We start from the raw sequence: 72,089 nt of genomic DNA on the forward strand, positions 1-72,089 counted from the left end.
CACTGAAAGAGGCAGTCGACGAGATGAAACAAGACGTCGCTAACACTACAGCCCGTCTTGACCAGGCAGAGAATCGTATCGATCAGCTATTAAGCGAATGTCTCTCATGGAGGCAAAAGCCAAAGACTTGGAGAATCGGGGAAGGAGAAAGATCTTGCGCATCTTTGGAATTCAAGAGGGTGCGGAGGCGACACGGCCACTCATTGACTTTATAAAAGAAATGTTACCGAAATGGCTCGGGCTATCACACTAAAAGACATTCACATTAGAACTTTGGCACCCAGGAAGCCGAATCAATTAACTTCATAAACGAATACGATAGAGCCCCAATGAGGATTCACCATCCTTTTTTTGAGAAACTATTTTGGACTATTTTCTTCTCTGCAAGGACTGTTTATTAACTCATTCACTGCCATTGACGGCTATAGACGTCAAAAACTACTTCTATTAGTTTCACTCCCCCCCCCCCACTTTTGTTAACAAGAGTATGAAAACCTAAAAAATCATATATTGTACATTTAGAACATATAATATTCGTGATTAATCTTGAGTTAACTAGTGAAGTCATGTGATTAATTACAATTAAAAATGTATTCGCCTGGTGGCCCTAATTAAAAAAAAGAAAATAAAAGATTATTAAAAATTAGGAGTGTCAGACGATTAAATGTTTTAAGTATAATTAATCGCATGACTTCAATAGTTAACTCACGATTAATTACAAATTTTATATCTGTCCTAATATACAATATATTTTTTAAAGTTTTCATACTCTTGTTAACAAAAGTGGATATTTTTTTTTGAAACTAATATAAATAGTTCAAATGAATTTTTGACGTCTTTAGCCGTCAATGGCAGTGAATGAGTTAATTGAAGAGGGGACTTTAATTGTACCCTGGACCCTACATTAGATAGATCTTCTCATGCCAAGTCAGGAAAAATACTCAATAACTATATACAAAACCCCAGGCGAAAGGACATTTGGAGAGTTGTAAATCCTACTAAATAGAAAATACACATGTTTCTCAGGTGTTCATAAAAGCCACTTGCACATAGATTATCTCTTAATATCTATGGAATTACAATCACATGTAGAAGGCTGTTGGTATAACAGTATCTCTATGAGACTCCAGTTAGGTAAAGCTGGAGAATACCCCAAAAAATGTAGATTGCAAACATTTTTATTTAAAGATGACTCATTTGTCAAGTTTATAGAAAAATGTGAGGACAAGGGAGAAACCTCAGCAAGTATAAGGTGGGAAGCTTTTAAAGCTTATATTAGATGAGAAATAATTAGTTATACAAGTACTCAAAATAAAAAATACAATAGTGAGGTAATGCTGTTAGAACAAGAAATTACGGTCCTGGAAAAGGAATTCTATAATATGAATGATCATGGAAAACCGCGTAAGCTAACTGTCATGAGGGCTAAATATAATAAATTGACAACAGATAAGGTAGCGAAACGTTTAGTGTGGACAAAACAACGATTTTAGGATCGGGGGAAAAGCAGGAAAATGATTGGCTTGGAGGATAAAAACAACAGGCCGAGAGGGCGTAACCTCGCCAGGCAGATTGATAATTGTGATTCAATCGAGGGAGTTCTTCACATTATCTATCTGGTACTTCACTAGGCAGACCCGTTCTGGAAAGGCGGGGCTTGCTGTACAATACTTCGAGCTGATTGGACGATGCGGTATCTTTGCACATTTTGACCAATCAAAGCAACGGATGAAAATCTCGTCTTCGGGGGGTGGAGCACTAACATCTTTACCAGATAAAAATGCACGAAACTCCTCCCGTTGTTTAAATTCGGCAAGGAAACTGTGATTAATTCTGCGAGAACATAATTAATTGCAGCTCGATCGAGAAAAGGTCGGCTGCAAAAATATGCAGTGTTTTTTTCATAATTTAAATAAGGCCCTTTGACAGTTCCTCTGGAATAAAAGAAAATCAAGATTACATCTTAAATTATTATACATGCCTTATGAAAAAGGTGATCTCCAAATCCCAAATTTAAAGTGGTACTACATGGCGGCACAGCTGGTATCAGCCTCTCATTACTTTGACACAAAATCACCACCATCTTGGGTAAATATTAAACAACAGTCTATTCCAGAATTGCCGATATGCAATTATCTTTATTCTTCACATTTGCATAAATTGAAGAAACAAACTAAAAATCCCTTCCTGAGGAATACTATTATTATATGGCACACAATACATACACATGTGGGAACGTCCTTGAATAAGTCTCAGTTTACTCCTTTATGGCATAATGATCGGTTTATACCTGGCAGAGAAGATGGAGGATGTGAAGTGTTATGATGTTCTGTTCTACTTGGCTTTGTGGTCTGCATTATGAAATAAAAAACAAACAAACAGTAAAAAAAAAAAGAAAAGAAAGAAAAGAAAAGCAATCTTCCAGGCGTCGCCAAAGCAAGTTTTTAACTGGATGCTCTTTCTGCCACAAACTTCAACCCAATCTGCTGGATCAAAATTAACCCAATCTTGGGTAAAAGTAACCCAATCTCATCAAAATCCACAATTAAATGAGTGGGTTAGGGAAACAACCCAGCACATTTTTTTGTGTGTGTATAGGCTATATTATATTAATTTGTAACGAGTATGAGCCAAGTATGGAGCACCGCAGCCGCTAGCTCGCGTAGCTTCCAAAATAAAACAGTCTGTGATGCCTTCATGGCCCGTCCACATCGTCGGAAACTAACCAACCCGCAACCTATCCCCAAAGGTTGCTACAATATTATAAATTTGACAATCAATCAATCACAATCTCTGGGCTTTATCATTACTGTGTGTGTTCTTTCAATCATTTTGTGGGTGCTGGGTGCTTTTTTGAGTGCTACAGCTGTAAAATAACCCATTTTGAAGCGAGGCGTCCTCTTTTGGGCTCTTCACATCAGTTTTGGTCTTGATTGCTCTTTCAGACGTCGCCCGGAGGAAAACAACTCATTGAGTGCTTTTGAATTTGCATGTAGACACGCTTGTTGCTATTTTTACGACGTCGGGCGCCAAGTGTCCCTCGGGACTCCTCCATTTTGTACCCTCATCAACCTTAACTGGCGTGGACAAACATCATTGTGCTCATTATGCAGATTACAGCGGCCTTTTGCACAAAGATGTCACCAAAAACACAAGTTGAACAGGCCTAATCAGCTAAATTTGAAAGTCAAGCCTCCATTTTGAGATACAAGAGCCAGCACTTATTGGAAGCAGCATCACGTTGCTTTGAGTTTTGACAACAGACAACATTAGTAATGTGAGGAAGTTGGTAAATGATGAAATCTACATTATGATGGATACAAAAAAATCGACATGCCCCTGTAAATGGCAGATTTTTGTGATAAGAGAAATTATTTCCAAAACTAAAATCACAATTAATGTGATCTATGACCTGTACAACTCGAATAAATTGTATTTATTTATTTATTTATTTTACAGCCCACAGCATGAGCGTGCTCAGGCAGAAGGGTAGAAATAAATTTCCAAGGCATTAAATACAGTCGATCGTCAGTTGAAAATACTATGGCACAACATTGGTAATACCAAACCTCCAAATTTGAAGAAAACCATTGAAGATGCTGCAGGAATTTCTGGATGTTTAGTTTAGTATGACGTGACAACAATCATCCGTTTACTTTATATGACTGCGCTATGTGGTCCCCATCACACTTGAACTCTTCCATACACATGTGGAAAATTGTGCTGTGGTCTGATGAAACCAAGGTTGAACTTTGTGGCCATAATTCTAAAACATTTTTAAAAAAATTGCTTATCAGCCAAAAAACACAACACCTACAGTGATGACATGGTGGTTGGTAGCATCATGCTTTGGGGTTGTTTTTGTTCGGCTGGAAAGTAAGGAAAAGCCTACTAGAACATCTGAAATTGATTTGGGGTTAAGGTTTACTGGTCACATGAATGGTGGGACATTTTTTAAATGATTTATCTTCGTATATTTTTCTATATCACAAAAACTTGGCAATTGAACAGGGGTGTGTAGATTTTTGCAGCATCTATACCATGTTGTGTTTCTCATGACCTATTACTGTATCTCACAAAGGTGAGTACATACCTCACACTTTTGTGGAAACTGAAAATGTCACATGACACAGAAGAAGAAAAATGACTAATTGGGCCGGGATGTATTATTTCACTTGGGGGTGCGCTCACTTTTGTTGCTAGTCAATCAGAATCTGAATCTGTCCATTGTCAGAGATGTATTAATGTGTATATGACGCACCCACCATGACTTGCCAGAATAAGAGATTCGGTCTGGAAAATGGGTCAGTTGACGCAATCGCTCGTCTTTGCACCCAGCTCCAAAAGATGCCCAACAAAAAGAGGAAACTCGCATTGCTTTAAATCTCCATGGCCTTTCACTTGCCCATACTTCGAGGAATCAACAAACGTGGTCATCAACAAAGAGTGAAGGAACACATCATCCTGCAAAATTACAGGTAACTAACTTTTTTTTCTCAAACTGAAATCTATGCTTATATCACATTAACTTCCATATTTTTTTTTATGTGCATCAAAGCTTTAAAATGGCATGCATTAGCATTACTACTAAACCAGTAACATTGCACCTGTGCAAAAATGAGTGGATTGACTCAATTTACAGCAAGCAATATCCTGTTTGACAGGAAGTTCATTCAGCCTTCAAAACACGACTGACGGTACATGAAATATAAACTGACATTAGACATTTAAGAAATGCAATTTCTGCAAATTCAGTTATTCAAAAATGGCTCTTATTAACATTGGGGATTATTGTCTACGATTATGACTAGCATCTGAACATCACAATTATTTTTTGGGTTAATGGCTATTTCTCCTCATGTCTAGAACTTCAAACGACTAATATCATATCATTATTAGCACGCCGGCTCACTTCTGTTCACTTGTAGTCCAGTCGTGGAAGGTCAGGATGACAAAGCAGGAAAATCTTCCTCTGCAAAGTTCCTCATGTGCCACTTCCTCATATTGAGTCATCTGATTTTATTGACAATATGGCGAGTGAACTTCTCCAATGGGGGCATGTGCACTGCAATGTATAAGCAGACTGGACACATAGAAAGAGAGGCGAGGAAACATCAGGACGATTCTACACAATCCTTTATCACCATATTCCAATAACAAGACGTAACAATAAGAGCATGTGGCACATTAATTGAGTAAGTCACTTTAAAGGCAAAGCATAGCTTAATCGGCATCCAAGAGTGTATATTTGGACATGCGCAGTGTGAACGTGTGTGCGCGTGTGACTTTGCACATGCTGTTGTATTTGCACGGGACACACACAAACACTATGTTTTGCAATCTGGGTTGATCACTCATGTCTGAGTCACAGATTATTTGCCAAGTCATAGAGGGAAGCATTTCATGTCACACCCTGAAGCAGCAAGAGGGAAGGAAACGTCAGTACAAACAAATAGCGTGCCACCATTTATTTATTTTCTCTGAAACATGTGATGGTTGTGTTTTGCAGCATCTAGTGGCCAATCTGGGCATTGCTTCCAATGTTGCTCTGGCATAATAATAATATTATTAAGCACCTTTCAAGACTCTCATAATACATTTTAAATAATAATTAAAAAAAATTGATACAAGAGGGAGTGTCATCTCTTCTTAAACCTGCACAAGCAGTAACACCTTCCCAAAGGTCCAATCCTGCCTTGCTATTGACATTTTAATAAAATAAATATAATCAAATACAATCTGAGACAACTCAAGGCACACAGAGCAGGTAATGAAACAACAAAAATCCATAATAAAATACAAATATTACAATATATGATATAATATATAAATAATATATGTTAATGTATTATTATGTCTAATATATATATATATATATATATATATATATATATATATATATATATATATATATATATATATATATATATAAACATATAAACATAACAGTTTTTCTTTGGAGCTTGTCGTGGGCTCTCATTCGTATTATTCGTCTCTTCGATTTGCCATCAATTCTCCTCCTAGCTACAGCCGTGGATTTTACATTTCTGACTAATATTTGCAGCTGTAGCCACACAAACAGAAAAATTGCTTGGAGATGGTCATGTAGCATGTCAATCATGTTTATCGTGATTGCTTTTCATTGATTAACAGAGGGCTAACAACAATTTTATCCATGTCTATTCATGAAAATGGGGCTAAGAAGATGTGGTTGGCTTGACAGCGGTACTAGAGACAGGAGCGTATTGACGGGGCGTAGAGGAGCAAAACGATGTGCAGGTAAGAATGTCAACATTGTCTGCTCGGAGGCACCACTTCAAAGCCGGAGCGCGCTAACCTCCTCTCAGCGGTGGCGTGCACTCTTGACCGACGAAAAGTGAAAGTGAATGCTCATCCACGGTCTGCAGCCTCTTCCTGGGTCGGCCCTTTGAAGTCCTAAAATGGAGCTGATTGACTGGTGAAAAGTCGACACGAAAACAAGCTTTTTGTCGTTTTGCCCGTAGAAGCAAACTGATTTTATGTGACGGCCCACAAGCACCCACTGTCTGTTTGCTTGGAAAATATGAGATTCGCGTTTATGAAAGACAAACTTAACCAAAACTTGAAGTATTTCAATATACTGTAATCATCAGTGATGGCCAAGAAGTCAGTATTTTTCCATCCTTAGTGTAATCACACACTGGATATTTACCCTTCTGCCTTTATTGATACTTCAATAGAAAATCCCAATGGATCAAATTCATATCAACTTGTAACCTTTCCCCTCACCAGCATACACATTTAAGAACAAATGTTACAACACATTAAATCTTGATCAGATTCCCAATTGTTGCATGTTGCCATAAGTCAAACCGAAGCAATGCAGCCTGAAGTTATGACTAAGCGGTTAAACACGTACTTCAGTCACACTTAAAAGCAAATGGGGTCACTGCCATGTCAGCACCAGTATAATAGCCAAGTCCAATTGTATCATCATTTTCCTTTTAAGCAAAACGGCTTATTCAGTTTGAAACTATCTGAGGAAACCATCAACACTTTAAAGCAAAAAAACAAACAAAATAATCATTTGACTGAATTTTTTTTAATGTTTAAATTGACTGTGGTCAATTAATACAAATTTTGCAGGGCAGCAGGGCGCACACTGGTTCTTTTTAAATACTAATAATATTTAGGCATTAATCAGAGATGAAAAATGTGATATGTAGTAAGTGATAAGTAAGTATAACGACCGCTCTAGGAGGGTAATTGGGAATGCAAAAAAATTATAATACTTAATACATACTGAAAAACATCAATTTGATGCATTTTGAGAGATAAAAATCAAGCAGACTTAAAAGACAGCATCAATGTATAAAAATATCCATCTATACATGATCATGTTATGCTATATAAGCAGGGAGGGGAGGTTTACTTTTAAATTGTATTATTTTGATACAGTTTCTTGCTAAAAAAAAAAGTAGTTATTAACGTAATCCAATCATCATACTAATCAAATCAATCAAAAAAACGGCCAGGACTGCGAATAACGAAAATCCATGCGTAATTGACACCTATTTAAATGCATAGATACATAGATAGATAGATAGATGGATGCGGATGGGTGGTGAGCTGTGGTGAGCACCTCAGATACATAGATCAATTATTTGAAAGTAGATTTGCTTTCTCCATAACCGTTGTTGCCATCATAACGTATGAAATGGGGAAAAAGCGGATAAATAACGCTTATGAAGGCAACATTTACACCCAAATAACCTTGCCTTCATCTCTCACAAAGACGAAAGCGCGCGCACACCCACAGACGCACACACGCGCCATAATTGTGACGATGCGTATCAACCGCAAAACAAACTTTTATCCCAGTCGCTAGTTTTGACTTTTTTTTTTTAATATGGTGTTTAAATAGTACATCGGTGCGTAGAATGTAAAGAAGGTGGAACTCTGACTCACGTTAGCATGTAGCGGGTTAGCAACTAGCTCCTCCGTAGCAGGACGCCGCAGCACGATGACAGTTCAAACTTTTTCCTTTTCTTCAGTGAGTACGTTCCAAACAGTGAATAGCGATTAAAACATCCTCTTTCCCCCCCGACATCCAAATTGGCCGCGTAGTGTGTGGAGGACTCGACTCTCGACATGTCCCGTCTGCAATGCCACCCTGCACTTCTCCACGGAGAAGGTACACACAGCATGACATTTAAGACCTCATCCAGGTATTAAAATTAAATAATAAATAAAATGTGTAAAAGCAAAGTCAGTTTAGTGATGACATCTTAAACAACTAACGTGCAGTCCCTATGACTTGTTTATGGGGTTCGCCCCTGTCTCATTTTAATTTTTTTTTTTTTTTTTTTTTTTAAGAGCTCAGTATTGTTCATTCGGAAATGTCATCACCATTGCTCTTTTTTTTTTTTTTTTTTTAAATATATATATATATATATATATATATACACATATATACATACATATATACATATATACATACATACATACATTTTTTTTTTTTGTGTGTGTGGGTGAGTATGTGTATGTGCGTGCGTGCGTGCGTGCGTGTGTGTATTTGTTAGCTCACCAGAAAACCTATTAGAAAAAAAATCTCATACCGTTCACCTAAATCGAACACCAGGAGACCCGAGGGGACCGAAGAAAACCAAGGAAGGTGAAATCCAGCACCGACCAGACACCCCCCACCAGAACTCCTCCCCAGCCCAAGAAACATCCAGACCCCAACAAATCCAAAAAACATAAAATCAGGGAGGCCTCAAGAGACCAACGGAGAGACCGAGAAAAGGAAGGAAGGACAGACGAAGCCGCGTGAGATCCGAGACACCAGCCTCCACCGATTCAATAACCTGAGGAGGAAACAGATTGTGTCTGAGTTTCGGTAGATGCTGGTGTGGTGGATCTGGCATGCATGAAAATCTCCACCAAAGAGGGGAGCCGTCGACCCCCGCCGGAACAGAGCAAGCGCAACACCTCAGGGCCCCCCAGGCCGCGGCAGCGCCAAAGGACGACCCCCGGGCCCCACCAGGGCCACCGGCCGGAGAGCAAACCCAGGAGCAGGAGCGCCCCCCGCCCCAACACGGCCCGCGCCCCCGGCCCAACGCAGCAGGACGGGGCACTGCAGGCCCACCAGGCACCCCACCGGACCCCACCCAGTGTATATACAAGTGTGTGTGTGTGGTGCATTAAAATTAGGAGCAGGTGAACCGGAGCCGATGGAAATGATATTCCCACGCTCCGATCCACCCGCCACCCAAGCATGTTGCTGAGTGTATGTGGTGCATTAAAAAAAATAGATAGGGCGGGGGGGGGGGGGGTGGCGACACGGACAGGGGACCGCAGCACTGCTCTATACTGCGGCCCCCAACCGATGGCACCCCCACAAGCCCCCCCCCCCACCCACAAGTTGTGTGGTGTATTAAAATTGGAGGGGAGTTGTAGGGTGAAGACGGTGTTTCCACCCTACCCCACCCCCCAAAGTGTGTTATGTGCCCTATATGTCTATAAAAGTGTATTGTGCAAACCTAGTGTAGTGAGTTAAGAGGTGTGACCAGCGGGGCCCCCCCCCAACCGGGCGGGGGCAGGAGGCGCACCGGCCCACCAAGCCCCCACCCACCCCACCAGGACCCCGGCGGGCATATGGGACCCGTCCGGCGGGGCGATAGGGCTCGCCCCCCGGATACTGGGTCCCGCCCGAGGTGTCAGGACGCCCACCGGAGCGGGGCGGGCACGACACCAAACCCCAGCCACCCCCGCCGGCCCCCATAGCACCGAGACCCGGGCCATGGATGGAGCCCCCGGCCCAGGGGAGGGGAAGGAAGGCGTACCGGGGAAGGGGAAGGGAGGAGGGAAGGGGACGACAAGAAGGGCAGGGGGCAGCGGCAGGGACGCAAGGAGAGGGGGAGAGGAGGAGGAAGGGCGACGAGGGAGAGGGGACAGGGAGGCGGAGGACGGGCAGGGAGAGGCGAGGAGGGAGAGGCAGCAAGGGGGAGGAAGGGGGAGGGGAGAGGGAACCACCGGGCACCCCGGCGGCCCACAGGCCCCGAACCGCGTCGCCGGGCCCAGAGCGACGGACCGCGCCGGAACGGCGCCGCCCCCGACACCAGGGAAAGCCCCGCAACGCAGCACCCCCCAAGAGACCCAGGGAACGGCCAAGACGCAGCCGCCACCCAGCAGCCAACAGAGGGGCAGACCCGCCCACTCCCCGCCAGGGGGGACAGCACCCACAGAATTAACCCACTGGCATGCCGTGAATCCGAATATCAACCCCTGGTGCCCATCGGAGGTGAATCCGCTCGATCCCGCTGGCAGCAGCCGGGTTCCTGACTATGGAAACACAACCATTAGTTACAAATTGCCTAATACAGAAACATCAATGCCAGTTATAACGCTGCTGTGGCTCTCGCTAACAGGCAGAATTAAAATCCAAGTTTAGGTTAAAAAATTCTATATACGTAGACCATGTTTCTTTAAATTTTGACATTTGGTTTTTATTTGAGGCAGATATTTTTTCCATTAAAATATGATTTATGAGGAGGTTAGACCATTGGTCGATATTCAAAGTTTGTTTATTTTTCCAGTTAACAAGAATTGTTTTTTTTGCGATAGTAAGGGCTACAAGTATAGATTGAAATTGTTTATGTGGTAAGTCAATTGTTGTTAAGTCACCTAGCAAACACAAGTTTGGAGAGAACGGTATCCTACAGTCCAAGACAGCGGAAAGTTTTTCTAAGACTTTAGTCCAGAAACACATAACCGGAGTACATAACCATAAAGCATGAAAATAAGTGTCTGTAGTGTTTTGTAAACACTGGAGACAAATGTCGGAGTCTGAGAGTCCCATTTTCTTCATCATATATTGAGTAATGTATGTTCTGTGAATAATTTTATATTGGATAAGTTGTAAATTTGTGTGTTTTGTCATTTTAAAAACATTTTCACAAACTTGAATCCAAAAGACAGATTCCGGAGCTATAGACAAGTCTGTTTCCCATTTTGAGATGGGTAAAGACGTTTTATCAGTATATGAAAGTAACTTATATATTTTTGAGAGTTTTTTTGTTGTTGTCGGAGAAAGCTTGGTAATATCTTTAGCTAAAACAGGCGGTTGGAGCGTACCCTGGAGTGTTGGAATTTGTTTCTTTATCATACTTTTAACTTGCAAATAATGTAAAAAGTTTCCGTTTTTTATTTTATATTTTTGGAGCAAGGATGTATATGATATAAACATATTATCTGAGAAGAGATGGTGGAGATGTGTAATTCCTTTCTGCTCCCACACATTCAAATAAAACGATTGGTTGTTAATTTGAAAGTCGGGGTTATGCCATAGGGGAGAAAGCCCGCTGGGCTCCACTTTGGCTTTTGTAATTTCTAGTGCCTTCCACCAGGCAGTCAGGGTGGCGGAAATCATTGGATTTTTAAAGCAGTTATGGCGCTTAATCGATGTTGTAATAAAGAGTAAATCTAGGAGTCTGAGGTTATTACAATCCTTCTGTTCTAGTTCCAGCCAACAGTTAGTATCTCTATTGGGTTGTGCCCATAAAATAATATATTGTAGCTGGTTGGCTATATAATAGTGCATAAAATTTGGTGCCTCTAGACCTCCTTTGGATTTATTTTTCTGAAGATAGATAGACTAATCTTTGCTTTTTTTTTTTTCCAGTAAAATTTTGTAACGGCTGAGTCCAACAACTGGAACCAGTTAGCCGTAGGTTTAAATGGAATCATTGAGAAAAAATAGTTTATTTTGGGTAAAACTTTCATTTTAATAGTGGCTATTCGTCCTATTAGAGAAATAGGAAGATTATTCCAGCGCTCCAAGTCACTATAAATGCTATCCAGAAGTGGAGTGAAATTTAAATTAACTAAATCAGTTAATTTAGGTGAGATTTTTATGCCTAAGTATTTTAAATTACCTATAGGAAATGAGTAGTATGGGTCCTGGCTTGCAGGGTTCCATGAATTTTCTGTAATAGGTAGAAGTGTTGATTTTGTCCAGTTAATAGAATAGTCTGATAACTGTGAGAATTTAGTTATTAAGTTAAATACTTCCCCTAATGAAATAGCAGGCTTTTCTAAATAAAGTAAAATATCATCGGCATATAGATTAATTTTATGTTCTGTTACCCCAGAGTGAATTCCTTGAATCATTCTTTCCTGGCGTATGGCTAATGCAAGCGGTTCAATAAATATTGCAAATAATAAAGGTGACAGTGGGCATCCCTGTCTTGTGCCTCTCTGTAGAGTAAAACTCTTAGATATAATCCCATTAGTAGTAACAGTAGCTTTAGGAGAATCATATAATACTGACACCCAGTGAATAAATGACTTCCCAAAGCCAAATTTATTTAAAACAGCAAAGAGGAAGGACCAGTTAACTTTATCAAAAGCTTTTTCTGCATCCAATGATATAATAACTGCCTTTTTATCATGCCGCTGTGACATACTAATAAGGTTAAAGAGCCTTCTAATATTATTAGTAGAGTGACGCTCTTTAATAAAGCCTGTTTGGTCGCTATGAATGATTGTCGGGATTACTGTTTCTAATCTAGATGTAAAAGCCTTAGTGATAATTTTAATATCAGTGTTAATTAGTGAAATCGGACGGTAACTTGATGGAAGGGTGGGGTCTTTTTCTGGCTTTAATAAAAGTTTAATTGCTGCTGTATTCATGTGTGGGCGTATGTGACCATTAGTTTTAATTTCTGTTACTACTCTTAAGAATAGTGGAGCAAGCATTGACCAGAAGTGCTTTAGAAATATAGCCGGATAACCATCCGGGCCGGGTGCTTTGCCATTTGGCATACTATCTAGAGCACTGTACAACTCGTTTATAGTAAGTGGTGCATCTAACATATCTTTATATTCAGTAGTTACCTGAGGTATACTTAAGCTACTGAGGAATGCCTCAATATGCTCTGGGTTAGGTTTATTAGTTTCTGAGTATAAGTTGTGATAATAATTATAAAAAATTTGATTAATTTCTTCTGGTGATTGTGTACATTCACCAGTTGTACCTTTAATAGCCGTTATAAGCGATTTTTCCCGATTATGTTGAAGTTGGTTTGCAAGAAATTTACCTGATTTGTTATTATATTCAAAGTTGTTGTATCTCAATTGTTGTATTATAAACTCTGTCTTTTTAGTTAACATATCGTCTAACTGTATTTTTGTATTTTGTAAGTCAGTCCATATTTGGTTATTTGGGTTTATTGCGTACTCATCCGTCAGTTGTTTAATTTTATCTTCCAAGTCTTTTTCTAATTTTTGATCCTGTTTCTTTTTATAAGATGAATATGATATAATTTTACCTCTAATTACTGCTTTCCCGGCTTCCCAGAGAAGAGCTGGAGATAGGTCTGGAGAGTCATTTATTTCCAAAAAGTCTGCCCATTCTTTTCTTATAATTTTGTCAAATTCTGCGTCGTTTAGTAGTGAGATGTTAAAACGCCATGTAGGTGGTGGTTTAAAGGTATAATCAACTTGTAGGGAAAGGGAGACTGGTGCATGGTCGCTAATAATAATAGGATGTATTTTTGTAACGGTTTTATCAGCAATAGAATTATTTGTAAGAAAAAAATCAATTCTTGAAAAGGACCGGTGCACAGCGGAAAAGAAGGTCTCATTTTCAAAATGACGGAAGAAAAGATCTGAGCCAAAATTGAGCCCTAGAACCTCTTGACTAACCATTATTAGTCACATATTTTTATTTTTACATAATAGCACAGAACTCAATAGAATTTCTCAGATTATCTTCCACCTTTTGCGTGATTGGCCTCCTGTTGCTAGGTAGACTTCACAGGGCTCATACGTACTGGCAACTGCCTCACAGGCCTTGTGATGTCAGCCACACGAGGCAAGAAATGACACCAAAACTGCAATAAAACCACAGTTGAATCACTACTCTGTATGAAATTTAACCCTAAACCTCGACTGAAGGTTTTCCTTTGCATGCTTTTTTTTTTTTTGGACACTGAAGCCAATCAATCAAATTGAATTGAACATAACTTGAGCAGAGTCAAGGTGATGACCTGAAGGCATATGTAGTGTGGTGCAGAATGCAGTTTGGTGCTACACAATTAATTTTTATGGGTTTTTATTTTGGGTTTCTGAAAAACACAAATTATAATGCTTTTAATGCACAGCGTTCGCAAAACGTCCCAAACACGGGTGTCTCCACTTCGCGTGTGGCTCTTCTTCGCTTAAGTCTCTGTTCTCATACACCATTGTCATTATCAAGTAGCAAAAATAAAACAATAATAAATAAATAGCAACAATAAATAGCAACAATCAATAGCAACATTCAGTAGCAACACCGTACGCCGTGTTCTCTCGCCATTAGACAGTAACTTTGTCATCCATTTTAACTACTCACGTTCAAGATAATTAACATCATTCTAAACAATATTCACTTCAATATGAAACACAAAACGATCAATAAACATAAGCATCCATCAATATATGGTGCTCTAGCGTCCTTCTCTTACCTGAAAAACACAAAATATGATGCTTTTAATGCACAGCGTTCACACAACGTCCCATACACATCTGTTTCCACATTGCGTGTGGCTCTTCTTCGCTTCAAAAATAGCGAACGCTGCCCTCCGCTGGTCGGCATTAGTAATGACTTCTTTCTGGAATACCACTTTTTCCTCAACTATTAAGCAATAACACAAGATGACCACCCTCTGAACATGGGCTGCACTATAAATTAACACAAAAATACCTGTGGGAACAATATAATTCTAAATACTTTTGAATAGAGTAGTATACCACATTATTTTCTTACCTTCTATGTGGCTACTTTAACAAATGAACCTTTTACTTTCACTTTTTTAAATTTTTGTGCTGATGATGCTAACTTGCTAAAACCTATGTATCAGTTTCAGGCTGATGGAATCTGTACTTTTTTATGATCAGGAACTAGAAATTAGAAATGATAAGAACAGAAAATTGCCATTCATTTCTTTAGCTACCATCCTCAATTAGAGGCGCATTTTTTTTGGTACTGAAGAGTGACTTGGTTGGTGGTTGTCAGTTCTATACGACGGGAAGTTTCTACCTGAGCTGTTGCCTTGAGGCTTTCAATATCGTTCTACCTGACCTGCACACCAGGACACCTTCAGTTTCACAGTTGGATAAAAAAACAGGTCATCAGCAGCGTCATTGTCCTCGTGTTGTAAAACCAATCAGCAATAGGTTCCGCTAGCTAATGAACCAAGATGGAGGAAGGAACACCTCAGGCGTCTGGCTCTGGTATACAACCAGACATGTCAATTAAGATTTTTTTCTCATGGTACGTGACTCACTGGTGCATATTTACGACCTAAATTCAACCAAACTCTTCATGTGCCAGTTGTTGGAATGATGCCTTGCTCACGGGCGAACAGAGAGGCTCACAAAGCCCAGACAAAGACGGCGCTTAAACCCCCGCACAAACGTGGCTGTTGTTACGACGTGAACACCGCTACGGGAATGCGGCGAGGTCGACAGTTTGCAGAAAGGTCCACATTATCACACACGTTTTCTCTCACACACACGCCTGGCAGTGGTATCCTTGCAATATTGGCGGCAAAATAAAGGCAATTCGGTTTGCAACTCATACGCATTGCCAATTAACCTCTATGTGAGGGGAGACAAGGAATCAAGTCTCCCACTAATAACATTCCACAGTGACATTTATTGTAATTTAGACACAAGGTACTTTTCAAAATTGTGCCTATTCCTCTCAACTGGGAAAAAAAAGCCACTGGCCTCCGTCTAACTATGCAGGGGATGGCACATGATTTCAAAATTAATAACCATTTTTGGGAAGAAAAAAAAAAGCACAAGACAACCATTCATTTATATTATTAGTATGGCACAATCCGTATTTATTGCAATCTTTGTTTCCTGTGCAGACCTAAATTTGTCAATGTCATTATGACAAATTAAGAGACCTATTAGTAAAAATAGAATTTCTTGCTCATAATTTTCCTTCAACTGAAAAAATAATTTGGGGTAAATTTTCTCCTGTTTTGATTGGATGCATGCTTGTTGTTATTTTTCTCCCACTGATATCATCAAAACCCGTGCATCCACAAAGTCTGGGATGCAAATTAGGTTATTGGGATTAAATCCTTTACACGAATCTTCCACAATGATATAAAGTCGGCTGAGGACAAAACTAGTGGAATGATGCGTAATGTGTACTATTTGCAGACAATTAGCCACTAATGCATTCCAGTAACCTGCATCGGAAGTTCTTGCTATCAATACGATTCACGAAAAGACAATAAAAGGAATTCTGTTCCATTGAAATGAATGTCCTTTTTCAGAGATGTTCTACTCAGGCCGAGACGACCAGCGGATGATCAGACGGCGAGAAGCCAGACAGGCTTTGTGGCACTCTGGAGCGCAGCCACGTAGCTTGCTTCAGTTCTGCCCCGCATGGCCCAATGGCACCGGCCATGGCTTCCGGTCTCACTGTCCCTACAATGGCGGTGTACAATCGCCCGCTTTGTACCATTCCCAAAACACATGGAAGGTAAGCTATTGCAATTCAAATCAAATTTATTTCACGCTTTAAAAGAAAATAAATGAAAGGAGACAGAAAGATATACAAACTAACCATCTAACCAAACTTCTGATGAATAATACTTTAAAGCTTTTCATTTGTGACTAGGGCTGGGTTTAAAATATTGATATATCGATATCAAATCAATATTCCTTTTCATAGTCCAATATCGATTCTTAAAACCATGAATCGATACTTTTAAATATGGTTACCAAATGCAAATGTTGCTTTCTGTTATTTGTAGTGTTTTTGCCACTTTATTTACATAGTGCTGAGGTTGTCATCGATTTCAATTATTATTTATTGTTTGTTGATCAGGTCTTGTTAAATAAAACTGATTAATGTAACTGGCTTGGATTCAATTCTAAATGTAAATATTATTATTTTTTTTCCATACTAATGCGCCAGTTAAGAGCAAGAATTTTCAATTTGCAGCATTTCTACTTCTGAGAATGTCTTCCATATAAAAGTAAAATTGGTACTGCATGAAATCCTTAACCGAATCGAAAATCAATGTGAATCGTGAATCAAATCGGGGCCTTCTGAATCGAAATCGATTTTGGAAATCTGAATCGATACCCAAGCCCTATTTGTGACCATAAATAAAATCATCTGTTGCAAGTATGTCTCGCTATTTTCGTGGGTCTTCTTCCTTCCATATCAGACCAATCCAAAAAAAATTCCCATTTTTATTTGGCGAAATTTATTAAACAAAATTGTTGATTAATTTGATAATCAATTACTTATTGATTCATTGATTAATTTTGTTAAATTAATGTTAAACCAGCTTGGTTTAATAAAAATGCAGAAGAGACTGGACTACCATTTCCATGTGTGTGAATAGCCTGTGCAATGTAGCAACGCTGCCATTCTATGGATGCTTTTAGCATGAATGTAGGCAAATGTGCACAGTGCTTGCCATTGGGAATGAAAACCAAGAAAGCTGCTCTATTTTCCTGCTTTGATGCAAAATTGAGCCTGAATTCTGCAAGAGTTGGGATAGGGAAGAGCTGGTGAAAAAGCGCCAAATGACTCCCAGACTGACCACGGCGAGAAGGGAATAGAAGATGAAGCTCCAGACGGCCGATATGAATCAGATTTGTAAAGGAGGAGGAAGAGAAAACATCTCGGCGTTAGATGGGTGACTGATAGACTTCAAAGCATTGTTACGTGATGCGTTTCGCTGCTGTAGGAGGTCTTTCATGTGCTAAAGTTGCTGTGGTGAGTGTGTGTTTGTATGAGCCTGGAGGAACAAGCCGGCCCCTTTTCCAAGAGGAGGCGAGGACGGGCAGGACTCGTGAGAATGTGCTCAGGTGCAAACGTCCTGCTTGAGTATGGGGAGGGAGAAAGCCTGGAGGATGCCTTGAAGAATTCATTTGACATTTTCTCATCTCGAGAAAATGCAATCCCCTCAGGACTTGTGTGTGGCCATTCAGCAAAATGCCAAGCAAATAAACAGAAAAGTCACACCTATGCACGGATACTGTCAACATATGCTAGTAAAATGGGTCCTGGTGGCTTTCAGCAGTATAAAAATGTCAATACAACAATTTGAGAATTCACTACAAAAAAAAACAACATACAAAAAAACAATAAATTATAAATAATAATAATAATTCAATTCAATTTGTAACATATTAGTTTAAAGGGGAAGTCAACCCAAATTATTATTATTATTATTTTTACAATAATGTGTTCTATGCACTTCCACTAGTCTAAATATCTATATATGGTATTCTGGCTAATATTGCATCAGTGGAATATGAGTTAAGCAGCAAAATCCAGCCGTTTTTATCCATCTCAGGGGCGGCCATTTTGCCACTTGATGTCGACTGAAGATGACGTCAATGTTGCTCAGGTAACAAACAATCACAGCGCAGCTTCAGAAAACAGGTGAGCTCTGATTGGTCGTTACCTGAGACCTGAGCAACATTGATGTCTTCTTCAGTCGACAGCAAGTGGCAAAATGGCCGCCCACTGAGATGGATAAAAACGGCTGGATTTGGCTGCATAACTCTTATTCCACAAATGTAATATTAATCAGAACGTTGTGTTACTAGACTAGTGAGGTCATATAACATATTATGGTCAAAAAATGTTAATGGTTGACTTCCACTTTTAGCAAGATATTATGAAGTGGCAACATGTATGTATATGTCTTCATAAAAATGCAAAAAATGCTTTTAACAACAGTTACAGTGATATATTTCTGGCTGGGTGTTTTCCTAACTCATTTGCTAGATAGGTGTGGATTTTGAGCAGATTTACCCAAGGTTTGGTTTACTACAGATTGGGTTGAAGGCTGGATTTGGGCGGACTACAAACACAATTTTGGACAGTTTTGCGTACTCAAGGTGACACCATGTTGGATCACAATCTTGCCCCAATGGTATAATTGACCCAGCACAGACTCGTGCTGGGTTACCTATTTCACCTACTGTAATATTTCAGCTATTCTTTCTACTGTTGTAACCTCATTGCATAACTTTGCGCATAACTTGTGAGAACCGTGGCTGTCGTTTTCTCACTGCAAAGTGCACAAAGACCAGCAGTAAAACATTTTCACAGCCTGGCATGCTGGACTGTCACTTTGAGGTATAAAAACCACAATTCAACATCACTGCTATGCTCGGGACAAGTCCGAGTTTGTTGCGTTAAGACCCGTGATAGAGCCTGTAAGTCACAGTGGCAAGTCGGCGTGTCATCGGGTGCCGTGGGACAAACCTAGGTTTTTGCACAAATTCAACCGTGTCCTGTACTCAGAGATGTATGGGAACAAGTCGTTGCAAAGAGCCGCTATTCGCTTTCATGTGGTGGCAAGGGGAAAAAAGCAAAGTCATTTGGAAAGCAAATGAAGTGTGGTGGCGGGTGCATGCGTGAAACAATGCGGATGATCTCAGTATGAGGACGTTTGAGCACTTTTAGGCTCAAGCGCGGTTGAATTGTGGTGACTAGTTCGGACCACCCATCTGGATTGGCGGAGGGCCTGTGCAACTGGAGTGAGCCAGAATGGATGAATGGAGGGGCTGGAGCAAACAAGAATCCTCCGCAGTGACTCAGATACATGGAGGAAACATTAAATATAACAACTGTAAAGAAAAAGAAAAGAAGAAACAGAATCAATTGATATTTTGTTCCAGCTCGTTTGGATGAACTCAACATCAACATTCCAAGTTCACAATGAAAGCCCAACATTCGGATTGTTGCAGAGGTGGGAGTAAGTCATTGTTTTGCAAGTCACAAGTAAGTCTCAGGTCTTTGCCCTCAAGTCCCGAGTCAAGACTGACAAGTCTCAAGCAATTCACAAATCTTACACTTTGAGTTTCAAGTCCTTTCGAGTCATTTTAACACCATCTTAGATTATATTATTTCGGGTGACCATTAAAGTAGGAGTCAGTGAACCCAAAGTGGTGCATCAGATTGCCGTGTTTGCAGTGTGTTACCAGTGAGTTGACAGTCTCATTAACTACGCAGCTAGCAACGATAATTAGCCGATAAACAACTGACATTAGCTTACTTAGCGTTCTTTGTGCAACTTCAGATGTTAAACAAAGTTTGACGTTTTTGCCTTTCCTTCATTGATCTAATCTTGGACATACTGCAATTCATTTTTTTTGTTGACCACCTCATAGTTTTTGTACCCAAACAACTAGTGATGCAACTGATCACAAAAGTCACGGATCGGATTGTTTTTAAACAATAAAATAAAATGAAATGAGATAAATAGAACTTTGTCTTTATTTATTTAATAAAATGCTTTTGCCCATTACATTTTTATATATATATATAAACTCAAAATGTCTAATATGGCCGTTAGGATTTAGGAACACAACTTTAAGTGCAATATAAGGCAAGATACATAATTATTTTATGCATGGTCCATGTATAAAATAACAATGTATCTTGCCTTACGTTATATTGCTCTTGAAGTTTTGTTCCTAAAATCCAAATGGCCATATTGGACATTTTGAATGTTTTTATTTGTTTATTTTTTAAAGCTATTGTTTTATAAAAATAATTATAAATGAAGGCAAAGTTCTATTTATTCATTTTTAATAATTAAAAATACATCTAAGTGCAATTTAAGGCACATTCCCTTCGTTTAAACAGGGAGAGTGGATTACAAAGTTCCACAATACCTGTATTGAAAACAATAAGAAAAGCAAGCGAGCCAAGCAACAGCTGTCAAAGTACTTTTGCTAGCCAGACACACGATGCTAATGCTAACAGTTAGCTACTAGCCACAAACGTCCGTATCTACTTGTACCGTATCATGCAATGACGGCGTAATTAACTTCCGGGTTCTTTGCGTCCTAAATTCGCTATTTAATATACTTTCGGGGTGGCATTATGATAAAGGTGGTAGAAAATATGTACAGGTAGCCCTCAACTTACAAACACAATTGGTTCCGAGAGGTTGTTTGTAAGTCGAATTTGTTTGTAAATCGAATCACATTAAATTTTGTTTCAAAATTAAATGTTATCAAATTATTTTTTAAATTAAAAATAAAATAAAAATATGTAAAAAATATTAAAAATTTAACAAATTAAACTATATACCTTATATATCCTTTCTATACAGTACACACATTCAATTAAAAACATCCATCAACCATTATCTGAACCACTTGTCCTCATAGTACATTAAATTCACATCTGTGGGTGTGTTCTTGGACACACTTGTCATATTGCCTATGTGAATGTCAGCCTATGTTAGTGCTATGTTAGTCCATAAAAAAGCATCATTTAATTGTTTTTGTTATTTATTTGTTTAATGTTTATATATATATATATATATATATATATATATATATATATATATATATATATATATATATATATATATATATATATATATATATTAATACTTAGTCGTGAATTTCGCTGTTCGGATTCCTTTTCTACTTATTGTGTACAGGTCAGTAACTGACATTTGCCTTATTGACGCCAAGTGGCAAAAAGCTCTATTGTAACTGAGCAACTCAATGACAATTGTAACAGCTCCAATACATTGAATTTACAACATATGCTCTGAAATTATTTTATGCAGCCCACTAGTCGGTGCTCACAGCCCAAGGTCGGCTGCATGGTTAAGAACCCCTTATTTAGACATTTTCAGGTATGAACTTATGGCCACCCCTATATGAGTCATGGTTTCACCCTAGCCACCCAATGAAAAAATTCAGGCTACGCCTCTGGTGGAATATCGAGTGCATGAAGAGTGCGTGCGCCGTGGCCAACTGGCCACTGACCGTCGCCGGACAGAGAGGTAGTTGAAATGCGCAAATAGCGCGGTGCTGCTCGGCGGTGTTGTGGCAGAGAGGGGCACTACAGTACAATACTGTACTATAATGTATGAAGTGGCGCAAAATACAGCTTTTATAGACATCAGTCAGCCTTTGTTCGTATCTGCGAATGTTCGTAACTCGGATGTTCGATGTTACTACCTATAATTTCAATTAAAAACGTCGATAATGCAAGCCAAAATGTCAAAGGGATGTAGTCAAGTATACGCTCACGCCACCATGCAGGCAGACTTCAAAGTAAAATCCGCCAAGGCTGTTGCATTGGTGTCAGCCCAGCTCACACACACGCAGTGACGCACACACACCAAGATGGAACTTAATCGTTAACATACATTTGAATCTTTTTGTTTAGGTGGTAGAAGCAAGTCTTTTCAAGTCAAAGGGTTCAAGTCCGAGTGAAGTCACAAGTCATTGTTGTTAAAGTCCAAGTCGAGTTGCAAGTCTTTTAACATTTTGTCAAATCGAGTCTAAAGTCGTCAAATTCATGACTCCAGTCCAAGTCACATGACTCGAGTCCACACCTCTGGACTGTTGTACAGAATCAAATCAATTGGCCTCAGAACAAATCGTTCCCATAGTTTATAACCCTCAAATATCTGGCATGCACTGCCGTACTGGCAATTGAATTAGTTAATGAAATCAAGTTTCCAGTTGAAATTGTCATCCGTGCTGCTGACCTGAGGTACTAAGGGGACAAACAAACGGACATTATGTGCTTTAAGGACACCTCTATAAAAAGAAACATCCAAATTAAGCAACAGACATAAATTCGCAAGCTCATGAGAATCTTTTTTTTCCTGCCTGTATACTTTTTTTTCTCATCCAATTGGCAACCACAATGTGTGACTTATTTTTGTGACTTGTATTTTCCTAAAGCACAATGGAAAATGTCGGCGTAGTTTCGCGAAATCACGGCGTAGTTTGAGTAGCTCATGGACAGTTAATGCTAACTTCAAAATAAAATTTACCAAATAATACACTGACGGCAAAGAAAATAGCCTTAGTAGACTTTTACTTTGAAGTTGGGCTGAGTCGTGGCATGATGGCTAGCTTGACTTACCTTTTTGAGGTTTAGGATTTCTTCATCGTACTTTTTATTGACATTATATTGTTGTGACAAACATCAAAACAACGCTATCCCAAACTCATATTCAAACGCTAATTAAGGACACGAAGAAAACCGTAAGTTAATTACGCCGTCATTGTACGGCACGGCACAATTTTCTGACACTAGTGGCTAGCAGCTAGCTGTTAGCAATAGTAACGGGTGCCTGGCTGGTAAACTGTAAATGAGTTTGACAGCTGGTACCTGGCTTAAAAAGATAAATAGAACTTTGGCTTCATTTATTTTATAAAACACTTTTGCCCATTAAATAAATGTAAAACAAACAAACAAACAAAAAATAACATTCAACTCAAAATGTAAAATATATTTATAAATTTGGCTATCATTTTTTTTTGTTAAACATGAGTAGCTCGATGCTGTTTTGTTTTTCTAAAAGTAGCTAGCGGTGGAAAAAAAGCTTGGTGACTCCTGAACTACACTATTCTTCACACACGCATCACAGCCCCCGAGTTCACCCTTTACCCTTCCTAAAGTGGTGGCTTCTTGCACACTGACACAGAATGAACACCAAAAAAAAAAACACAGGCCACTTTTGGATAAAACATATCATAATCCCTCGTAGTGGCTGAGGTGGTGATGCTTGGAAGGGGGTGGGGGCGACCCAAGGCCACCAAGATAGCTATTCACAGTGTCCAGACACACGGAGAGACCTCCGGGAAGGAAAACTGTTGTGAGGTGTTGGTATGAGGCTCCGTATGACACCCCTGGGAAGAATGGTGATTAGCAACAAGGAGGACGGATGATAACAAGACTCCGTGAAGGGCTGCCAAGGCATGTAAAGAAACCAGGGTCACCATTCAAAACAACTTATATATGGAAAATTAATAATTGAATGACGTCGCAGATCGTAGCCAATCAAAATGCACATAACACACGGCAAAAAAACAAGCATGTTGATGGTGAAGGAGGAGGAGGTCCGAGACGATATTTCTTCCATCACAATACACTTTTTTCGGGGATTTAATTGCTTAAAGTTAGGTGTCGTACGGAGAGCAGAAATACGCCATTAGACAACTGATTAGTTATATTGTTTTGTATACAAATTCGGTCCAACCAAAGAACCTGCATAGGGCCCCTTACACCCACATTTGCTACCAAGTGGGCTGGACCAGTAGGTCAGTGGCCTAATAAGCTTAAATATTTCAATTTATTATTATCTCACTGCAGAGGAATTTGAAATTCCTTCACAATTTTTGTGTGTGCATCAAATCCACATCTGTCATTGAAGTGGTCGCCAGTGCGTCTTGCAGTGGACAAAATTAGCAACAACAGCTCATTTTAGTTAAACACTGGAGTTTGTGTTCTGTCCTCATGAGCCAGATTGGGCCATCTGACAGTCCGGTTCTGGTTCTTGACACCCCTGCTGAATAGCCTTTACATTATGTCTACATGTACCATTTCTGAGTCTGACTAGCCTTTGACCTCAGCAGCAACTCAACAGTGGTCTGAATGTAGTTGAGTACTTAAAAAACAAACAATAAAAAAAACATTTATTTGAACTATGCTACCTCTAACAGTCCAAATTGGCGGAGTTCCAAAAAGTATGGATTTGACTTTTTGACCTGGAGGACTTATTTTGGCATTTACCTACAGAGCAAGTCAAGGCTGCTAGAGCTGATATTTCACTAACGACAGCTTTTGTCGCTCATAACGAAAGTCTTAATTCGCTCACTTATCTGGTTCCATTCACACTTTTGCGCGCCCTTGTCCACCACCATCCCAAATGTTATCAGATTGAGCAGGAGCCCTACGGAAGTGTTGTTGTCCCGCAGTCCTCGGCCGCTTTTGCACGCCTTTCAGCGCCACAGTAAAAAACATAGATGAAGATTGCCATTCCACTCTTTTGACCCGGGCCTCGCAAATTATATCATAAAGAAAAAAAAAAAAAACTAACATGCATCTTTAGTCAAATTAAGTTACATGCTCACAGCTGTTTTTGTTGGCTGGGTTGTTAAGAATGGAATGTAAAATTTGGAATAGACAAAGATTATATCAGAGGGGGAAAACACACACATAAAATAGCAATTATTATGATCTGGCCTTAGAGCAGATGCACCAGACAGACACAAACAAAATGGATGCCAACAGGACAAAAATGCAATCATGATTGATGCATTTCAGTTGACCAGACTCCAGGGTAGGTGTGGCCAAGACCTCGGCATCCTCCATATACTTTGCTGAGATTACTGCCACGGATGGAGCAGGTGTCTACAAAAAAATTCCATTGCCATTTGAAAACTCACGGCCCATACCGGCATCCTTTAATCCTATTAGGTCTAATTGAGTGAAGTCGACAGTCTTTTTCAGTTAAACTTTGTTCACAGCCTAATAGGATTCAAAAGGAGTGGGGAGGGAGGGGCGGAAAGGTACAATGCGTAGAGAGCAGTAAATGGTGGCGGTGGTGAAGTGGACCATGCGCATCAGGGACCAACTCGAGGCTGGTTCGGGGGTTCTGTGTTTACGAGGGAGGGAGGTTCAGTGGGCTGGAGGTCTCCCTGGAGGCTAGATAAGCTCACAGTCGGGTGGGAGGGAGTTTCACGATTCACATAATTGGTATTCAGGGACCCCTAGTGTGTTTGTGTATGTAATACTATACAATGATGTGCCATTAAATGGGGGAATGTCTACATTAAACAACAATAGAGATTAATTACACGATTAACTTAGTCTGTTTTTTGCACAGATGCAGTCACGTAACTGGAGTCATATCTCAGTTCAGTGTGACAACCACACACAGACAAACAAAAAAAAATTGGGAAATGGAAACAATTATGCGGATTGAAAGCATCAGGAAGTGGAACAATGTATTTGTTCCAATGCTAAAAAAAGGGAGTGGAGGTTAAATGTTGTAGTGGGTCACAGATGATGCAAAAAATAAAATAAAAAATGTGTGGACAACAAACATCAAGACCAAAAGACACGACGTCCTTGAACCACTTTTAATAGAACGGGACCTTAAAGGGGAAACACAAATTTTCTTTACAATAATACGTTCTATGTAGCCCCAGTAGTCTAACCATGGTCAAATCCAACAGTTTTTATCCACCTTATGAGGGGGCGGCCATTTTGTCTGTTGTTGTCAACTGAAAATGACATCACAGTTGCTCAAGGTTCAACTAACGACCCATCACGGCACAGTTTGCGAATGTCACATGACTAAACTTTGAAAACAGTTGAGTGATTGGTCGCTAGCTGAGCCCTGAGCAACTGTTATGTCATTTTCAGTCAAAATGGATAAAAATGGGTGAATTTTACTGCTTAGTTCATGTGCCACACACAATATTATTCACAATGTCTTAGATTAGCGGGGGCTCTTTATTGTAAAGAAAATTCTTGGATTGACTTCCACTCAATGGATGGTCCACTATTGTTTGTGACTCCAGTGGCAGTGATGGGATTCACGCACAATAAAGGGAGGTCAGAATGGGGCTTTGCTTGGCCGGCGAACCAACCTTTCGGGGTTACCCATGGCCAGAGGTGCGACGCAGAATACCCCTTTGAATAAAACACTTCGGAAATGTTTGGAGAGACAAAGGGGGAAGGACAGCATGGGCTTGTGACCTTATTTGGCCTTCTTCAGTCCAGCATAGATGGCGCTATACTCAAATTTTAGCAATTTTTTCCCCAATCGACTGATACCTACTGAGTGATACTGTTCATAATTGGGAAAGCCAATCTCATTTTCAGGTTTTAATCAGAAGGCTGGCGACATTCCCTGGTTTTGATATATCACTTTGAAAAATAAGAGCATGTAAGAAGCCCTCGAAATGTCCTAATTTATTACAAAATCCGACCATGCAAAAATAAAAGACAACAAGCGCCAGCATCCACGGATAAGATGAAGGAACTCAAACAGTTTAAGGGATAATTATACCATGATATGCTGTCTATTTTATAATCCCCTTAAAGACGAATTGACATCACAGACAACATCTTTTCCTAATGTGATTACGCAGTTATCGCTGGGCAAAATTGAATTTCCCTTTGTTTCTTGCTCAGCCCGTTTGAATGTCAGTCTTTATGACATACACCAAGCGCATATCACCGTTAAAAGGTCACCGTCGCTGCTCCTCTTCCTGTGTGAGACAATGTGACTCACAGTTATCCACGTTGACCCTAAACTGAGCAATGCGTTGCCAATGGCCCGTTAAAACTGGCTCAGACTGTGGAAAATCCACAGGCACAAACCCGCCTCTGTAGTTCTGGGAACCTGAGTGGCTTGATGTGACCGTATGTGCGAAACCATGGACCGCTGTCAGTCAGAAAATCAGTCCGAAATGAATCAAAAGGTTATTTTGGGTTGTTTCTCAGCAGACACAAACTTGCCATAATTTAGCAATAGCCTTGGTGGGCTTTTACTTTGAAGTCGGCCTGTGCGGCGACGTGACCGCCAGCTTGACTTCCCTTATCGACATGTTGGCTTACATATCAAAGGTTTTGATGAAATTACATATTTTCTACCAACATTATCACAATGCCATCCCTAAAGTGTATTTAATCGCTAATTTAGGATGCTAAGAAACCGCTAGTTAATTACGCCGTCATTGTATGATACGGCACAAGTCTTAAGTCAAGTCAAACTAAGACTAGCAGCTAGTGTTAGCATTAGTGCCTGGCTGGTACGATGGCCCTGAAGCGCAAAATGCAAAAAAGGAACACAACTTTTATCCATTAATACCTTATTTTATACATGGACCATGTATAAAATAAGAATGCATCTGCCTCTTATTGCACTTAAAGTTGTGTTCCTACAATCCTAAACGACCATAGTAGAAACTTTGAGTTGATTTTTTAAAAATTTAATCTGCAAAACTGTTTCATAAAATACATCAATTTATCTTGCTTTATTTTGTGATCCAAAAAACGATTCGATCTGTGACTCAAATACGTGATCCGATCTGAACCATGACTTTTTTGATCCTTTGCCGTCACCGTCAGTACTTAATCTCTCCTGTCCTGTTTGTGGGGGCGCCAATCTCCTAAATGGCGGTAAAGTATGCAGAAGCAGTGATGAAGAAATGGTGTCTAGACACTATTTGCGAAGAAGAACACTGGGCAAGTTTCCACTGTCACTCACATACTGAATATCGTGATATATCGTTGAGAAAGTTTCAGACAATATATCGAATATCGTAGATATTGTGTTTCGTGATTTTATCATTATCATCACAGTATCAAATTGTGAGTTACTCATATCTTTCCACTCCTAATGTCCAGTATGTGTGTATAATTGATCTAAAATCGGCAAAGACAAGGTCTTACTTAACGTGACGAGGCCTTCTTTGTGCCGAATCCAGCAAACATTCGTAGCGCCGTCAGTTAAACGCGACATCAATGAGAGCTTCAGGGGGGGATTCTCCCGTACGTAGCAGCACAATTCAAGGTGGCGCGGTCAGGATCCTCGCAAAGTGAGACAGAGACGGCTTGCGCAATTAAGCCACGTGACCCCCGACCCTGCTCGGAATAATTAATGAATAACAGAGGGGATAAAGACAAAAGGCGCAAAGTGGTCTGCCTGAGCGGCGGGCTCGGCGTAATACATCCAAGAATGCTGTTAATTGGCCCTGCGGCTTTCATTCCTTGCCCTATTTCTTTCAATTCATTGACTCAAAATAATGGGTTCAGGTTCATTATCAACAGGTCAGAAGCTCTGGGAGTGCCCAAATTCAACGGCGAAGGCTTGCCAATCAGAGCTCGCCGGCGCAAGTGGACATGTGTGAGCGCAAAATCTTTGCCCCCCAAACAATTGCACAACTTTTATTCCTGTAGCCATTTCGAGAGAGAGCAAGTGGAGGTGCATGCTTTGGTGAAGGCTCCATCCTGACACAATGCTGGAATATAACTGGTATGGACAGGTACGTGACCGGGACACACCTACTCCTCCGTGGTTTTCACGTCATGCCAGAGTGGTGCTGAAGGCTCTCAGCACGCGACGCTCCTTTACCATAAATAACCATCCGCAGAAACAGTCATGCAGATGATCACAGCATCAAATGCTGGCGTCCGTCCTGCTTTTCATTTTATGACTTTCTATCAGAATGTCAAACTTCATGAGGGTGTCATGGGGCTGTCCCAGATAAAGAGCATTGCTGTGATATATTACCGTTGTTGTGTGTTTGCGCCACTGTTTCTTTTTATGGCAATTCTATTGCAGTTGGATCCAGAGACATTAAGAATTCATTTCCATCCCAAAGTTACTGGAAAATTAGAGCACAAATAGCCTATATTTATAGTGCATAACCACTCTTGATTTATTGACATCAGGAAGCAATCAATGATTGACAAAAGGCTGCTGTTCTACAAATAATAGTAATAATAATTATTATTATGCATAGCAGAACAAAATATTTGACATTATATTTAATATCATTAGATTTTTTTCTGGGATTTTTTCTTCAGAAGAAGACAATAACAATAAAAAAAAAATGAATGACTGAATAAGAAATACTGTCTAGAAAATGTTAATGTGGTTAAAAAAACAAAACCTTCTATTGAACTTTTAAAGTATTGGATATATTCTGTACACAGTATTTATGTATGTATTTATTTACCCTAAAACAACAATGGGTTTACTGTATATGCACTGGCAGTGTATGTTTTAATCATAATTTTAGGCCTTATTCCCTCTCATTATTCAAAATGGTGGATTTTGGGACACCCGGCATGTGATGTTTATTGTAGACATTCTGGAGAAGTGAGGACATGTTTACTCAATTGCATTTACTTAAGTTATTTTATTTGGCTAATTGTACTTTAATGTAACATATTTTCTACATTATTTATTATACTGCATGGGCGCCCCCCCCCCACTTCATTCCATTCAGAAATATTATTTTACAACATTACTTTTAATTTGATCAATGTATTGCTTGTGCAATGCATTTAAAAAAAACTTGTGAAGGTTGACTCCATTTAACCAATCAGACGGAGCTCGGCAGTCTCATGACAGGCATACAAAGCTTCCACAGCACAGCCCACACAGAAGCAAAGTTCTTATTTACGTGAACCATAGCGTGGTAGGGTTTCCTTTGCGCGAGGCTCACAGTCTGAAGCGGCATAATAATTCTGCCTCACATTCAATCCACGTTTATTTTGCAGACAAGGGTTGAACATCAAATTTAAATAGGACATCGCAGTGTCGTAGAAAGCAATTTTCAACTCACAAAGACTATTTTAGCATAAGCCAAACCAATAAAAGCAAAACAAACATTTATAATACATGTGATATTGTTTATTGTAATACGGAATAATTTATTGCTTGTTAAAAGGCATGGGGAGAGGATCTTAATTTCTTTTAATCATACAATCAATAGCAACTGTAATAATGATGCGGGGGTGGGGTGGAGGGGGTGTCACAATGAGATTATTTTTCAAAATCTTTCAGCCCAATTACAGATTATGAAACTGAACACCTGTCATGCACTATTATCTGTGTTTCCCTAAAAATAAAAAACTTAAAACTTAAAAAAATACACAAACTGTTTCATGAGTGTAAACAAAATACGTTGATTTAGCACCATTACTAGCTATTTCGAAATATTTGGGTTGTTTTACTTTGTTGTGCAATATCTAAATTTGCACATTCCTATTTTATATTTTTGCCTATTTACCAGTCATGCTTGAAAAAAAAAACATAAATCAGAAGTTACTCATTAGTTTTAGTGTACTTGAAGTTTTTTTTCACTGAATACTTGTCTTGTACTGCGGTAAATATTTGGAGGATTACATTTTGCTTGAGTCATATATAGTACTAAGTAACAGAAATCTTACTTGAGTACAATTTTTGAACCCTGTTAACTTAGCATAACTTTGTGTGCCTACGACACGTGATTTTGTTCAGACGTCAAAGTATTTCAGTGTGTTAAATTGCCGCACATGCAGGGTTTCCCATACCTGGGTGAGCCATGTCAAGCAATTAATACCCTGAAACAGCCTTTTAAGTGAGCCTTTTGGTCTCCCGGGCTCCCCATTGTGATGAAAAAGATCGGTGTCGTCTCACGTTAGCCTCGCGCAGGTGTAAGCGCAGATGAAGAGATAGACGGCGGCAAAGCCGATCAAGAGAGCGAGGGAGACAAACATCAAGGCAGAGAAGATGAGGAGACGGAGTGAAGTGTGCAAATATGTAAATTGGGACATGTTTTTTAAGAAATGATGAGAGGGAAAGTTTGAGGTTACTTCAGGTTGTTTTCTCAGCTTTAGTGGCGCACAGGCCCCACCAATGACTTAGCTTACTAAAGGTACGGTATGTGCTGCATAAAACTCAACAGACAAACGTTCTACCCATTTTTTATGTCACCATTCCAAAAATCACACAATATGAAATAAGAGGAAACTGGGGGCTCAACATATTGTGCACTGGAAGCATGGTTGTCAAAGGCAGAAATTGAACTAAGGCACAGTTCGTTAGTCACTTAAGCCAACTGACTGACTTGCTACTGGATGTGCAAGTACAATATTTACATGCACTGCCCATACTGGATAGCAGCCAATCAGTTAGATCAACCCTAATGTTTCCCTTCAGATCCAAGAAAAGATTGGTATGATTCATTTGAAATAAAAGCAATCTCAAGCATTACGCTTCGTCAAACGAGTAATTATGGCTGAACAGGTTGATGTGAGAGTACAATATTTTCTTTGATTGTCTGCATTGAATAGCAAGCAATTAGTTGCATATTTAATAGGGGTGGGAATATTTGAATCTCTCACGATTCGATTCAATTCAGATTTTTGGGCCTGCGATTAAGATTTTTTTTTAATTCAAAATGGTTTGATTGACAATGATTTTTGCTTCAATCTATAGATGTGCAAGGAATTGTAATGATCTACTCCAGTCTGACTCGCTAATGCTAATTAGCGCGCTACTCGCGGCACTTTTATCACTCAAAAGAATGGCTCCATGCTGAATTTTTTTATTGGAATAACTTGATCGTGACTTTTTCCTTCTACTCTCTAATCTGGCTACAATTTAACAGTGTATTAGACCGCGTGGAACCACACTGCCCCTCAGTGGCCAAACCGGGTACAACATGAACAGCGCTCTGAATAAAGGCACACACAGACAAAGGCAAGACAGTATAAAATAATTTAAATAAAATCGATTTTGGGACATTTAAAATCGATTCTGAATCGTACTAAATGAGAATCGCGATTCTTATGAGATTCGATTTTTTGGGCACACCCCTAATATTTAAGACCCTAAAAATATCAGTAAGTGAAGTTAAAGTATGGCAGATCACATTGTAGTAGGCATGCCAGGCCCCTAGATGGCAGTTCCTCTGTAATCCAAGCTCATTAGTTTGCCATTGTTTCAGCCTTGGAGTTTATGGGCTCTGGTCAGCTAACTTCAGTTCACACCATTTTTAATCAATACGCATAATTTTACTCTTATTAAAGCATAATATAGTTACAGTGGTGTTGTTTCTAGTTGCATATTACATTATTTCTACGTTTGGTATGAAATTATTCTTACTTTTGGTGACACGTAGCAGAGGTGGGAGTAAGTCATTGTTTTACAAGTCACAAGTAAGTCTTAAGTCTTTGCCCTCAAGTCCCGAGTCAAGTCCAAAGTCAAGACTGATTCACAAGTCCTACACTTTGAGTGAACCGTTCTTTGTGCAACTTCAGATGTTGAACGAAGTTTGAAGTTTTTGCCTCTCCGTCAGTGATCTAATCTTGGACATACTGCATTTCATTTTTTTGTTGACCACCTCATAGTTTTTGTACCCAAACAACTAGAAGTGAAACAGATCACAAAAGTCTCGGATCGGATTGTTTTAAAAATAAAGTAAATAAATAAAATTAAATCAGATAAATAGAACTTTGTCTTAATTTATTCTTTAATGCTTTTGCCCATTACATTTTAAAAAATATATATAAACTCAAAATGTCTAATATGGCCATTAGGATTTAGGAACACAATTTTAAGTGCAATATAAGATACATAATTATTTTATACATGGTCCATGTATAAAATAACAAGGTGAAGGTATCCTGCCTTATGTTATATTACACTTGTAATGCACTTGAAGTTGTGTTCCTAAAATCCAAATGGCCATTTTGAATGTTTTTTATTTATTTATTTTTTTTTAAAGCTAGTGTTTTATAAAATAATTATAAATGAAAGTTCTATTTATTTATTTTTTTAATAATGAAAGATACATTTAAGTGCAATTTCAGGCACATTCCTTTCGTTTAAGCAGGGAGAGTAGATTACAAAGTTATCACGTTGGGGGGGGGGGTGGAGGACCCAAATGCAGGGAGGCAGGAGAACCACGGCAGGGATGCATGTTATACTGACCACAATTTATTTAACAAAAACACTAACAGGGGAACTGGGTAAAATTTCTAAATAAACAAAACCAACAAAGTTATGAAAAGACCAAAAATCAAAGTAACAACAAAACACAAGAATGGTGACAGCGACAATGATCCAACTAAGACAGAACGAAAACAAGGAAATAAATACAAGCCAACTGACGAGACAACAAGAGACACCTGGACAAGACACAAGTGGCTGGGGGAGATGATTGGATGACACAAAGGAACAGGATGACGAGTACAGGTGCAAACAAAGCCTAACAAGCAAGACAGGACACCAATCATAACAAAAGTAGCTGAGATCCACAATAAGAAAAGCAAGCCAAGCAACAGGTGTCAAACTACTGTTGGTAGCCAGGCATTCAATACTAATGCTAACAGTTAGCTACTAGCCACGAACGCCGGAGACTTGTACCGTATCGTGCAATGACGGCATAATTAACTTGCGGTTTCTTCGCGTCCTAAATTCGCTATTTAATAAACTTTCGGGGTGGCGTTATGATAATGGTGGTATAAAATATGTAATTTCAATAAAAATGTTGATAAGAAGCAAGTCTTTTCAAGTCAAAGGGCTCAAGTCCGAGTGAAGTCACAAGTCATTGTTGGTAAAGTTCAAGTCGAGTTTCAAGTCTTTTAACATTTTGTCAAGTCGAGTCTAAAGTCGTCAAATTCGTGACTTGAGTCCAAGTCACATGTAGTACAGTCCGTAAATGATGTGTCTAAATTATAGAGTTGATAATTACTATTCCTTGAAAACTGACTTACTTTTAGTGATTATGAACGTTTTTGGAGTACATTTGTGGAAAATGTGTGTGCTCCACAGATGTTTGTCCTTGTTCAGATTGAATTGATCCCCACCATACTCTGTCATTGCTGCACATTTTTAGCTAAACCAATCAGAGGATGGAAAAATGTCAACATCACTCTGAGCCTTGAGGGGTGAACCTTAAGTCTTCTTGGTATAAATACATTTTTAAAAAAAGACCCAAAAAAGTTTGTGTGTTCCACGCCAGCACTCGGGATTCTGAGGGTGTTGGGCAGATTAAATTTACATGGCAACACAGAAGCTAAAATATGATTGGACAACCAAGAAACGACTAGAAGCTACACAGGTAAGATATGAAAGGAAAACAAAAGACGGTTGGAATTGAATTATTATTACTTGGTAGAAGTTGTAAATGCCTGATGGTGTATGGGCCAGCAGAGAAGGCCATGAAAGTCCTGACTGCAGTTTATTCACCGTACAGTTCTATCAAATGACGGTTCAGTGAGTATACTTCAGGTTGGTCTTCCAAAAGTCGTTCCTTGTTTGCCTGGAAGAGAAGTGCCGGCCTTCTTCCCGTTCCCGTTCAAGGAGCACTAAGATAGCCGAGCAATGCAAAACACAAGCCGCTCTTTGTATCCATAGCACAAACCGCATAATATTAGTTCGGGTAAGGTCAAAGCTTGATCTAATTTTCTGCTTAGTTCTCATTAAAAAGCTATTGCATTATTCCATTTCACTCAATTGAGTTAAAAACGGAGCAAGGGGGAGGTGTAATCAACATTTGCCCACCAAAAATCTTTTGAACAGTGCTTCACAAATGTGGTTAGGCTAAGTCGGATGCCCTTTTTGATGCCACATTAAGCTTCAAAGTTCAGACTTGGAAAATTGATTGATGGCAATTTCCACTCTTTTTTTGGTGGTTCCAATTAATCAAAGATGGCGTAGCCTAGAAATGAACGAACGTTGATGCCTTCCCACTACAGTTATGGCAACTCCCCTAACTTCTTCCTTTGCTCTCACTGCTTGTTAGCACATACTACAAAAAGAGTCAGAGGGCACTTCCGTGTAGTATTGTTCAATCTTCTCGGGTTCCCTCGTCTCTCATTATCTAATCTGTTGTGTCCTGCTTTCGTCTGCTTTCAAGTTTCTCACACTGGGTGCTTGCAAATTTGACTGTTGAGATCCTCAACCTTTAGAGAAAGAAGTATTTGGCTGCTTCTATTGATCAATATTAAGATCTGCCATATATGAACCGCGCAGGTGCTTTCATTACGACTTGATCCACGTAATAAATGCTTTGTCTGACTGTCTGCAAAGGAAAGTGGAAACATGTTGGCGTGGTCCTCAAATGAAAACCAGAGGTTGTTGTTGTTTAGGGCTCTTTTTCTTTTTTTGACCAACCCACTGACCTTATGGATGAGCTTAAAGATTTACTGCACACATAGGCAAGGTTTATCATTAATATATGTATATACTAAATAAATAAAAATAAATAAAAAAAAAGCAATGATGATGACATGTCAAATCGGTGAAATTACTGAATGAACAATACTGAGCTCTTCGAAAAAAAGAAAAAAAATAAAGAAAAAAAATAAAATAAAATGTGTATATACTCTATGTCATTTTATTATAGCGCAGCAAATTTATTATTTTTTTTCTTTCTGTTTTTACTTTTTATTTCATATATTTCAATATGAAGACGCCAGAGCTACACAAGGGCATCTAATTAAAACACAAATTTACAGTTTTATAAAACTATATTCAATTCATATTTAACACAAATGAGTTGCAAGGCCCGTTTGAAAAATGAATAGCTTAGCACACTTCTCTTGGGCAGCGGTCCAGTACATATAGGAAACCCAATCTTAGACGAAAAGGCTACTCTCCTTGTTCATTTTGTTGAATTTGGAAAAAAATATGTTTCACTAAAGAAGGGTTGGTTCGGGGAATGCGCACAGGAAACTGGTGGGGTTGAGTCCCTCCGACAAGGTTAAAAACCACTCCTCTAAACACATTTCAGAAAGAGCTGCCTTTATAAAATGAATTTCTGACACTTTGGTGGAGCTGACTTGCATAAGTCTGCAGGTGTACTTCATGTTGGGTGTGTGCGCACGTGCAAAGCAGCGCAGTGTTGAGGATGCAGCTTGAGGCACGTGTGCGTCCTCTACAATTCCGACACACAGCTCTTGTGAGATGGCGGCCTAACTGATTTAGCTGCAAAAATTGTATTATTCCATTTGACTAATCACATCTACTTGGCGCTGACAGCTGGGGACTGGCCTGGCCGCACGCATCTTCACACACCACCATGTTTATATTTGGTTGCTTTAATTGTGCAATTGGAGGTATAGTAGTGTTCAGTCATTTTGTTTGAGGTTTCTTCCCAGCAGCAAAATGACTAAAGTTGAGATCCTGGCTACATACTTGGCACAAAATAGCTTCGTGCTTTAATCCATTACACAATATTCCCCTTGTCACATCCTTCGTTATGGTCTGATTTGTGATGAGGAAATGACATTAGCAGGCAGACAAAGACATTTTTGTTCCATCACTGAGCAGTGTGGCTTTAAGTTTATTTTCAACATGAATGGTTTATCTTTAATGCAAATACTGTAGGTAAGAACGATTATGCGGGTTGATGGCAAAAGTGGGACATTAGGGGAATACACAGATTTATTTGTTTTCAGGGGGTTTAATAGGACATCATAAGCAATGCTACTATACACAATATTTTTTTCCGTGGACAATAGGTGAGTTAGGGATTTTTTTTTTCACAAAGCATTTTTGGGAGCTGAAAAAATTAATCAGCATATATATATATATATATATTAGTGCTGTCAAAGATAAACATTTTGACCATAGATGAAGATGATCCTTTAGCGTGACAGCGGATGGCTTCGTTTAAGGTAGCACAGGTTGTGTTTTAGCAATAAATAAATAATAATAATAAACATAATTAAATACATTAAAGTAAAGCATTTAATAAATGTTTGCATATCAGATTTAGAATATTTGTTCATGTCAAATTATTGGGGTAATTTTTTTCATCTTAAATGATGAAAGTAATTAACTGATTAGAAACAGATGAGGATGAGCACGTGCAGTGGATCAAAAAATGTTGACTTCCTCATAACATTAAACGTCAAAATAATTAACACATAAACGTTGCTCTTCAAATTTGGTAGGATTTTTTTTTTAATTAAGAGATTAATCATGATTAAACTAAATTCTAAGATGTGATTAATCTGATTAAAAATGTAATAATTTGACAGCTCTAATATATATATATATATATATATATATATATATATATATATATATATACACAGTATATTTGATTCACCCGCACGCACGCACACACACACACATACACACACAAACACGCACACAAGTTTGGTTTACAATCTTTGTGGGGCCATCTCATTGATATAATGCATTTCCTAGTCCCTTCTCCTAACCATCCAAAATGATTGCCTACCCCTATTTCTTACCCTAACCTCAACCATAACCCAATTTAAACTAAAACCAAGTCTTGACCCTCAAAAAGAGGTCTAAAATTGTGGGGGCCAGCAAAATGGGCCCCACAACTCAGCGAAATTCCAAAATGTTGGCCCCACTATGTGACAAAAACAAGACCACACACACACGCGCACCCCCCCCCCCCCACACACACACACAATTTCAAAATATTGAAATAAGGCTGCTTTTTGATGAAGTTATGGAAGAATTGGGAAGGCCGAATTTGACGACAAACCTGTTTGCGTTCTCTTGATTGGGATATTAACAATAAGCACATCGTTCCTCATGTAATCCGGTTAAAATGGCGGCAATATTTAATTCATACGAGGATCATTAAAAGTGCAGTGGTGCCATGTGTCCATTATGCATTCCTTTTCTAGCAGGATAAAACAGTCCTCAGATGTGCGAGCCGCACTTTGATGCGTGGCCTCAGAAGCTGGGCCGGCTGTTACAAGAAGTCCCTGATGTTTAAAACATGACGCGTGCGCCGGGCGGCTAACAAAGGTGAGCACTTGTGGCTCCCCAAAACTGGAATTATCATTCGCACACGATACGACTTGCGATACAACAGCAGACATCAAAACGCACAGCAGGGAGGGAAAAAAAAAGAAAAATCAGTGATCGACAAAGTTAACAATCATTTACGGATTGATTTTAGATAGCTTATAAAAGTGCAACAGAAGAAACGGGAGGGAAAAATTGAATGATGAGCAGCGGATACTGACGCTCAGAGCTAAAACACTTCACATTACAACGGTGCTTCTCAGTTATTTTTTGCTACACCCCCCACGAGGAAGAAGGAACAACAAGTCCTCCAACAATAAACGACCATATTGGTCATTTTACCATGCGCCAAAATACGACCAAGTGTATTGTAGTTTAGCGACCTCTATCCAAAAAATTGGTAAAGTGAATCATAAGTGGAGTTAATGGGAGTCGAACCCGGGTCGTGTGGTCAGAAGACAAAGCTAACAGGCCTGTCATTATTTCAATGTTTTTTAACTGTTGACATGTATGTTAATTAGTGGTCAACGGGACTAATGGTTGGGGTTATTATTAGACTTTCAGTGAGGTTGTACATGTTATGTCTTTACGGTTGTAGTATGTTGGACATTACAAAACACTTAGTCAATACGTAAATAATTACTGGCCTGTTAGCTCAGTCGGATAGACCACACTACACAGGGTTCGAGTCCCAGTAACTACATTTATGGTTCACTTTACAATTTTTTTGCTACTTGCATGGCCGATATGGCTCGCTAAAGTACAATACTCCACTTGGTCGTAATTTGGCACATTTCAAAATGTGGTCATATTAATTGGAGAACTTTCTCAGAAGAAAATATTTCACAGCCGTCCACACCAACTCTTCGCCGCAGCTATAAATAGGATAATTTTTCTGTAAAATTGTTGCAAGTACACCTCTGCAGAGGAGCTAATATTCCTTGCACACGCTGACAACGAGAACACCACTGCCACCTAGTGTCATGGATGTGCAATTACAGGGCAAAAAAAAAGTTCACTTCCTGTGAAAGTTCTGTTTTAATCCCAATTCATTGCGCTTGAAAACCAGTAGTAATAAGGAAACCAAAACTAGGGAACAAAAATCTGTTCGCTGTAGTTTGAGCAAACATCCTTAAAAATGTCTCTGAACTTAGGTCACTTTCTGTTAATCTTCTCTTTTAATTCCAGTGGTAGCCAATCATGCAGTTGACTAGTTGGCCATGATCTGCCGCTAATTAGTCAAATACATATTTGCCTCCTGTTGAACTTAATGGCAAGAACAAATCGTATTAAAATAAACATGATCAAGCATCGGAGTGATCCATAAAATGTGATTTACAGTTAGGCGCCGAGCGGCAGTCAAGTCAGACATGGGCCTCAGATGGCGGCGAAGCATTACTTTGGTCACGGCGGCTAAAATAATGCAGAGATGGATGCGCATGGAGCCTTTAATGAGAGCCTCCGTCAGAGGAACGTGTAGAGCAAATGCAGCCAATAACATACGTGTTGGAACTGTTCACAGTCTATGCAACTGGAACATCGTTCAAAATGCATCAACTGTCCAGACGAGACTAAACCACATTATTGAGATTTCATTTGCGTGATAAAATTATGCATTGATGCTTTCATTCAGCGTATCCAATCCAAACGTTATTAGGTGCATTTACTTGACTGAGTATAGAGACAAGAGTATGAGAGTAATACACTGTATGTGTGTTTTTTTTTGTTTTGTAAAAAAACTGGCTTATTTTTGCTGAATAAGTAAATACTATTTATCCGTGCTTTTTTTTGAGAGGGGGGGGGGGGGGGTTGTAATTTTTATTATTATTATTTTTTACTGTGAGTGAGGGTTTTGTGTGAGGTTATTTTGCATTTGTGTGCATGAGAGGTTTTTGGTGTCTAAATAGTTTTTGGGCTTTTTTTCCGGGTGGCGCAAATATGTTTTTTTTTGTTTTTTTGATTACTGTGCAAAGTATTTTGATATAAATCTCGACTTTAATTTTGAAATCTGACTTAAGTCGAAATTCGGGTTACATTACCAGCAGAGGAACGTAACTCGTCCGTAACTCGAGGACTTCCTGGACTAGATAGGTGACTTGAGCTAGGCCATTGTGTTGCCATGATCTTTTTCTTGACTCTGCATCTTTCTTGCTGCGTGTAGGAGTTTTTCGACTATTTGATGGGTGTAGTGCTTTTTTGGGTGTGAGTGAGATTTTTTTTTTCTTTGAAAGATTTTTTTGCGTGAGTGGAGTGAGAGTTTTTTTGTTGTCTGAGTTTTCTTTTGTTGAATGGAAGGAAGATGTCTTTTTGGCGTGAGTGATATATATATTTTTGCTGTAGAGTGAGAGGTTAAGTGTGTGAGATTTTTGTTGTGCACAAGGTTTTTGGTGAGTGTAAACATCTTGAGTGATAGTTATATATTTTTTTAGGTAGAAGAGAGAGGTTTTTATTGTGACAGGTTTTTTTTGGCGCGTGAATGATTTAAAATTTTTATGTGAGAGAGTTTATACGGTGTGTGAGAGATATCTGGATGTGGGAGAGAGATTATTATTTTTTAAATATACAAAAGGCCTTATATTGAGAGGTTTTTGGGGTTGGTGAGAGTTTTTTGTCATAGTGGAAGTTTTTAGTGTGAGAGGATTTTTTTGGCTCATGTAAGAGGTTTGTAGGTGTGTGGTGATGTGCTTTTGGTGAGTCGAAGGGTTTTTGTGTGTGAGAGAGGTTTTTTTTGGGGAAGTGTATGTGTAGGTTGTTGGTGTGTTTAAGAGTTAGTTTTGGTTTGTTTGAGAGTTGTTGTGTGGAAGATGATTTTTTTTGTGTGTGTGTGTGTGTAATTTTTTTGGTGGCTCTGGAACGTAACTGCGATGAACGGATGACTGTACTTGTTTGCAATCATCGAGAACCAGTAGCAGGCATGTAAAATTTCAAACGTCCGTTTTTGACTGCTTGAAAAAAAGGCCCGACAAGGGAAGCGGCTGTCATGGAGATAACCTGGCAGAATGTGCTGAATTTTCTGCAGGAAGGAAAAGCGCGGAGATGTGCATGCAGAAGCAACTTATTAGCATCTTGCTCGCTCTCTCACACACATGCACGTAGGCCCAACCGCCGTCGGTGTTTCTGCTTCTGTCAGGTTTTTCTGGAACACTCACACACACAGAGGAAGCGGACCGTGTCGCTCCCCAAATAAGCTGATGTGTCATGTCTTCCTTTACTCGCTGAAATTTCTGCAAAGCTCAGGAAGGAGGCTTCGGGACCTCTTCTTCTTCTTCCTCTTCTCGCGTCTCCGGTGAGAAACGAAGGTGCGCGAGATCGCCTCCCAAATTTGCAGTTTCCCCTGCGATGGGAGAGGCCACGGGCGCCATGCGTCGATGTTGCCTGGTCAAAGTGGTCACTCTGACGGAGATCCAGCTGCTGCAGGTAGGGGCGAGGGAGCGGGCAGGGAGAGGCGTGCGACTGGTGTAAAAACAAAACAAAAAAAAATGCCGCTCACTCATGCGTGTGCACAGCTCGCACCTTCAGCAGAATGTAGACCAGCGTGTCCACTTTCAAGGTTAAGATAACGGCGCGTTACTCACCGAACTTTGCTAGCTAGCTTTTCAAATGAATCATCATACGTAATGAATCCCATCCTCCTACAATTCAGGTGTCAAAGCCAAGACCCGGGGGCTAGATCCGGCACTCTGCATCATTTTATGTGGCCCGTTTGCCACAATTGCTCTTTAACTTGTGTTTCAAGCTAATTATTTTATGATAATCAAATACAATGTATCGTTAGGCCCTGACCAAGTAATTGGCTGAAATTAGCTATTTTAAAATGGCGAAAGCCTGATGAATACAAAAGAAGACAAAGATAATGACATTGAAACATAGATTTTTTTTCTGCCTAATATCAGAATCAGCCTAAAAAAAATCATATCGGTCGGACACCAGTATTATTAATTTAATATGATTAGTAGGGGTGTAATTAATTCATATTCCGATTATTATTATTATTATTTTTTAACGAAACATAGTAGGTTAGCTTTAGCCACACTTCTACTCCGTAACAAATACACTGCTGCTCAGCCTCTGGTGATATGCTTTTAACTGCTCGTCAAACTAATTTAAAATGTAAATATCAACGCCATCACTGTTACTGTGTTGTTCACTTCCTACAAACGGTTAATTTTTCACTTTCCTATTAGTATCTCTATCAATTAGATGCCATTTTAAATGTTTTTGCCGACAGTAAAGCTCAAAACCACATCCTCCAACTCCAAAGCCAAAGTAGTTACAGACTCATCTTTCATTTACTGGATAATAGCTCCAAATGATAATTGCACCAAATGTGAAGCAAACTGTATTTTTTTTGCATGCCGTTACGGCTAGTAATAATTATACATTTATGTGGTTTCGCAGTTATAAACAGCCCTCTGAGGGCAACAACAATGATGTAGTGATAGAAACAAGTTTGTCAGCCCTGTCCTGCAGGGGTTTGTTGTCCATAATGTGTTCACCACATATAGGCAGGTCTTTCATAAGCAGCTGGATTTTTCTGAAGTGAAAGGAGAACTTGAGCAAGACTGAAACTTTTGTTGCGAAAGAACGAGACCCCAACGAGCTTGTCTGTTGGCCTTTAAGAGCAGCAATTACTCGGATTCATTGACTTTTTTGTTTATGACACCTCAACGATGTCAAAGGGGAAGGCAACACGTTTTGAAAAGAACGTGTCAAAAGCGGATGTTTAGATGGATGGATAGACAAACAGACACTGTATTCATCCACTAAATGCTCCTCCCATGGGCAGTATGGATGTTTTCTTGAAAAATTGCCATGATATGCGTAACGCAGAGTCAGCATCTGTTGGCACGACACACATTTTCATACGTGCAGATGCGGCTGCTGTGGGGACGTTATGTCACAGAGGACCACTGAGCTGTTAGTGCGCTCAATTCACTGTCAATTGCATTCGTACGATTAAATAAAAAAAATACTTATAGAAGCACTTACAAAATGGTAAAATGTATTGTTTTTGTTCTGAAATGAAATTTCACAAAGCATGTTCAACAAACATTTACCGGCGTCAGTGCTTTCGTTGTTGTTGCTGCTCAATCCGATTTTTGAAGCGCATGTCAGGAAAAGTGTGCACAATGCGTGCAAAACAGAAGTGAGCCAGTGAACTCAGCAGCCTCAAACACTGCCTCAATTGTTGCGGCAGGTGCCAGCACAGCTCAGCATCCCCAAAGAGAAACACTCAAGTGTCTCAGACCAAACAATTGGGAGGGGAAAAAAATCCCAAACTTGGGGCCGGATTGATTGGAATCTTCTCCCATTCCTATCCCTGTGAATGTGTGTGCATGCGTGTGAGTGTGTGTAGGGCCATTGATAATCCTCTGGCATGTCCTCTTCACACTTGCACAGACGCACCATTGTGGAGTTCAGCTTCGGTGACTGAAGCACAGTAACCTCTCCAATCTAATCTGATTCCTTTAAGTGGATAACAAGCGCGTCTCCGTCATTTACAGTAGCGAAAATGGCAAAGTGAAACCAGAACAGTGAGCTCACACACACACACACGCACACACGCACAAAATGGGGCGCTGTGTAGCAGTTCTGCCTTGCCCATCGGAAAAAAAATTGATTGACTAACAACTAGCATCTTGTTGGGAGAGATAAGAGTTCTCAGTGACGACTGACAAGATGAGTATTGTGGAGAGGACACTCTCGGTTAGGTGGAGGCCTTACGGAGGGGGATTTACTTGCTGAGTCCCAAAACCTTGCCCTGTTTTGCAGTGTCGTGCTCGCTGACATGTCACCAATAAGTATGGGCTTCTTTCTACTCACCTGGAAAAATAGTCGGGATGGGCTACACTGTAAGAAATCTCTGTAAAATCTACAGTCAAAAATTACAGCATTAGCTTGTTTTGTAATTTTACAGTATTTAACTGTATTCAACAATGCATTATGGGTAAAACAAAGTGAATTGTGGGTAAAAACAAAGTACAAAAAGCTGTATAATTAACGATCAAATACTAGGGCTGCACGATATTGGAAAAACATGCGATATGCGATATGCGATCTGGGTGTTGAATATCGCAATACTTAACATGTCTCTAAAGAAATTATATTTTTTATTATCCATTTAAATAAATCAGCTTTAAATGTGGAATATGAGCAGACTATGTACAGTAATCTGATCTAAACATTGTAATTGAGTAATTGAGCTAAATTTATGAAGTGCAAACACTTAACAAATGTTACCCTAAACATGCGAGGACCAAAAAAAAACAGTGTTCCCTCGCTATAACGCGGTTTATTTTTCGCGGCCTCGCTGTTTGGCGGATTTTTTTAAGTGCAATATTACATGCATTTTTTTTTACAATAATATACCTATTTCATAAAATGTATGAAGGTTTGAACATTGAGAATCTTTAAACAAGAGAGAAATGTGAGAAAATGTAAATCCCTCTGAAAAAACGGTATAAACTGTGTGGTGAGGGGTTTTAGAGCCTTAAAACATTTATAATAAATGTCAAACATAAAGCTAACTACGGATTTCCTTTATTGCGGGTATTTTTTTTTAAACCTGACCCCTGCGGAAAATGAGGGAACACAGTGCTCCTAATCAGTTATTTTATTCAAGCATAACCATGTGTAAGTGACAACCATGACATTTCCAACAGCTTTAGCATGACTGGTAAATTAAATAATATATACAAAAAAAATATATAATAATAATTCTTGAAAACAAAGTGCTTACGATGCAAGTCTTCCCGTTTCAGCGTTACAGTAACCCTAAAAAACAACACCGCTTAACAAAATGATTCAAGGTTTTTTGCCAGGAAGACCAACAAGTTCACTTTGGCCGGTTTTAAACAAGTACGCTGGCATATAACTACATTGCCCGAGTACTTGCGTCTGTGACAAGTCATCGTCCCATATTGCAAGCGTGCTATTCTTTTTAGGCACAAATAATTCATTGCGTTCATCCTCGTTCATTTCTTCCTCTCCCGCATCTGCTATTTATTTTTCCTCCGTCCACGGCTGCGGAATTATTGAGTAATATTTTAGCACCAGGGCAGTCTGCAGCGTTTTCACATCGCATTTGTCCGATAAACAAGCAAAATTACAGCTAACATTCATTCATGCACTCGGCTGCAAAACGAGGATGGATTTTACAATGAGGGCGGCACGGTGGATTGACTGGTAAGCATATCCGCCTCCCAATGCTGAGGGCGTGCGATCGAGTCCAGGCTTCGGCCTTCCTCGGTGGAGTTTGCATGTTCTCCCCGTACCTGTGTGTGTTTGCTCCAGTCTCCTCCCACATTCCAAAGACATGCATGGTGATGGTTGTTTGTCTGTGTGTGCCCTACGATTGGCTGGCAACCAGTTCAGGCTCCAGCACCCCTGTGACCCTTGTGAGGAAGAAGCGGTTAAGAAAATGGATGGATGAATGGAATTTACAATGACATATTGTATTATTCACTCTCAGGAATTTACTGGCAATTAAAAAAAAAAAAATTAGAATACAAGAAACAGTTGTAAACTAGATTACAGTGAATTGCTGTTTACTTTTAAAACAAGTAAATACAGTAAGTAACTATAATTTATATACGTACAATAAATACTTGTAAAAAATGCAGTAATATAGTCATAGATTTTCACAATAATTAAATGTGATTTTACAGGAATTCGTTGGCAACTTTTTTGCCACTTATTTCTTGTAAATTCTACAGTCAATTCGTTACAGTGTAGTACCAATACCAGTTATCAGTATCAGGCCGATACCCGGCCATATTTCAAGGTATCACTCGACAACAGTCAATTTATAATCAGGAACTATAAATTAGGAAATACACTGCAAAAATTGCAATGTTAAAATTTTGGTGTGAAATGTTCCAGAGTTGATTTCAAAGTGAATTTTTAACACTGTCTTAGTTAAATGGAGGTAAATGTTGGAGTTATTTGACTGAGTTGATTTATTTATTATTAAACTGAAGAGAAAGTAAATCAAAGCTAATATAGAGGTAATTGTGTTTTGTGTATTTGTGTAATGGGTGTTCTTGCACTTAATAATAATAAAAAAACATCTACTTAATTCTTTTAACCCATATGGGAATGAAACTAACACTCACAAGGTTGTTAAATATATCTCAGCAGTGTTACCTCGCTATTTACATATTGTTGTTAAGTTAACTATTTACAATGAATTAATTCAACTCTGTAGCATGTGCAGCTATATAAACATGTAAAAAGTGATGAAATTGACTATGTGCGAGTCAACACTAGCTTTTTGCTGTGTATAGATGAATAGAAAATTGCCATTAAATTCATGCAATTTTAAGGAGAATATATATATATATATATATATATATTGGGAAGTAAATTAGGATTATATAGATCTTTCTTTAAAATTACCTGTCAGTTTTTTTTGTGTGTGTGGAAATTTTAATGTCAAATTTTATATCAAAAGTACTTGTGCTCAGTATCGGTCTGAAAAAAGTGGCGTCAAACATGCCTAAAAAATAGTGTAAAGTATTTCTTTGTCTATTACTGCTTGTTAATTTTTTTAAATGGACTGTTTTCATGTTCAAAATAAACATTGAAAACAAAAATCAATCAAACATTTTTCATTTGAGTTCTGAAAACTGAAACTTATGGTCTGTATAACAATTTAAGGAACTCTGTTTGTGGCCCATTGAGGAAGTAAATACTACCCTCTGCAGATTTAAAAATGAAGAGAAGCAAAAGGTTTCGTATTACACGTTATTCTGACTATTTTGTGCGTGCGTGTGTGTGTGTGTGTGGGGGGGGGGGGGGGGGGGGCTAAGTCATGCAGACCTACATTAGGCTCATCTGTAATAAAATCAAAACAATTTTTTTTTTAAGGCAGTTTATTAGGAATTGAGACAAACTGTTCAAAACAGGGCTAGTTAAAACTCAGCTAACCCCAAAAAGACCTGAAATGTAATCTATTTGTAGATTTTTTCCCCTGCATGCCCCAATTATTTTTGTAGCAAATGAACTTTCTGTGGCATCACACTGCCCTAGGAACAAAAGCCACCTTTATTATTCCCAAGAGCGGACATCCTGAATATGATGTCATCAATGTGATGGCTAGCAAACATTGAATTATTCTGAAATATCATATTGATGCTCCGGTAGTCAAAGGTCAAGCAACAACTGAATGATTCTCATAATTGATTAGTTGGCTTCCGTCATGGAAAATCATCCTCATTGAGACAAAGAAGTTCAGGCAAGTTCATTGAAAGTACTTTTCCCCCTTATTTGTCCTTTTACCTTGAGTAGACTATTAAAAACATTGGTATCATCTTTTCAAAATGTTGCTTACAACACACACATTATTAGATAGACTCAAAATAGTTTCCAGGCCATAAACTAATAGAGGCAAGTTACAACAATGGGTTGCATTGTCAGCTCGAAAAGTTTTGGGAGAAATATCTTTTCTGGAAATTGTCGTCAATGGACTATAGCTTAAGACCTCAAAATGGTTTTATTGAGGCATTGTTGGCGTAACTGATCGTTTTAAGAAGTCTCTATTGACGGTTGCGAGTGAATAAGAATGGCTGGTTAAAAATGGCATTAGTGTAGTTATTTAAAACCCCTATTGGAGAACAAGGGTCATTTGTGCTGCCACAACCCCTGGAGCAAGCAGAAGAGGACCTTGGGAGCTGAGCGCTGATTGGCCGCTCAGACAGAAAAGGGCGGTCCCAGTGAATTAGTGATAGACGGTAAAGGCAGACGTCCTGCAGTGATCAAACCCTGGGTGATCTGACAGCCGGCTGTTTGAAGTGATTGTCATGCTATGCAACATGAAGGCTTACCCCCAGCTTTGGGCCTAATTGGTTCACTTAGGACCCTTTATAAAGACACAAGGGACAGCAAGTCAGCAAGGAGGCAGAAGATCAACAGGAGAGCGGCAGCAGCAGCAGACTTGGATCCCTAAACTTGTCCTGCTGCTCCGAGCAAACAAACCCAATCTGAAGATTTTCACGCTTCGCTGAGAATGCCACACTTATCTGACTGCGGCTACTACATGATGCGGGATGCAACGAGAGCTTCAAACGTAAGATCATCAGGATGGTGACCACCCTTGGTAACTCGTTTGTTAAATGTACAGTACATGTTGACAGGCACTTTTGCAGCTCAAAACAAAGAAACTGCTCTGCATTGATTGTCAACTTAAGTTCTGTTAGGGATGAAGACAAAACATGACGAAAATGCCGAGTCAATTTTCGAGAAAATGCAGCCCAGCTGTTAGGCTGCGAGAAAATGACAAAGTTGTGACTCACGACTAGTTCTGCATCCCGAGTGAGATCATCTTCTCGCAACAGCCACAACACCTGCGCCACATATGTTAGTCAGAAAGTGTCCACACTCCCAACCCATGCGTTACGGCTCTCGTTCGCAGGTGCAGAGCCAACTGGAGAACAGCAAGTTTCATCTCCACCAGAGCCAGAGCCAGCAGGTCAAGCAGTACCTGACGCTGGGCTCAAAGTTAACCTCGTCGGCGGCGCAGGGCCACGCTGTGCCCCACCCCCACGGCCCTGGCCAGCCGCTGCCCACCGTGCCCATCATGAGGAACGGACACCTGGCCTCTGTCAACGACGGCAGCAACCCCGACAGCCCCATCACCCTGATGACCATGGCCAACCATGACAGCGAGGTGAGTCCCTTTCAAAGAAATGAAAGCTCTTGATTATATAACTGTAAGGAAGTGAAATTGAGGGACTGGGGGAAAAGGGCGAAGCAAGCAACTGTCAGAGGGACGGACTCGATGACGCATTTTCCTGTAATTGCCGTTGAAACCATTCTGATCTGCAGTTATTTCCGTTATTGCTGTGAGCCATTATTTTCAGTCCTCCCACATTGTTTTATTGAGATAAGAGGTGACTCTTGTTTTAGGCAGCAATCAGAGAAATACTGTACAGGAAGTGCTTCTCAACATGTATCTCTTCTTTTTGATATGCTCATCAATAACTTAAGTCTTTGTCATCTCTGATGAGAGAGTCTCTCGCAGGAGCAAGTTTGATAACAGACGATGTTTTCCCACAACAAACACTGCGCTAACTTAAGACTTTTCGGTTATTGGATTAGTAGGTGGGAAGTCCCTCCTCCGGAGGTGGACAGAGGCGTTTTTCGGGTCTCGGCATCCTCACTCGGTCCTTGATCCACTCAAATGACTTTCTTTCTTTTAGTTCCCAATGGATGAAGTGATTGATGACCTTATCAGTCTTGAATCGGGCTTCAAAGATGGAGGCCTGGATTGCATGGAGTCTAACATCCTAATGCAAAACAATGTAAGTAGTAGAACTTTTTTACTACGGTAGTAATGTGACATGTATTTGGTCTGTTTTCATTATCGACTTCTCTGTTTTTAAAAGGAGAATAGGGACGTCAGAAATGCCAAGGTGGCAGCTTGGGAAAAAGTAGTGTGGGTGAGAAGGGTGATCTTGGGGGGGGGGGGGGGGGGGGGCGCTATCTTTGAGGTCAGCTTAAGTCGAGAGATGAGTCAAAGTTCATCAGAGCTTAGCAACAGTTCTCACATCACTCAAGAAGATCACCATTGCTGGTCATGTCAAGTCCCCAAGGTTGATTCCAACGAAGCGGATTCACAAAATCTTTCTGCCCGAGAACAGGACTTGTGGTAGAGACACGCTAGGAAATCTGTCCAAACTCAATAAATCCCAAGAGCAGCAGACAAACAATCATTCCGATTGATAAAGTGACACGGAGCTTAACCCAAAAGATACTGTGACAGTGGAATGGGAATGAGAGGCGGGGGTGGTGGAGATTAGGCCGATTTAGTCAGCTTCAAACGAAGATATTTTTTCTTGGCACTAATGGAATTGTTCAGGAATTACACCACGTCTAAATATATTAGTTTGACTGATTTAGCAGTCAACACATTCGGGAATGCATACACAAGTGGCTGGCCAGACTGTCGGATCACGATGAGAGGAGTCGTCGCGAATTGTTGCAATCTTTTTGATAAGCTCTCCTCCTCCCCCTGTTCTTCTTCTTCCATCTTGGTGAGATAATGAGAGGAGAAATGCACTTCTGTTTTGTTTCTTCTTAGCCCACACGCTCGTACATACACGCTGTGGATCGAATCAGCTTGGGATCCTCAGGGCGGGACTTTCGCATGTTCCGATAAGTACACAAATACAAATTAGACACACATGTGGCCGCTTGCACGCTACATCTTGACATCCAGCGCCGCCCATGAAAAGGCATCATTATTGCAGGGCAGGCGTACGCTTTCTTGGACAAAAACGACAGACGTAGAAAAACAGTTTTGCTTCTGTTTCATGCGGTTGACCCAGCTCGGCCTTTTCATCTAATGGAATGCTATTTCCAACACAGAGCCCATCTCTGTTCGGGGTGGAAGAGTTTTGAAAATGGGGCGAAGGCGCAGGCCAGGGGGAAATGGAATCTGAATAGAGGTCGTGGTAATAAACATTTTAGGACCTTGTCTGAGCTCCATAAACTTGGTGTTAAGTTGTTTTTTTTGTTGTCTGGGTTCCACGGTCCACCCGAGGGCTGAAAGCTTCCTGTCACTCCACTTGTCTTCATCCATTCTTCTCATCTACAATTTTGTCTCTTTTTGTTGCTGACAGGTGTCCCTCAGTAGCAGCATGCTGGACGTGTATGGGGGTGAACAAGGTATGAACCCCCCTAATGGTGGACTGAGTCCCACATCTAACCCCACAAAGCTCACAGTAAAAAGGGAATACACATGTATGAACTCATACCAGAGCTTTAATAAATATACTCAGTGGTCATTTCAATAGCAATTTCATTAAGACAGCAAAAATAATGCTTCACACTCCCAGCACCAATACAGGACCGCTACCAAAAAAAAAAGAAAAACGCTTAATTTTGAACTCTTGCATAGCATCTTAAGTGTGCCGAATGTTGCGGCAAGTGTTGTGGTTCTTATGCCAAGTTGACACTGACTGCGTGACGGATGCAGAGCGGTTTACGTACGGCATCCTTTACGGACGGCAATTCACATGGAGTGCGTTGCGTGAGCTGGACGTGTCCAAAAATCTGCACCCGCCAGGCCACAAGATGAAGGGGGCTCACGCGATAACAACTGTGTATATAGAGCGTTACTTGTAAACAATAGCCACACTTGCCTGTTGTTCACATCAATATGCTTTTTCGACATTATTTCTGGCACTTCTACCATAGGTAAGTATATGTTGTGTTTAAATAGTGTTATTTTGTCATGTTTAATTTATTTCGAGCTCCTTTTTTGTCTTCTAAATGTCCGACTCATTTCAAGCTAAATAGTTAGCTAGCTTCCCTCCCCCAAAAAACGAGTATGCAAACGGTTTCATTTTGAAATATACTGGATCTACCTTGATGCAGACGCCTGACTTCCTGTCCGGCTAATTTCTTCAGCTTCATGAAAATCCGCATGCGTAATCCGGACTCAAATGAGTTGTGATGATACACGTTTGGCTATCGTTGGCTACAAGTGATCACACTACATTGCGTGGCCTGTTTGCGTTGTAGGGAATTTGGTGCCCTCGGTAATTTCTTTATTATTGTAATTTGTTTTTCAACAATGAAGGATTTGGTGAATGTGCATAGGAAACCGGTGGGCTTCACTTTTTCCAACAAGGTTAAGAACCACTGGGCTAGTGATGTTGTAATGCAAATGGTCACGAGAAGCTATGCAACACAGTTTCTCCTAAATATAGCCACCTTTTTGGGCAGATGTGAACTTATTGAATTATTTTCAGTTGAAACACAAACAAACAAACAAGCAAACATTCAGGCATTATGAGATGTTTTATTAATATGCTGCATCAAGCAAAGTGGCCTAAATGGTTTAGGAAATAGAAAGTATCGCCTGAAGACCCCTGCATTCTCAGTGGAGTGCGGGCACGGAGAGGACAATGTGCACCTACACAGACTCCAAATTGTCTTGATTGAATCAACAGAGACAAATTGGCAAATCCAATTTCAACTCCCTAATTATGTAATTTTGGAGAATGTGAATACAAATATAAATGCAGTGGCATTTTCTTGCCCCTCTCCAAGGCAGCTTAATAAATTTGCCTAATTACGGAGTACGCCATTCTAAAAAGTGCTCGCTTTTTGGCCACAATGCACTGCAGACATGCAGCAGAAGAGAAACTGGGCTCTCTTTCATTCTGTTTGTGTTTGTGTGTGTGTGTGTGTGTGTGTGTGTGTGGGGGGGGGGGTGCGTGTGTGCGTGTGTGTGTGAGAGAGAGAGGTCAAGCTTGTCGAGGCTAATGCACGGGTGGAAACGGCACATTCAGGCTGACCTCAGCTCTGAGCACCCTCAGTGTTTCCCTTGACTGGACCTTTTTGTCTGGATCAGACTGCGTTGCTAATCAATTTGTAATATCATTTTTCTTTGTCTTGACAGAACACGACACACGGGTCACGGCCAAGGAGAGACAGAAAAAAGACAACCACAATTTGAGTGAGCGTCTACACCAACTTATCTAGACTTTCAACTGGCAACTCACAGCTTAATTTCAACTTTATTATTTTGGACTTTCAGTCGAAAGAAGACGAAGATACAACATCAACTACAGGATTAAAGAGCTGGGGACGCTTATACCAAAGTCAAACGACCCGTAAGTTGTTCATTTCAACGTACGAAATTTGAAATTCAGCCTTAAAAACAAGAAATGCTAAGTTTTGATCCGTCAGTGTCAGAAATGCATTGGTTTTAACATATTTAGAGCTGCAGCTAACAAAGTGATTTATTTGTTGATAACTATTTCAAGTAATCGATGAATCTGCTGAAAATCTGAATATGAAAAAACAGGCCATTATTTCAAATTAACAGGAGAGAAAATACGCAAAAATCACATTTGTGGAATGTGAGTTAAGCAGCAAAATCCACAAGTTTTTTATCCATCGAAGAGGGCGGCCATTTTGCCGCTTGCTGTTGACTGAAAATGACCTCACAATGGCTAATGCTGCATTCGAGGAAGGTAGGAAGGCGGACTTTTCCAACTTCGCAGGAAGTATAGAAGGGAACACCCCTTTGAACCTGGAAATTCGAGCTGCGAAGTCGGGGGGCGGGGGTTTAAATCTGAGGTTATTCGACAAAAGTGAACCCGTGAATGACAAAACATAATTTACATTATTATAAACATATTTATCTCTTTATTTATTCTAACATTCATTGAGTTATTTTCAAAAAGTAAGTTTATGCAACCCAACGCCAGTTTGATTGTGTTAACCAGAACAATAAACAATTCCTCGGAATCAGCCCTCTTTGTTGTTTACATGTGCTTCAAACGCTTTGAGGTCGGAGCTGGGAGATTTTAAGTGTGATATGGCCCGGCTCACCTATTTTCTGAGTTTGGTCATGTGATATTTGAACACCGAGCCCTTTGGCAATATGATGCCATTTACAGAGGACAGCAAGTGGGCAGTACAAGGCTGGTGTCAGGTAGAATCCTCGTATACCTCCATTTTTGGTCTCCTTTGGGACACGTAAAGATGTTAGCTAACAATAAGGCTAGCATAGCTCAAGTGGGAGAGCGGCTGTCTTCCATGATGAAGGTTGTGGGGTCGTTCCTCAACCCTTGAGCGTTGTTTTTTTAAATTAAATTAAATTAATTTTTTTTGTATTTTACTCTCTTCCAAGTGTAAAAATTTACTACCTTCGAAGTGGGACCAAAATTTACTGTGTATACTTATTAGCAGAATCATTGATGTATTGGTTTGTGCGATATTGTGCAAGTGTAGCTAATGTTGTCAAGAAATCAGTTGAATTTGGAGCAAAACAGCATACAATGAATCAAAACTGCACTTGAACTTCCCATTGAAATTTTTGAGTTCATCTGCATAGATGATGAGGGAGGGGGGTCTTAAGCGGGGGCCATTTTGAATCAGTTGGAAGCAGTGGCGTAAATATCGACGGTGCAGCCGGTGCGTCGCACCGGGGGGCCTAGAGACAGCGCAGGGGCCCATGACAGAAGGGGGAAAAAAGGAAATAAATAAATAAAGAGAGAGAGAGAGAGAGAGAGAGAGAGAGCAAGAGAGCGAGCGAGAGAGAGAGAAAGGAAATAGGGACATGTATCCTGGTAACTATAAAAGCGAATCAGTGAAGGTGCTTTAATTCAAACAAAAAACGGGGAAATAAACATCAAGAGTTATTTTGTAAATATGATGTCGGAAATTATCATTTAATCACCTGACCTTGGCAACTGTCAGTCACGATGAGTCTTTTGAGATGTTTTTTGTTGCACCGGGGCCTCTCAGCATGGTGCTGCGCCACTGGTTGGAAGTACAACTGCCGGACAGGCTTGCATTTGAATCCGGCGGCCATCTCAAGCAATTGAACTTTGGCGCACGTTTGAATGGAAGGTCAGCCTTGTCACGGCAGTACCATTAAAACAGGATAAAGGAGATTATTAGCTTTGATCCAACTTGGGTCTCACACCTGCAGAAAAGGGACAATTTCCCTACCTTGCCTTGAAAAAAGGCAAGGTAATCTCTCACACATTTCAGTTCCCAATTCAGCTCATTTCCCCTCACCTTTTTTCACCCAGGATTAATTTTAGACACTGAGGAAGTACGAGAATGGACTTTCCACATAGCTTCTTAATTATTCTATTAAAATACCCTTTCAGAATTGCATGTAAGGTCTGAGGATGAATAATTGCCATGTGTAAATCATAATTTCTCATAAAAGAGAGGGGGGAAACCATGTTGAAAACACCCCTGACAGGATATTCTGGCAGTTAAAAAAAGACGACTTTTTTTTCTTTCTTGTGTGCAGCGACATGCGCTGGAACAAAGGTACCATCCTAAAGGCCTCGGTGGAGTACATCAAGTGGCTGCAGAAGGAGCAGCAGCATGCTCGTGAGCTGGAGAGCCGCCAGAAGAAGCTGGAGCAAGCCAACAGGAGGCTGATACTCAGGATTCAGGTAAAACAAAGACAGAGGTCGTATGTATGTATGTATATTAGGGGTGCACATCGCTCTGCAAGACGATCGATACGTTTCTCAATAGATGGGATTCAAGGATGGAACGATTTTAAAATGTAACAATTCGATTTGGCTCAATTCAGTGGGATTACAATTCAATCCGTTCATGGTAGAGCTGTAGCATTTGTTATGTTTATTAACAGCTCTCCAAAATCCAAACTATACAAATTCATGAAATTCAAAGAAGCAACAAATCCTTAGCAAAGGCAAATCAGTTAATGCAAATTTATGCATCTTTTATAAAAGATGTTCTGATATGTGATGTACGATTCAATTGGTTGACAAATAAAATTTTCAGATTTAAATAGTTTTGTTATTCATAATTGGCTACACTGGCTCTGCGGTGAGGCCTTCAGCGCCACCTGTTGCTTTGGCATGCTCGACATGATTCAACTACGTAATGAAAAGGAAAAACGCGTTTCATTTTCAGCTCCTTAATTGATTAACAACATCCTCCAGCTGTTCATTCAACCAAAGATGAATTTACTTGAGAGCTCGCTGCAAAATGAATCCATCAAGGCCTGCAGGCGCTTGACCGCTCATGTTAATCTCCAACTACAAAAGCTCTTTACGGCTCTCAAATGTAAGCTTATTTCCAGTGCAAAAGCTTTACGACCCTTAAACCAATACGATGACCCCCCCCCCCCCCCCCCCCATGTCCTTCTTCGAGCTCCAATCTTTGATCTTGCTGACCTCGGTGCTAATTAGCCAACACATTAAGGGGGAAAAAAAAGCAATCAGAAGACAATAGATAAACGACATGGTGGATTTCCCCTCTGTGTTGAGAAGGCAAAATGATGTGTTCCTACTTGAAAGATGAGCAAACAATCGAGGAAAAACATGACATGTGGCGACACCCAAACTCCCATGTCATCACTCATATCAGCCAAAGCTCACTGTCTTACTAAGAATAAGCAAAAGGTGGGGCAGGGATTCAAGCATATGGATTCAATGAATAAAAAATAGTCCAGGCAACTAGAGAAAAAAAAAGTTTAAACTTCCTATAATGCAGGCTCACCTACTCTCTCGGTTTCACATTACAGGAGTAATATTAGCCATTCTTCGCAGATGATAAAGAATATATGCCTGCGTATAGTTTGTCGACACGCGTTTCAGTTTAGTGGTTAACATTTGTGTCTTCCTGCAGGAACTTGAGATCCAGGCTCGGGCGCACGGCCTCCCGAACATGACGTCCTCGTTGGCTACAACAGACCTGAACTCGCACCTCCTCAAACAACAGCAGTCGTCCCCTCAACCCCAGCAGCCCCCGCTCTACCAGGAAGACCCAAACGGCGACTACCTGCAGCGAATCACCATGGTGCCGCCCATGCCGGTACCGTCCGGGCCGCAGGACCACGTGGCGGGCGCCGACGGCTGCACCACCTTCTCCGACCCGCTGTCCCACTTCACCGAGATCTTCAGCGCCACGCTCAAGGGCGAGCAGCGGCTGGATGAGATCCTGATGGACGACGCGCTGTCCCCATTCTGCGCCGACCCGCTGCTGTCGTCCGGCTCGCCCCGAGCTGCGTCCAAGGGCAGCAGCCGCCGCAGCAGCTTCAGCTCAGGGGAGGGCGACGAGCTATAATGCAAAAGCAGGCGCAAAAGGGACAGACTTTGACCTTTGACCTTGAGCAAGCCCCCTTTCCTGTATATATTGTACAGCTCATGGACCTCCCATCCTTTCCAGCATCTCTGCTTCTCACCAAGAGCAGAAACACACTCGTACGAAAAAAGGGAGAAACTTTGACTTTGTTTTGTTTTTTTGGTAACACTGTAGTCGCTGTACACTGAATTTTACTCCAGAGAACTGCTGAGATCCTGTCAACATGTGTTTTTTGTTTTTTTAGTTTCCAACGTGCCTTATTCTTCACTGTTATGCCTAACACTGTGCCTTTACTGTTTTTTTATATTTATACATACTTAATCCATATACTGATAAAATATATTTACAGTATATATTATCTAACATGCTATTTTGTATTCATAGTAGGGGTGGGGAAGACTATAATAAACCCCTTTTTTGATACAATTGACTTCTTGTTATTATTCCAGCAATCTCTCCAAACTGGTATCTTAATTTCGAGTACAAAAAAAAAAGAAGAAGTTCGGTGTGCAAATCAGTGCAAAACTGGATGAGAAGTTTGACGGCGAAAGTGAAGGTGGCTGATTGGGAATGAGAGAATGAGTAAGTGGATAATAAAGACGAGTATCACTAATGCTGATGACAGTACTGCGAGCTGATGAGCCCTTGAGAACGCATAATGACAAGAAAAATGAAGAGCGGCGAGCACTGGAAAGTTTTTGGTGAAGTGAGCTCATAAAGTTGGCAGAAGTGCGAATGATTGGAAAGTATGCAAGAAAAGAGAAAATACTCTGACGTTGATATTTGTTTGGACACAAAATGAATGAATCCGTCATTCAACTCAACCCTATATTAATAGCACAGATGCAATGGTAAACAGCAGAGGCTCCAGAATTGAACCCTGTGGAACACCATACGTTCCGTTATACATCAATTCGTATTGCACATATTCTTCCAACCACTTTCTTGTTTTGCTTGACATAGTTAGTATAAAGGGATTACAATAAAAAAAGAAATCATGCGACGTACCATCACAGCAGTCAAATGTCGACTACTGAGCGCACCAGATTCCCTGCAGCACACATAGGCCAAGCAATGTAGTGTCTTAATCAATTCAAAAGATCACAAATTATTCATGAATAAAATGGACACAAAGACACAAATTGCAGATTCAAGCTCCTAATATTACCCCCCTTAAAGACACACATTTAACACACCAATACAATTTATAACACACATTTTTTAAATAGTTTTTTTTTTACTACATTCAATTTTGTTATATTTTATAATACAATGTTCTTTTTCCCCTCACAGTTCTGAGGTTGGAGTCAAATTTTGGCTTCTGCCACATTCCAAAAACTTCAAAGTTGAGTGTGAATGGTTGTGTATGCGTGTCCTGCGATTGGCTGATGACTTCATCGAGGGTGTATTTAGCACATTTTATTCACGCACATCCACGTGTCAACTTTGTCCCAGTGGAAGGATGCACACATTTGAAGCAGACAAAAGCATTTGCTTACTTCCTGCCGCATTTCAAAGGCGACACATGGACAAAGTTGAAGGCTTGTTACACGCGGGGCGCTTCAAACAGGATTTGTGGTCGGATGAGGCAACGCTGACATCAGAACGGGGCCCTTTTTTATTTGGAATATCACACTTCATCAAGTCACGTACGTACGAAAGTGGGACTTCCTCCTCTTTTCTTCATGAGGATCTGATCAGGTTTGGGGAAGATCTGCTAAAACTCTGTTTACTACTATCTGACAATTCACTTTAAGGCAAGGTTAAATAGTATATACTTGACTTGTGAACATAACAGTTGCAACCTGACATCAACCAGCAGATGGCAGCAATGCACTTTGTAATGCACTCAAATGAATTCAATTGAGAACAGTAGTGTGCACATTTTATATTCTTTTGCTTCCAAGATGTATTTTTTACAACTACAAAGCTACTTACAGAACATATTAACCATTGAGAGCTCTTGAGCGAATTAAATAAGATTTTATTCACAAAATACCAAGCAATTAGTAGAAGAATAAAAATATTTTGACATTATTTTTCACATTTCACAATTTTGTTTGGTTTCATAACAAAAATCTGCTGTTAGCACAAAATGGACATACTGGCATTTTTTTTATCCCCCCCCCACCCAATTTATATGATAATAATACAAATTATTACTATTATTATTACACACACACACACACACACACACGCACACACACACACACACACACACACACACACACACACACACACACACACACACACACACACACACACACACACACACACACACACACACACACACACACACACACACACACACACACACACACACACACACACACACACACACATTATTAAGGAAGTGCTTTTGTTCCTCTACCTGTGGACCGATGTCTTGTTTTGGATTATTTGGTCAGAGGTATCGGTACTTACGATGGCAGCCGATACCAGCAGATACCAGTTTTACAATCAGAAACTAGAAATAAGAGAAATAGAAAATTGCCATTAATTTGATGCAATTGTAAGGAAAATGCTTTATTGCTGTAGGTCTTTATTTAAAATTATCTGGTGTTTTTTTTGGGGGGGGGGGGGGCAGGACATTTTAAGTACTTTACAGGTATTATTTTGCTTGCTGACCTGTAACTAGGTAGAATAATTAGTACCTATAACATTGTTTATATAAGCACCATTTTAAAATGTATTTTTTTTAAATGCCTTTATTTTACTTGCTAACTACTTTGAAATGTCAAGGTTTTGGCATTTTTAACAGCAAAATAGAGCCGTCTGATCATTTTTTTTAGTCTAATCCTGTCCTCAAACAGGTTATTTTGAGTACAATTCACGACTAAATTCAATCCAGCAAATGGAAGCTCCACTGCAAGGACTGACAAGTCTAAAGCGGGAAGGGGATGTCGCGAACCCCCAGCCGAGGGGCGTCCTGTCACCAAAACGACGTTGTCAGAGCCCCCGCCAGCCACCGAGCGTCCGCCTGCGCCACTGCGATGCTCTCACCTGTCGAGCCTGCCATGGCTTCCACTTAATCACCCCCCTGCATATGCACGTGTATGTCAATGCATGTCAACACACGAAAGCAACCTTAAAGGCCCTCATCTGGATTGGGACTGACACATCTTATGCGCAAATTAGGTGCGGCACGAGTGGAAATAATGATATAGAGAGCCACTAAGCATCATGTGTCAAATCTATTTCCAGCAGTGAGTCACACATGTGTGACAAACAACAATATCCTGCATCTCAAGCGGCCCATTAAGCGTGGAAATGTGCAAAACTATGACACAAAAGGTTAAGGTCATTAAGTCATCCCATGATGCTTATGGGCCACTTGAAAAAAAAAAAACGACAGAGCACCAGACCCAAACTGTGCTAACATAGGCCCTTGCGCATTAATGGAGCTACAGTAAATGAAAAAGAAAAAAAAAGGAAAAAAAAAACAAAGGGGGTGGCTGGGCTATAAAATTAATGCGATTTCCAGAGTTTTTTACGAATGGCGCCAGATGCCAAATACATAACTTCAAACAAATTGACTTGCAATTATTGGTTGTGGAGCACCACTTCCAGATGTGCAACAGATGGGGCCGGGGCGACCCAAGGTGTCTCGGCCCGGGCTTTGTGTTATTGTGCCGTAAAACAGCGCTGTGTGTGTGTGTGTGTGTGTGTGTGTGTGTGTGTGTGTGTGTGTGTGTGTGTGTGTGTGTGTGTGTGTGTGTGTGTTTTAAATCACCGTGTGGGCTGGAGGTGAAGGGAAGGACAGGGGACACAGAAATGGAAAAGAAAAAATGAAATAAAAGACAAAAATCTCCATCATACGGTAAATGGACACAGCAGAGACAATGTAAGCAGTAATACATGCTGAAATTATGTAAAGGCAGACGAGAAATGTAAACGTGATCTCTGCTGTATTTTATAGTGGTGGGATTAAATTGGGGAGGGGGCAATTATGGGACTTTTTGGTGCATATGTTAATATCGTACAATATCCCTGCACGCATAAAGCACATTAGATGAGATAAGGAGATTTATAAGAAGTTTTATAAAGCTGGAGGTTTTTTACTACAATCACAATTAGCACTTACGATTGCTGTCATGAATCATTTCATAAGATTTCAGACTAAATTATTACATTGTACCTGTTGGTCAATGGCTGTTTTTTTTTTTGTTGAGAATTTACATAAAAATGCAACATAGCAAATGAGTAATGTTTCACAAAAAAAAGTTACATATGGATCATGCATGTTTTAAGAGGATTCAGTAGACAATTACACTGTACATTTTGCTAGAATTTAAATGGATTTTGTTCAAAAACTGACCTTATTTGTGCCAAATTATGACCAAGACTTGTTTTTGAGAAGATTTTGTAGGACTAACGACACAATTACTGCACTGCACCTGTGAACCGATGTCTAAGAATTTAGGAGGATTTTTCACACAAAAAACTACAACCTCAAAATCATTACATACGGATCATGCATGTTTTGAGAGGATTTATTAAGACATACAAAATATGAGCACACTCTACTTATACATCCCAATGCCTTTTTTTTCTCACAAGAATTGAGTACGATTTTGTACAAAAACATATTTTGTGGGGGTCGCTTTAAAAAGTTTAATTGTGTCATATGAAACAATTGAGCTTTGTTTTTGAGAGGACACAATTATTTCAATGCACATGTGAACCAATGCCTGTTTTGTTGCTTGTTTTTGTTGTTGTTCAATAATTTTTTAATGTAATTTTTCATTAATTTCCTAACCCTACTTTTTGTGTTATTATGATTTTTATTTACTTACCTACTGATAATTATTAATTAATGTATTTTGTGTTTTTTTTGTTTTACCTAGAAGAATATATATATATATGCTTAGGGAGCAAAAAAAAACAAAAAACAGTTTTAGCCAGCACTACTACTCTTCTTCTTCTTCATATCTAAATAAACAGTCAGCAAGATCAAACACACACGTGAGTGAGGATCTTTGACTTAATAAAAAAAGCAAAGGGGAAAAAAAACGTGCATATTGTAGCTGCCCGCATGCTAATCCACATGAGCCAACGCTGCCCCCGGCTGGTGTCACACACACACACTTTCCAACACACTTTCCCCTTGTGTTATCTGCTTGACCTTGTACTTAGCAGCTAAGGAGTGATGGAATGATGTGGTTGTGTTTTGTTTTATTTCTCCATATTTGACGGTGGGGACATGATGATGTTCATTAGCAGGGGAAGATAACGATACCCGGCAACCCGCCCCCCCCCTCCCCCCTCCCCCCTCTCACTGCTGCATTTAGGTGGTCCGATGGCCATCTCGTCTGCATTATTCATTCATCCGCCCCCTCTCTCTTTCCTGTAAGTCTCCGACTGCTGTGTTTTGCTCCCGCGACCCTGCCTGGGTGCTGGGCCTTTGGAGCTTGCGTTCATCTATTATAGATGGGTAATTGTTTATTAAATGCAGGCCTGACCCTATTATGCCTATTACGGCGGCACAACACACTCCTGCACTCCTCCATATTCCCCAAGATGTAACAATCCTCCTGTCAAGAACACGAGGCGGCCTCTGCAAGTGAATGAAAGTGCGAGGGATGAAAAAAACAGGAAAAACAAACAAAAAACATCTGCCACCAGCCAGAGAAGCTTCTCCTTGGCGATGGAGGCAAAGACAAAAAAAAGGCAAGCTTTGCCTCTCATTATTCTGACTCCTAATCTACCTCTGCCCTTTGCGGGCCAATCCCTGCTTCAGGCGTTGGGAGGCTAAACCTTCCCAACTCTGGAAGCGGATTTATTACCTCAGATAGGGCTAACTAAGCAATGAAACCTCCCTTTTCCTAACGCAGCTGACACTAGAGGTCAGTGTCGTAACAGACTTGTGACTCAGGCTGCTCTAACTTGTGAGCTGCAGGCTACAAAAGGAAACTAATTCAGGTAAGGAGGAAATGAATTGAAATGGAATGATTAAGTTGACTTAATTACTCGCTGGCTTAGGCAAATCAGCTTAACTTGCATCCAAATGGTTATTCCAGACGGCGGCGCTGATTGTGTGGGACGACACTGGTGCATCCAAAGCACAACATATCGCATTGAGAGTTGGAAATGAACCGAAGAGCTGCTATACATGACATTCAACCCACTGGTTGACCAAATATATCAACTGTCTGTTGATTTTTTTTTAAATGCACCAAGCTGAGGTAAGAGTAGGAAATGTGCAGTGGAGTCTGTGGTGATCTGTACAATGGTCTGTCACTAGTTATTGGATGGGTGGCAAGTGATTAACATAGGGTGTTAATTAGTGGGTGGGCACAAATAAGTACAGTGTGCGTGTATACACGTGTGCTGCATTACACACTTTTCTTTTATTTGAAGTTAAATACAAATGTATTTAGTTGAAAACAAGAACTAGTGCTTAAGAAAAACTATGAGTTAAATAAATTGACTAGGTTTTGCAAAAAAAAGAAATTTTGGACAATCTAATGGGATTCAAAACAAGAAAAAATGAACACAATAACACAACATTCATTAATGTACTAACTCATGAAATCTGGGCATGCATATATATATATATATATATTAGAGGTGTCAGTCTATTAAATTTTTTAATTGCACATTTTATATCTCAAGCTATATCTAAATTTACAATAAAATGTACAAAAAAATTCCTAATTTAAATATAGTTGCGTTTTTTTAATCATTGATACAGTAATTTCATAACATTAACAATTTTAAAATATGTACTATAAAAAGCTCAGTGCATTTTTCTTTTCACATTAAGAGCTTACTAATGTTTAACATGAAGTAACTTGTGGAATTATGCACATTTTTAAAACTGTAAAATACAACATGACCTCAGTCCCCACAAATATATGCATTGTTATTTAATTTATTACTGCTAAATTGTGTTACAGTGTACTCCTTTGCACAACGTTTAATGCTTTTATTTTGTTAAGTTCAATAGGGATGCGCATTGTAAATAAATGAGACAAGTTTTCTACAAAGGCACCAGAAACGATTGACATGTTTGTTCCATTTTAAGAGAAATCTAATTTTAAACAAGAAGTAATTTGCAAACTTCTGCACATTTTAAAATTGTAAAATACAACTTGACTCCAGTCCCCACAAACATATGCAGTATAATTAAATTTATTACTGCTAAATTGTGTTATAGTGACTCCTTTTCACGACGTTGAGTGCTTTTATTTTGTTAAATTCTTGGATGCGCTGTGACGCCGCTCCACTGCAAGCAAACACATCGACACTTTCACTTTAACCCTTATGAGCTATTTTGTGAAGTTGCTGGGTAAAACGTGCTTCACATCTAAAGATCAAGTGGCTTGGGGTCACTCCAAGTGACAAGATGGCGTCCATTTGGCTCCTGGCTCTCACAGGGGTGAGAGCCCATGGACACGGTAAACTAGTTTCTGCTGCATCGTGACTGGAATTCCTTTTGTTGAGGCTTTCAAAATAAGGGCCGGTTGTTAATCGAGCGTTAAAAAATAAATAGTGCCGTTTAAGGCACTTTAAGTTAATGAAATAACGCGATAATTTTGACACTATATATATATATATATATATATATATATATATATATATATATATATATATATATATATATATAAATTAAGGGGGGAGCTAGTCAGTGTGTGGTGTGCTGACTATTTCTTCCTTAAGCACTCTGATTAGGCTTACGCACGTTTGCCAAATTCGCCAGGTTTATGAGTAAATACCACCCGGGCCTTGTGAGCATCATCCGTGCTACTAATGCTAAACAGGGATTAGCCTATTAGCTCTCGTTAGTGAGTTTAATTACAAATAAATGAGCGCTCGGGTGAAGTGAGATTGAAGCATGTCAACAAATACACAAAATCACCTCGGCGGTGGCCTGGCAGAGCCAAATATCGTCTTTTTCTGCACATTATGGAATTTGTCATGTTCAGTCTGAGCTGTCATTGCTAGAACAGTGTGCGCTAATGTGTGTAATCTGCTTTGCAACACATCAATTATGATGGATATTGCTCCAGCGCCACGCTTCCAGCCTTTTTTTTTTTTTCTTCCTATGCCAGCCTGCAGGGGAATCAGTCTTCTCTTGTTAGGCAACCTGTTTAGTAAATAATGATCCACTTTGAGCCTGGCTGACGCCGTATAATGGGATGTGTGTGCGTGTGTGTGTGGTAGTGGCGCTCCGGTGCACAAGGATCAAGCTGACTCCATCAAAAAAAAAGAAGGAAAAAGCTAAAAAAAAAAACACTTAATGTGAAAGCTGGAATTCAATCACGCCGCTGCTGCGAACGAGTGACGAGGCCCTATGTAAAAAAATAAAAATAAAATAAATATTATCAGTGGCTTGTTCAAGTATTTCCCGAGCTGTCTGAGCTAACAGAGACATTGCAAGTTAAATATTTAGATCTTGCACTCTGTCAAGCAAAATAGATTTTTGTTACCCGTCCCCACCCCCAACTCCCTGCCAAACTTAAGACTTTACAGGATGTACGCAACCTTCCCACTCATCCCATTTTTATGGTTGTCTGCCTTTTTATTGTTGCTCAATTCATAAGCTCTTTATGTCTGCCTTATTTCAAGCAAAATCAGTTGAACTGCTGTTTAAAGAAGTCATTTTGGACAATTCACTGCTTCCAACCTTTTGGGGACCAGTTTGAGGAAGGTCCTGTTTCGGCTTAAGTTTCATCAAGGCATGGGTTTGGTCCAACATAATTGAGACAGTCTTCCAGGTTGTGTGAAAGCCGTTAAAAACTCCATACCAACACTTCCTACAGGGTTGTGCCAAACCCCCCCCCCCTTTTTTTTAACATACCACAGGCTTGAAAAAGTCTAGGGTGTCCTTTTGGTCACTCGTATCCGACTTCAAGCTCTTCCTCATGGTTGTCGTCTTTTCCCCCAAGCAAATTCCATTCAGAGGACAATCTTTCTTCAAACATAACGCAAATCTGACATGACGAGTGCAAAACAATGGAGAAACCCTAATATAGCGACAAGAAAGTGTCTAGCTCTGCTTCAAGACATTTTGGACAATTCTAGACTTCCAACCTTTCATTTTTTTCAGATTTTTAGCCCAAGGTTCATAAAAACTTTCATGAGGTTGAGCTCAGAAGAACAGGTGTGACAGGCCCCTGTAAATGACAAAACTGAATGAATGGATACACGCCCAGTAGAGTAGAAGCTGTAAAAGTGGAAGCAGCTCAATCATTCCAATATAGGTGGGATGGCTAAGTGTCCCAATACTTTTTTTTATTAAACATATTTTTATTTGTATTTTTTTTAAACACACTGCAGGTTTAAAGAAGTCCAGACCTCTCAAACAGTCCCAACATTTAGTTTGGCTCCGATTCCTCCACATCCTGGTTTGTGCACATGCCCAGAATAAAAGACAGGCATTCAATTAACATATCCATAGTAACGGCCAGTGAAGCCAACATACACACTGCAGCAGCCCCTTTTTCAATTTTGAGTCCTTTGCAATATTCTCTCCAGAAAACAAGCCTTTCGAGGCCTCGCTGGAGGAAAGCTTTGGCTGCGGGCTCCTCCGGGAGCCGATCACATGGAGATCCCCGTCAGATCTCCACCACACTGCACTTCAGTCGCTAAGTCAGTCGGTAAGTCTCTCCATCAGCACGGCAGCCGGGCAGGTAACACGCGAAGCGAGAGAATGAAGGAGGCCCCTTTAGCCCAAACATTTTTTAGTGTCAGCATAAAACCCCTGAGCTGCGCTGAGACCAGCGCTCTTCCTATGTGTGCGTGTGTGTTTCTTGTTTGCCTGTCAGACACACAGAAACTGAGATTTTTCTGGCTTTATGTCAGATTGGGACAGACACCAATGGGTATTCTATTTACTCCACGCGAGCTGCTCCCCAATGTCCCATAAAGCCTCGCAACTAAGCCAGCCAGGGTTAAAGCTCCCCAGAAGACAGCAAGACTGAGTACCTACAAACGGTGTGTGTGGGGGTGTGCGTGTTTATGTGTATTCCTCCCCCTCCACCTCCCTCCAGTGTAATGGCTTTATTTATGAAGTGGCGGTAGCAGTAACAGGCAGGCGATAAAAGGTGGAGATAGCGTCCAAAGCTGCCCATGTTGCATGTGACAGCGCCACCTGCAGCCACGTCGCTTCGCTAAGTAAGATCCCGTTTGATGGCGGCAAAATGGGTGCAATAATTATAATAAGAATAATAAAAAAAACAGTGGTGCAATATCCTTCATAAAGAATTTCATTAGGAACAAGAATGTCGGACACAATGCTGAGACATTTAAAAAAAAATACTAATAAAATATATATATATATATATATATATATAAAGCAAAATAAGTGAACTAACATTATTGAGCATGATGCAATTGAAGGGATGAAATGTTTCAGACCCCCACTTGATAAAAGGAGACCAAAAAAAAAAAGGAAATAGTTTTACCCCTCCCAAACATTAAACCCCCTTAAAACTAAATCAGCCGTTGTCTCATCTTCCACTTGGAAATAAAAAAAGCATAATTTGAATTAATTTGGTAGTTCCTGTTGTCACTCCGTCACCCTCACCATCCTCGAGCACGCTTGCTTCAAATTAATTTGTCTGTCCCAAATGTTTACTATAAAAGTGACACATCAAACAAGATAATTAAACACTTTATATTTAAATACCAAAATGTTCAACCATACCAAATGATTTCATTTCATAAAACGCAGCTGGTTTAATGTCAACATAAAATGGGAACCGCCCTCCATTGGCTCACTCTGGGTCAAAAATGGACCGATCCTTTACTTGGGTCGATTTGACCCAACTTTGAGTCAAGAAATGGATCTTTCAGCGTGAAACAATTCCAAACAACAACAAAAAATTGGGTCATTTTGTATAAAACAATGCAGAAAGTTGGGTCAAATTGACCCATAAAGTGGATCGGTCCATTTTTGATCCATAATTGGATTACTTTTGACCCAAATGTTTTTACAGTGCTTAATGCTAACATATAATGTGAAACACTATTGAAAGGCTAAATGAAATTAGCATAGCTGCGCGTAACTACACTTGTACACATAGAAACAATATCCTATTCTGTACCTCTGTACCAGGAGGTAAAAGTGGTCAACAGATACAGTAGCCCCGCCCCCGATCCCACCTCACTGATGCCAGAAATCATTCAAACTGAGTTCTCCCCATTTTCTTCCTTTCTTCTCACACATATTCTAGTATAGTATATACGATAAGTACAGTACACATAGAAACAATATCCTATTCTGTACCTCTGTACCAGGAGGTAAAAGTGGTCAACAGATACAGTAGCCCCGCCCCCGATCCCACCTCACTGATGCCAGAAATCATTCAAACTGGGTTCTCCCCATTTTCTTCCTTTCTTCTCACACATATTCTAGTATAGTATATACGATAAGTACAGTACATAATATATATATATTTTTTAATTAATTTCATTTTTTGATATTATAAGGTACTAGAAGAGCGCCACGTCTACATAAGTACAAAATAAATTTGCAGCAAAGAAGCTTTGTCAGTCCCCGCTGTCATCCGCATCACAAAGTGAATAAAGAGAAGTGAAGGTGAACCCTCCTCAAGTATAAATAGAGTGTCTGGCTTTTTTGGCCTCTGTAAGATACCATATTTCAGTCTGACCCTGATCCCCAACGGCTTAAATTTACAGCTAAGACAACAGAACTGTTCAGATGCATCATCTCAGTAAACTGCCCATTTGTTAGCCGGCTTGTTATAATCACCGTCGCGATGAGGTTCCCGTAATGTTTTGCCAGGTGGACGGGCGGGCCCCGATCCGGCTGCTCTGGCCGACTGCTCTGATCTGAAGCAGCTGCCGTATTAGTTTGAGAAATCAGCCTGTGCAAACAAACACCCTGCCTGCTCCGCATCCCCGCACAGCACGGCGCATCTGCCGGCTATTAGACGCTTGTATCTGTCTTGAATCAGTCTCAAAATAAGCCAGATCTTGCTCCCGGGCCAGCCAATAAACAAAACCGGCCCGGGGCATCATTAGTCATTATTACAAAAAAAAAAAAAGGAAAAAAAAGGAGGTTGTTTGTAAAGGACATCTGCAGTGCCTTAAAAGTCTGCAAACAAGCACATCTCGTGGGTCGTGCAAAGGTGATGCTTCAGGAGGTTAATATGTCATCGACACGCACGCCACTCAATTACTCAACCTGGCCTGAAACCTGAAAGGAAAACAGCACATCACAATCTAAGCTTCATCGAAAACCCTGATGGATCCAAGTTACGCACCTGCAGCTGCATTCAGCAACTCAGGAGTGACTTGATGCTTCAAGTTGTAGATGGACTTTTTAAGAGTGGATGGAAGAGAACTAAAAAAAAAAAAAAAAAAAGTCCAAGAACACCAAGCTCACTTTGGGAGCCCATTCAACATGTTTGCCTTTCGTCTTTCATTAAACTACGCTCCTGGTCTTCCTGTCCCTTAAACATAATCATTTCACCCAGAGCTTCAGGGCCGGCCTTCTTCAACCCCTCTGGCCTACCCCTGCCCTACAATACCAAGCCCCACGTCCCCTCAAAGATGGACAGCACCAACGTAGAGTACATCTTCACCCTTGCGGCGGTTTGGACTTTTAAGCAGCATTATCTCCCAAAGCAGCTTGATGATCCGTGTAACACTCTAGATGTCATAGCCTCTAGCACATCTGGACTGCAAGGCCACGAGCAATAGCTATCCTACCATCAGGTCACACCAACCAAAGCGGCGCTAATACCAAAAGTTCAATATCAATGAGCAATTACAGCATCCGTTGTAAACCAGGAAGTGGATTACAGCCATCCAGACCAGGGTTATTATAGTTTTGGAATTTTCATTTGAGTTAGTTAAGATTTCATTTTGAGCTTTCTTTTTTTTAGTTTTAATTAGTTTTCAATGTGGTTGTGTTAGTTTTTGGTTCAAAAATGCTTAAAATTTAATTCAGTTTCAATATTAGTTTTCATTTTTTAAAACGTGTATTACTTGTGTGCAATATTTATTAAATACAATGGTAAAATGAAAAAAGTAACACATTTCTCACCTAGCGTTGCATTTCGACTGAGTACAATTATTAAAAAGCAGGCAAGCCGAGCCATTGGAGACAAAAGTCAAGCAGACACATTTAATGGTGTGTTTCCATTGGCTGCTGCAAGATGACATCACTTCCAATTGTCTTTAGTCCGGTTAATATTGAAATAAATATACTTAAAATCACATTTAAAACCATCCTCAAAGGCTCATGTATTAAATTAATTACTAAAGACTAAAACAAATGAGATTTTCACTTTTAATTAGTTTGTTTTATTTAGTTACATAAAATGTAGTTTCAGTTAGTTTTTGTTTTTAAAAAGCATTTTTGTTTATTTGCTTTCATTAACGAAATTATTTTAATAATTTTTTGAATTTTAGTTTGAGTTATTTTTAACTAAAATCCAGACAAAAAAGTTTTCCGCTGTCCAACATTTGGTGGAGGCATGCTACGTGCTTAGTTCCATTGTAGTTGTGTCAGAGCAGAACCCAAACACAGTACACAAGGCTCCAGTAATCTTTGGTAATGACTTGAAATGTCTGAAATCCACTTTTAGCACAATGGAAAAACTCACACTGCAGTATAACACCAATCAGCTGGGCACTTCCGTCTGCCGTCGCTTCCCGTAGTTGACGACGCCCACTTTTTGCAGAGCGCTTCCGCATATTCGCTGAATGTTTGATGATGTCAGGCCTCGCAAAATCCCGCGGAATGAGAGGGACCGTCTGTACTTACGCCGATTGACCGACGTTAACAGCCGGTGCTCATTCCGTGTATTTATTCGAGGCTTGCTGTCATTGTGCACCTGTCGAAAAGTGGGTGGAGTCAATGATGGGAAACACCAAACAAGGCAGAACTACTAATCACTAGTGATGGGAAAATGAAGCTTCATGAAGCACTTGTAATATTTTTTGACTCCTCTAGATGCCACTCTTGGTTGAAAGATGCAGTGGAAATGTAATCAATTTCCTTTGCACTAGCCTTTATATTTAAACCAAGAGCACCATCTAGGGGACTCAAAAAATATCACAAGTGCTTCATGAAGCTTCATTTTCCCATCACTAGTGATTAGCAGTAAAACGACTTGGCAGGTGGGTCAGAGGCAGGCAGTCGACAACATTTGTGTGAGGGCCACCGTGATGACGCTTGAGGCTTTTTACTATCACTATTACTATAATTTTGAATGTGTAAAGTCATTACAAAAAATACCTGTGCACATGACATATCCTTCGTACTCCATGTCTCAGCATGTGGAAGTGCGCTCAGGAGATGTTATCATGAGCCACTTCGCACGAGTGCTGCCTTCAATCAGCCCTCAAATTAATCTTCATCCACCCAACACGCAAACACGCACGTACGCACGCACGCACCAACACACACACAACACTGTTGATGATAAATAATGATGTCGGGAGAAGCAGTAAATAACGTATTTACAGGCCAGCGCGGATGTGTGTCCGCGGCACCTTTCTGTCCCAGTGGCTTTACAGTTCAAACCATCATTCAAGGCTTAATTGTACCCAATCACCACTGAAGGTCACTCTGCAAAACACCCCTATACTTTATCTACCCTGACCAGTGATAGATGCCCCCCACTCCAGCCCCCCCCCCCCCTTTTAACACTCCTCTTTGCTCATCACCGGTGATTAATAACAAAAAAGTGAATTTGTGAATCTTGTTATTCTAAGGGGAGCTGCTGCCTCCCGCATAAGAGAGATGGACAGAGAGAAAGAGATACGGGAAAAATGTGACCCCAGAAATCAGACGTGTTCATGCAGCGCGCGTGTGTGAGCGGGTGTTACAGATGGCTCAAGGTCAGCCAGACATTGAGGCAATCACGCTAATGAAAACAAACGAGGGATTCCGTCAAAGGGAAGGAGGAGAGGAAGCGACACGGGAAGGCAGAAAAGAGACATATCTGCGTGCGTGTGTGCGTGTGTACGTGTGTGTGAGACACTGCTCTGCCTCAACATAATCAAACACAACAATGCTGTAAAAGACGGCAGAGAAAGTACAGACACATAAGCAAATTCCCGACGCCTGCCTTGTGCTGTTCTTTTATTTACATGGCCCCCTAACCTGATGTCTGGTTGTAGGATGCACACACACACACACACACACCCACCCACCCCCCCCCACACACACACACACACACACACACACACACACACACACACACACACACACACACACACACACACACACACACACACACACACACACCCACACACACACACACACACACACACACACACACACACACACACACACACACACACACACACACACACACACACGCACGCACGCACACACACGGAGCCCTGTACACAAGCAAACACGCATGGCAGTGGCAATATGTGAAGGTTATTCCTGCAGAGAGATGACAGTGTTTATTC

General features: G+C 40.1%; 1 protein-coding gene across 4 annotated transcripts; it reads left to right on the plus strand.

Annotated features, from left to right (window-relative positions):
- Positions 1-28,714: 28,714 nt before the first annotated feature.
- On the plus strand, positions 28,715-57,081 carry tfec (transcription factor EC). Of its 4 annotated transcripts, none has more exons than XM_086059641.1 (8): positions 28,715-28,842; positions 48,505-48,759; positions 49,292-49,393; positions 50,714-50,759; positions 52,501-52,557; positions 52,639-52,714; positions 54,877-55,024; positions 56,232-57,081. In XM_086059641.1, the coding sequence occupies exons 1-8, from the start codon at positions 28,816-28,818 to the stop codon at positions 56,667-56,669; spliced, it is 1,149 nt and encodes a 382-aa protein (XP_085915767.1). In that variant the 5' UTR covers positions 28,715-28,815; the 3' UTR covers positions 56,670-57,081. The 4 variants fall into 4 exon arrangements, with proteins under 4 accessions (XP_085915767.1, XP_085915764.1, XP_085915768.1 ...); XM_086059638.1 differs by lacking the exon at positions 28,715-28,842 and adding an exon at positions 41,262-41,510; XM_086059642.1 differs by lacking the exon at positions 28,715-28,842 and adding an exon at positions 47,853-48,189.
- Positions 57,082-72,089: the final 15,008 nt, after the last annotated feature.

Source organism: Leptonotus elevatus, chromosome 17, assembly GCF_054856555.1.
Source record: "Leptonotus elevatus isolate MCC_2025b chromosome 17, RoL_Lele_1.0, whole genome shotgun sequence".
Lineage (NCBI taxonomy): Eukaryota > Metazoa > Chordata > Actinopteri > Syngnathiformes > Syngnathidae > Leptonotus > Leptonotus elevatus.

What these genes read in the sequence shown, in the direction of transcription:
- tfec (XM_086059638.1), top strand. Translation starts at nt 41,433, where the DNA reads ATGGGAGAGGCCACGGGCGCCATGCGTCGATGTTGCCTGGTCAAAGTG. An exon ending in CGGAGATCCAGCTGCTGCAG is followed by an intron (nt 41,511 to 48,504) that starts GTAGGGGCGAGG and finishes TCTCGTTCGCAG; the next exon opens with GTGCAGAGCCAACTGGAGAA. An exon ending in CGTGTATGGGGGTGAACAAG is followed by an intron (nt 50,760 to 52,500) that starts GTATGAACCCCC and finishes TTGTCTTGACAG; the next exon opens with AACACGACACACGGGTCACG.